General features: G+C 39.3%; 5 protein-coding genes across 18 annotated transcripts in view; 2 read left to right on the top strand and 3 right to left on the bottom strand.

The window, feature by feature from the left end:
* LOC123501184 (sodium/potassium-transporting ATPase subunit alpha-like) overlaps positions 1-7,913 on the top strand; it is a 78,270-nt gene extending 70,357 nt beyond the window's left edge. For 4 of the 6 annotated variants that reach the window (XM_045249842.1, XM_045249841.1, XM_045249838.1 and 1 more), the window contains 5 exons: positions 2,183-2,277; positions 5,119-5,293; positions 5,418-5,548; positions 5,699-5,800; positions 6,662-7,913. In XM_045249842.1, coding sequence (XP_045105777.1) covers positions 2,183-2,277; positions 5,119-5,293; positions 5,418-5,548; positions 5,699-5,800; positions 6,662-6,782 — 624 coding nt within the window. In that variant the 3' untranslated portion in view covers positions 6,783-7,913. Of the gene's footprint in view, positions 1-1,432; positions 1,528-2,182; positions 2,278-3,760; positions 3,856-5,118; positions 5,294-5,417; positions 5,549-5,698; positions 5,801-6,661 lie in introns of all 6 variants that reach the window. The other 2 variants (XM_045249840.1, XM_045249839.1) reach the window with 2 other exon arrangements.
* Positions 7,914-17,042: 9,129 nt separating this feature from the next.
* Positions 17,043-43,900, bottom strand: LOC123501204 (transmembrane channel-like protein 7). 4 transcript variants are annotated; one of them, XM_045249878.1, is made up of 14 exons: positions 43,746-43,845; positions 41,808-41,826; positions 37,916-38,142; positions 32,305-32,448; positions 31,572-31,735; positions 30,994-31,191; positions 29,962-30,342; positions 29,503-29,654; positions 28,618-28,750; positions 27,562-27,653; positions 27,052-27,210; positions 22,588-22,871; positions 22,004-22,234; positions 17,043-21,510 (listed from the first exon to the last, which is right to left on the bottom strand). In XM_045249878.1, the coding sequence occupies exons 3-14, from the start codon at positions 38,133-38,135 to the stop codon at positions 21,203-21,205; spliced, it is 2,466 nt and encodes an 821-aa protein (XP_045105813.1). In that variant the 5' UTR covers positions 38,136-38,142; positions 41,808-41,826; positions 43,746-43,845; the 3' UTR covers positions 17,043-21,202. The 4 variants fall into 4 exon arrangements, with proteins under 4 accessions (XP_045105813.1, XP_045105812.1, XP_045105811.1 ...); XM_045249877.1 differs by lacking the exon at positions 41,808-41,826 and having other exon boundaries at positions 43,746-43,900; XM_045249876.1 differs by lacking the exons at positions 41,808-41,826; positions 43,746-43,845 and adding an exon at positions 39,939-40,045.
* Positions 43,901-44,034: 134 nt separating this feature from the next.
* On the top strand, positions 44,035-49,053 carry LOC123501206 (nucleoporin NUP35-like). Of its 3 annotated transcripts, none has more exons than XM_045249884.1 (9): positions 44,035-44,206; positions 45,207-45,338; positions 45,460-45,581; positions 46,288-46,415; positions 46,648-46,771; positions 46,929-47,082; positions 47,552-47,641; positions 47,805-47,945; positions 48,177-49,053. In XM_045249884.1, exons 1-9 carry the CDS (start codon positions 44,204-44,206, stop codon positions 48,252-48,254), a joined length of 972 nt encoding a protein of 323 aa, XP_045105819.1. In that variant the 5' UTR covers positions 44,035-44,203; the 3' UTR covers positions 48,255-49,053. The 3 variants fall into 3 exon arrangements, with proteins under 3 accessions (XP_045105819.1, XP_045105820.1, XP_045105821.1); XM_045249885.1 differs by lacking the exon at positions 44,035-44,206 and adding an exon at positions 44,523-44,767; XM_045249886.1 differs by lacking the exon at positions 44,035-44,206 and adding an exon at positions 44,545-44,563.
* Positions 49,054-50,183: 1,130 nt separating this feature from the next.
* Positions 50,184-62,575, bottom strand: LOC123501205 (transmembrane protein 135-like). 4 transcript variants are annotated; one of them, XM_045249880.1, is made up of 11 exons: positions 62,356-62,575; positions 59,492-59,689; positions 58,790-58,920; positions 57,596-57,722; positions 57,116-57,270; positions 56,031-56,124; positions 54,958-55,038; positions 54,569-54,736; positions 54,291-54,431; positions 53,576-53,742; positions 50,184-51,407 (listed from the first exon to the last, which is right to left on the bottom strand). In XM_045249880.1, the coding sequence occupies exons 2-11, from the start codon at positions 59,630-59,632 to the stop codon at positions 51,275-51,277; spliced, it is 1,338 nt and encodes a 445-aa protein (XP_045105815.1). In that variant the 5' UTR covers positions 59,633-59,689; positions 62,356-62,575; the 3' UTR covers positions 50,184-51,274. The 4 variants fall into 4 exon arrangements, with proteins under 4 accessions (XP_045105815.1, XP_045105816.1, XP_045105817.1 ...); XM_045249881.1 differs by having other exon boundaries at positions 62,362-62,575; XM_045249882.1 differs by lacking the exon at positions 62,356-62,575 and adding an exon at positions 62,208-62,251.
* A 2,738-nt stretch (positions 62,576-65,313) lies between these two features.
* Positions 65,314-71,780, bottom strand: part of LOC123501579 (dnaJ homolog subfamily C member 2-like) — a 6,785-nt gene continuing 318 nt past the window's right edge. The window contains exons 2-10 of the mRNA XM_045250500.1: positions 70,914-71,101; positions 69,641-69,716; positions 69,057-69,265; positions 68,435-68,524; positions 68,002-68,090; positions 66,888-67,013; positions 66,459-66,546; positions 66,115-66,243; positions 65,314-65,983 (exon numbers count right to left, since the gene is read on the bottom strand). Coding sequence (XP_045106435.1) covers positions 65,726-65,983; positions 66,115-66,243; positions 66,459-66,546; positions 66,888-67,013; positions 68,002-68,090; positions 68,435-68,524; positions 69,057-69,265; positions 69,641-69,716; positions 70,914-71,101 — 1,253 coding nt within the window. The 3' untranslated portion in view covers positions 65,314-65,725. The remainder of the gene's footprint in view (positions 65,984-66,114; positions 66,244-66,458; positions 66,547-66,887; positions 67,014-68,001; positions 68,091-68,434; positions 68,525-69,056; positions 69,266-69,640; positions 69,717-70,913; positions 71,102-71,780) is intronic.

Raw genomic sequence — 71,780 nt, 5'->3', positions numbered from 1 at the left:
ATGATGTTCTCCTCAGGTATTTATAAGGAAATGGCATATGAATTTTATAAGGAGTTCTCTTAACTACATTTTCAGGAGACATGTATTAAGACAGTTATTGTATTCTTTTATTTGCTTCATTTGACTGGCTGATTCTGACAAAATGATAATGCATTATATTATATATTATAAGATTTGCAAAGTTTACTTGAAAGCTTTTTCCAGGAATGCAGTTTGCAACATTATATTGAACACCTGATGGCCTGGCCATGCCCCTCACTGACTGATATGATGAACACTAATCCTGCTAATACTTTTCAATCTTGTTACTTCTTAGTATGATTTGATTGATGATGCAGCAACAGGTCTGCTATTCTGCCTCTTTTTCTTTTGTCCTGGACACCATTATTTGTGATATAGTCTTGTCAACAACTGGCTGAAAAGATGCCTGCTGTCTGCCCTAGATAATGTGTAACTTGTCAGTATTTTCTGCCACATCACTCAAAATTAATATCAAAGTGTACCAAGTGTTTACTTGCCAAAGACGTATTAGATCTTTAAAGCAATTTAGGCTTGTTAAAGTAATGACATCAGCAAGGGAGGAAGGGTGGTGGTATTCCAACTTAGTGGCGAGTCCCAGTTCCTTGTTGTGTCTTACACTGGGTGCTCTCTGTCAGGGCAGCAGCAGGTGCTTCACTCTTATCATATGAAGACTTTATCAAGCTAACTCTAACTCTAAATTAAACTTCTATTATTTTAAAAATAAAAGTCCATTCTCCCATCACCATCAAGCAACTTTCATAAGTACTAGCTGGAAAGGCAACTTATCTCATTACTTGGCTTTACCTACTTTACTTTCATGGATTAAAACCTAATTAGTTTTAATATAATTCATCAGACTTTAAAATTCATACTCTCTTGAATCCCATAGTTCCCTTTTTTTCATGGTAGTGCTCTCAATGTACCATTCCATTCTCTCACCATCACCAGCTACAGGTCACTTCTTGTACACTCACTGTCCATCTCTCATTGCTATGAGGTGGTGGTGGTGGTGGTGTGTTGCTGCACCCCACACCAACCATCTTGCCTCCACTCATGTGCACTAGTGACCATTGCCACTGCAGTGTGTAGAAGCTGGTGACCACACCTCTCATCGTACAATTTGAGCTGTGCTCAATGAAGGTGAAGAGTCCAGGGTGAAGTGATAGTTGATGCCTCCATAAATGTGAAGAATTACCTAAATGCAGTATTATAATAATTTTAACCAGTATCTCACTCTGGACTTTTCATCTTTTGCCAGCGGTGTTTGTGTGTTGACCTGCCATGCATGCCATGATCATCACAAATAGTGTCCTGCCTTCAGAGTTCACTTCTTATGTATCTGGTCTCATATTCGTCTTTTTTTTTCTCTCTCTTCTTTTGTCTGCCTCTTGTCCTGTGCTGGTCATGACAGGTCCCAGCCATTTCCCTTGCCTATGAAGCGGCTGAGTCTGATATAATGAAGCGTCAGCCCCGCAATCCGTTCACCGACAAGCTTGTGAACGAGAGGTAACGTGTACTGGTTCTCTCTTTCCCTTCCTCTCTTTTTCTCAAGTCTCTTCCCAACTCCTCACTCCTGAGCTCCAAGCTTTCATCTGGTCCAGAAATGAACGGTCAACAACCTCTGCATGGTTCTTTGTTTCTTCTTAGCAGAAGCAACAACAGGTGCCATGGAAGCTTAGGATTTGCCTGGTGACTCTCTTAAGAGCATCAGCTTGAAACCCTCAATTCTAGAATGATAGCACAGCTGGCTGATGAACTGACTGATTGAACTACCAGGGACATGAGGCACTTGTCCTAGTCAAGTCTTTTTTGTTGACGTTTCACTTAATGCTTCGAGAATGTTGCTTGCCTTGTTCTTGTGCACAGTTGTGTCTCCTGTCCCTTGTGGCAGTATCACTGCACGGGGGAGTAGCAGGGATTTGGGGGACACCGGCGAACACTTAGTACCAGTAGCACGCGCCCAACAGGACAGAGCAGATTTCTTCTACTTTTTTCTCCTTATTTATCCTTGCACATGGATATTTTCAGGTTATTCTACAAGCTAAAGCATCTGTAGGTAGATGTTCACCCTTTGTTTGGTTCGCTCCTACAGTATTATATTATGTATGTATGTTCTGTTTTGCAATAATTGTAACCTTATATACCTTTGGTTAATATTTAGGTGCCTGCCATTTCCCTTGCCTATGAAGAAGCTGAGTCAGATATTATGAAGCGCCAGCCCAGAAATCCCTTCACGGACAAGCTTGTGAACGAGAGGTAATGTTCGGCACACTGTGATGGCTTCCACTCTTCTGTAATTAACAACTACTCATAACACTTCTGCTCTACTACTATTACAATTAAGACTTCTATTACTAACCATTACCACTACCACAACCCTGACTAATATTAAAAAATCTTCCCGGAAAATGTGAATTATAAATAACAATTTTGGTTCTTAGTGAGTAGGTTGGGGAGGGAACTAGTATGTCTACAAAACACAGTGATGTTGATATGAATACAGGTTATTGTGCTTTATACTTATTTTTGTTCCTGCATGAGATGTATTTTACAACAGTAAATGCTCATAAAATTTTAAAATATCTAGAATACATTTAATAATTTTGAAAGGTGGAAGCATGTATTGCAGTTGACAATGACTAAATCCTGTGAACTCTGTGAATAGTGAACTAGGATTGCCATCTTTAGCTGTAAAATTGCTTTAGGTGTTTCTTGAATGTACAATTTCCAACATCAGACTTATAGAGGACTGGCAGGGGGATGGGGTTGTCTGCAAGGGTTGGGCACAGCAGCAGGAAGTACAATGTGGATGCTGCTCGTAAGAGGTAGCACAAACCACTGCCTCATGTCAAAGGCTGGCCAGGAGATGGCTCAAGCAATTCATAGTTTCACAGGAAATTGTGTTTGCAAACATTTTTTTGCACATATTTTGCTTTTTGCTTTTGTTAGTTTAGTTGTTGGCTCACGATGAGTGACTTATGAAGCACAGTCCGGAGGCTGTGCCAGGGCTCCCATTGGGCTACATGAATCACCTCAACAGGGATATTCATGTTTCATGTGACACAGTCAACTAGTGTTCTATGTGTAGTGTGCACAGTGGTCGCATGACTCGGAAAGGCAGGCTGTTGGTGTGCTGGAAGGCATTTTTTTTTGCATGATGGTGCCACCAGCAAGTTATATTGCAGTGTGTAGGAATCCTTCCCATTCCTTTCCCATAACATCGCTGGTGCTTTCATTGTTGTGAGCGCAGAGGACACTGTAAGGTAGCAGCAGTGTTCTGTGCTCACTTGTGCTGCAGAGCAAAGTGAGTGTGTGTGTCCAGGCAGCGAGTTGAGTCTGCTGCCAGTAATGCTACTGTTGTGGCCTTAACTGTGTAGGAGCCCATGTTGAATGCATTACTGTATGGTGACAAGTGTAGATAGATGGCGCTTTTAGACAGTAAATGCAATGCAATCTGTCCATCTACATTAACACACCAGCTGGTGGTCTTCATTGGGGAGAGGCTGCAGCCAGGAGTGGTGAGCATCATGCTTGGACACAGGATCCAAGGATTGCATTGAGATTAGTGTGCCACTCTCATCTTGCTCTCTGCTCCCCCTTGAGCCCCCCATGGTGTAGTCCTCCACATCATGATCAGTAAGGGACAGCTCTGTTCATCGCCACCCCATCCTCATGGACGCATTCCCGCGCTGTCCAGTATCAACGCTAATTTTCCGTAAATTTTTATACGAATGCGCAGGTCCCGGCCATTTCCCTGGCCTATGAGGCTGCTGAATCAGACATTATGAAGCGCCAGCCACGAGACCCGTGGCACGACAAGCTCGTGAACTACAGGTGAGCCGCCACGCCCACACATTTCCACAAGTCCGTACTTCTTTGTTGCTGTGTACCGAGAATGTCTGTCTTGATGTTGCAGGTGAAGGCGTCAGGCTGAGCTGTTTTGGTGTTTTAGATCCTCTTACTACGAAATGTGTAACAGACACGTACACAGAATATTTGAGGAAAGTGCATCAACAGATCATACAGAAGTATCCATTATTTGTGTACAACTACCTCTTTTCATGGAATGTTGCTCTTCATGCCCATGTGTATCTAACTGCAGCCACTTATCCCAAACATCAATGTCACTTGGGCAAATCCCTGAGACTCGTACACAACATTTAGAGATTGACTGGCGAAGTTGAGTCTGTGTCACCATGTTTTCATTGTTGTCTTACAACTGTGCTGTGCCCAACCAGGTGTGGGGTCCACTGTACTGTCACATCACTCACTGATAGATCATTGCTGACCCTCTCCCTAAAATGTCTACTCTATGCTCCTCCTGCACTGTGTCCACTACTTGACTGTAATTGTCTCAAGTGGATTTCTGTGTGCACTGCATTCATTTATTTGTATCTTAATTCAGGCCCAAAATGGCCTGAAAGCACCATACAAACTTGACATCCGAGTCCCATGACATGTCTAATGCTCTAACCTCTGTACTTTGTACTGACTTGTGTTAACCCTCTGCATGGCCAGTGAGTGCATGTTCTTTTCTTGAAAGGGAAACTTGTAGACGTGTTGAGAAACAAGCAAGCCTGGAGGGCCGGCCAGTCTGGTAAGGCAATGGTTGCAAAGGATATTTTATCAAGCACTCTAACTGTAGAATTGCAGAAAATTAAATAATTCAATTGCTAGTAACCTTCTTTAGTAACTGTGCATAACTTTATTCATATCTGCTTATGATCCCCAAAATTAATTTTAGATAAGAAACTCAAAACTTGTTTAAGCCATCTTAGCTGACCGTGGCAAATAGTAACCATCTTATGTAGTCTAACAATATATGCTCTCATGTAAATTGCTTCAGCAAAATATTCAAAGTAACTTTTCAAGAACTTGATTGCTTATTACCTTCTAGAAATACTTCCTTTACTTGCTGAATAACCATTACGAGTATTAATTTACAAGTGTTAGTGATTTACACAAAAAGTTAAAATGCTGTTCACATAAAGTTGTACAGAAAAAATTTGAAAGATATGATAATGCTGAATGAAAGTTTTATCTCACCTGACTGCTCCGTCACCTCTTCCTGAAATAACGACTTTCCCCATGGCACAGGCTCATCTCCATGGCCTATGGTCAAATTGGCATGATCCAGGCTCTGGCTGGATTCTATGTGTACTTTGTCATCATGGCTGAGAACGGGTTCCTGCCTCCCATCCTCTTTGGCATCCGTGAGCAGTGGGACTCCAAGGCCATCAACGATCTGGAGGATTACTATGGCCAGGAATGGGTGAGTAACATCATCTCACTATGTCCTACTACTTTAATGTCCACATTGCACACAAACTAACTCTTGTTCTACTTTCTACAAGTTCTTACCTGTCCCAAGTACTAAGTGACTTCCCCTCCTGCAGACATATCATGACCGCAAGATCCTTGAGTACACCTGCCACACTGCGTTCTTTGTGGCCATTGTGGTGGTGCAGTGGGCTGACTTGATCATCTGTAAGACTCGCCGTAACTCCATCCTTCACCAGGGCATGAAGTAAGTTTGCTTATGCTCTCAGCTTGCCGTACCTGCAGAGACATTAATTTCTAATTGCATTTCTGTACACAAGAACAGAGCCATGTGCCATCCTCAGTAAAACCTGCTGATGCAGTATAGGAAAGATGTTAATCATTGTCTTATTCACAGGAACATGGTGCTTAACTTTGGATTGTGTTTCGAAACTACACTGGCTGCCTTCCTCTCCTACACACCAGGCATGGACAAAGGTCTAAGGATGTATCCCCTCAAGTGAGTGTTTCAGTAAAATAAAGTACATACTACACAACGTAATGAGCATGCAAATTGTGACCTGAGAATGCTGCTATTGTTTATAACTTGCGTAAAATTTATCATGGTCATATCTCCATATATTAGTTACATCTCGGGATACAAATTTTATTTGTTTCATAATGTATCTCTCACATCCTGAAAATCTTGTATCTTAAAACAAATTTCCCAATTTAAATTCATGGAAATCCAATTATTCTGTTCCACACTGGGAAAATATCAATATAAAAATCAGTTGACATATTATGCAAAATTCAGTAAAGTAATTTTCTAACAAATAACCGTGATAAATAATATATATACAGTGATCACTCGCTAGACCACTAAACAAAGAAGCACTTACACTGTGTGGAAAACAAAGTTAAGGTGTGTGTGTGTGTCTACAATGAAGGTGGGATTTATCATACAGCAGTAGGAACCATGTAGGTTAACCACAACAATGCTCATAACCCAAGCAAATAATTGTATCCTGAGGTATCATTGTGTGTGTGTGTGTTATATATATATATATATATATATATATATATAAAATGCACACAGTGGCACGTACCTCAACATACAAGCATATTGAGTTATGAGCACAAAATACTTGGAAAATTCACCTCTGCATATGAGCATTTGTTCAAATTATGAGCAGTGCTGTGGTTAACACACATGGTTCCCAGCTGCTGCATGATGAATCATGCTCTTTGTTCTCACACACACACATTCTATAATTTTGATGTAAAGGCCAAGATAGCTTTTTGCCCCTCAGGGAAGATGTGCAGAAGCTTAACATGCTTAAGAAGCAAGTTACTCACTAATCTGTGTTCCTGTTCTCAGATTCTACTGGTGGCTGCCAGCTCTCCCGTTCTCATTACTCATCTTTGTGTACGACGAGTGTCGCCGGTTCGTGCTGCGCAGGAACCCTGGTGGCTGGGTGGAGATGGAGACCTATTATTAAGGTTTGTAGTGAGCACAAGTTTACAAGAGCTCAAGAGCGTGGCCACCACCAGCAGCCTCCTCCCTCACAGCCAGCACTTGCATCACTGTCACTCCTCTGTGATGTCTGGGGATTGGAACTGTTGTATTATAACCTTCAAAAGAAATGATATACTTTAATTAGAATCCAGAGAATATATAACAACCAAGTGTTGGTGGCTCAGTAATGTGCTCTGTCAATAATGATTCCATTGCTTATTTCTGTGTTACTTACTGGGGATTTTAGTGTCATTATGGTTGTTTCTAATTTCCCCATTGTTATATATAAGATTTGCAGTAAGTAACATTGAGATATTTGTACAGAATCCTGGTGAAAGCATGTATTAAAGAGAAAAAGTGACATAAAAAATAAAAAAAAATGCAGGAAACTTGGACTGAGGCTCCTGAGCCTCGCCTGGCCAGGGTGCAGGTGTGAGAAAGCAGGGAGTTCTGGAGGGCCACTATAAAAAATAGATATATATATTTAATATTAACTAATACAAAAATATATATTATAAATTATAAAGTATATATATAAATATATATATATTCACACACAGACACACACAAACATACATACAAACACCATAACTTACAGGTACAGTCAAAGATGCATGAACCACACACACACACACGCACACGCACACGCACACACACACACATGCATACATGCACACATGTATGTATGGCTCAAGAAATAATATGAAGAAGCCCACTGTGGTGTTTAGATGGAAAACTTTGGTTTCTTACACAAGTAGCCCTGGCAAGTTTGTCTCATCTGTTAACTTTTGTGTAAATTTTAGTGCACATGAGTAGAAGTGTGATGGCTACAGAAGTGCAGCCAAAAAACAAGTGTAAAAAATGTGTAGATAGTGTGTAGACAGCCCCTGATCTTCATAAGACGACCTATAGTTTGCAAGAAAAGTTTTCATAATCCATCATTCGGAATAAACTTGTTACAGCTGTCCTGCTCAAACCTTCTCCCATGTTCGTTGGTTCATATTTTAACGCTGAGGTTTTATTTTATGTTCTCCCTCAATCAGTGGATATGTATTAACATTTTTACATATGTGCAGTAAAATCTGAAAAATAATACATTTTAACTTAAAAATAACTGTGTAATTTAATTTGATCCCTTCTATAGCAATGCCTTATCTTCTCTTGAACTACTTTGGTTCTTAAATTCATTCAAACCATTATTATTGGGTTGGTAACATTCCACACTCCAGTAAAGCTTTGCACACTGAATTTGCTTTTGTTTTAGATGCCGGTCATTGGTAGAAGTAGGATTTTTCATCTAGCTCTTAGGTAAGCAAAAATTCATAGCTCCACTCCTTATGCTTTGTATCTTGAGAGCGAAGCTGGTTTAGAATGAGCGCATGATATAGGACGAATGCATGACTACAGTGTAATAATACAATTTACTGACCATTTTTTCCTTGTTAACCAAAGAGCATTATTCATCATACAAAATTGAGCCTTCTACCTCTGTAGTTCCTGCTCAGCTTCTACCAAGTCATGTTGAAGCTTAGTTTTTGATGTAAACATGTGTAGTTTGTGGCCAAATAAATTAAAATGAGTGGCTGGAATGCCTAATGGATGTCTAATGCTGACCATTTGGAATGAATCTCATGGACAACAATACTGTTATGTGTTTACTACAAAAACTGTGCTAAAATCTAGCTGCCAGGTGTAGGGTTTTGTTGGTTTACATTTTATTTGATCCTACTGTGTGTCTGGTGATGGAGTCTTGTGGTGAAGACTCATGACAAGCAAGGAACCATTGCCTCTGCGGGACCTGCAGCAACACTGTGGTTCAATGTGTTAGCCAAATACAGTGTGATTTCATGCTTGTCATCCTTCCAAGCTTCATACTAAAGCAACTAGCTGTGGGTCGGCCTTTGTACATAGGAGATAAAAGATATCATAATAATTATTGATAAGAGTAATATTAAATATCATGGCAACTATCTTATTATAATGCAGCACTGTCACTTAGACTATTTTCCTGAAGGAGGCAGGGAGGGGGCACCTGACACCAGAGGGTGGCAGAACTCTGCTGCTCTCTCTCACTTCCTTGCCTCACTTTTCATGTTCATGAAGGAGAAATTTTGAAAAATGGTCACATTTTATTTTGGAAAAGTTAAAATATTTGGATCCACTTCAAATGCTGGATTCAACAATAAAGTGTTCAGAAATTTGCTCTTTTTTTCCCACCTGGCAGCCGGGGAAATGAGGTTGTGTGGCCAACCTTCACCAAACACCACACACTGGGAGCTCTGAGGCATGCCTGCCTGGTAGTAGTGGCCTGCCCCTCTAGTAGGGACACTTTCAAGACAGAGCCTGGAATCTCATTCAGGTGTAGGTTAGTGCAATGCCAAAATAAGATGATAAGATTGCTTGTGTTAAGATCTTTGGTAACTGATCAGAGTTTCAGCCACCTGTGCTTGATGGTTACACCTCAGCATAGACTTGCAGGTGATCTCTATTAATGCAAATATTTAATTTTTAAATCTTGCTTGCATTCATAATGTTTATCTTACTCTGACTAGCAATGTCTCAGTCATTTGTTTCACAACCTTGCAGTTGTGCTGACTAATTTACTAATGCTTTTGGCACTGTATCTAAACACTAGACAACTTGTTCACATTTTTTTATTTTCTCTTCCCCAACATTTTTCCAACACCTTTGGTCTTTAACACCTTTGGTCTTTAAGTAACATAAAGCTTGGCTGTGGCTTTATCTATCTGACAAGTGAACTTTTCTGTAAAGAGCCACTCCAGTCCCTCCCATGTGACATTCTCAACCTGACCTCTTGAGAGAAGAACTTCACAATGGCAGCTTCATTCTGATTACAGAACTAACACCAATTTTCCAAACATATCCTCTTCCTTTCAAAATAATTCCTAACACTAGAAATGGACCCATGCACTAACTCATGAACAGGAATGAATGTGTATACAGTATATATATATATATATATATATATATATATATATATATATATATATATATATATATATATATATATATATATATATATATATATATATATATATATATATATATATATATATATATATATATATATATATATATATATATATTATATATATATATATATATATATATATATATATATATATATATATATATATATATATATATATATATATATCCCACTGAAATGCCAGCTCACAAAGCAACATCATACAGATGATCAAACAGCCAAGGATAGTCATCTTGAAAACTCCCTCATGAAACCTCGGCCTGGCCCCTCAAAGAAGACATCTGTATGTACTTTAACTGTGCTCAAAAAGGTGGACATACTCTCTAGCTGCCTTTTGAGCAAAGTTAAAGTATGTACAGATGACTTCTTTGAGGGACCAGGCTGACCACCATTGTTCTTGAAATCCTTCAACCAGCTTCTCACAGATTGTCTGGAATCCAGCTTTGTGATGCCCTATGATCTGAGCTATAGTTACAGGCCTTAATGCCTTCCTTTTACCCCTATTCACCAAGGTACTGCCCAGAAACAGAGGGAAACAGACAAAAGATGGCATTAATGCAAGAACAACGGCGCAACACTTCTCACCATGAAAGCCACGAGAGCAATGAGGTGGTTATGTGTTGTGTGTTGGGAGGCAGTGAGGTGATGCTAACTGTTGGTACCTGGCATACTGCAGTGACAAAAAAAGACCCTCTGTATGATAGGCCATTGTTTTTCATCACAGCATTATGCCAAGGCACTCATCCAGCATAATGCCATGACAAGCACTGTAGAGCAGGAGCAAACTTAGGTATACAATAGAGGGTAAACCATCTGGTAAACCAACCAGGCGACAATTTTGATCTATTAAGGAACTTGTAAACAACATTGGCAGTCACCTCACTAAATGACAAAGGGAATTAGAGACTTGTAACGGATAAGGATCAGGCAAAACACCACCAACAAAGACTGACGAGAACTGGTTAACTGAGAGATTAGCCACAAACTGCGCCAGATTCCATCAACAAACAGGGGACCGACAGAAGGTTTGTCTGTTTTCTTTCTCCTCAATTAAGCATGAAAACGTTTCTAATTATCATCAGAAGCAAAAGAGCATTCATAAATTTCAACAGCCTCACGAAAGCTACATTTATTCTGGATGTTAGCATTTCTGAAGTCCAACCACAACAGGAGGAATGTCAACTGAGGGTACACCTGAGGCATTTGTAATCCCTCTGGGCAGCAATCTTGCAATACTCAATAAATGAGAAACATTAACTGCCCACAGGGGGTGGGGGCAGGGGAGGGGGCAATGAGGGCATGCCAGCTTGGCCACTATTATCTATGTTCTGGGCAATATTTTGCCAGCAAGATGGTATTGACATCTGTGCCAATCATCATTTCTCATTCATCATGAGGAAGAGTAAAACTACACACCTCACAGTACATGTATTTCAGTCCGTTTTTGTACTGAAAGACTTCCCTGTTAGTCACTGATGCTCTTGTAAAAATGGCACTGCACTTTCTTCTGTCCAAATGATATTTCTATATAAATCTTTCAGCAGCATTGTAGAGGGTGGTTAGGAGGATACTGATGTGGAGTTTTGCTGTTTGACCTTTTATAAAGTTGCCTCTGGATGAAGAAGTTAATTACACAGGTAAAGTCGAGTAAGGGTTGGGTCAAGTATCTTTAGTATCTTCCAGTAATAATTTCAGTTTGGGTTGGGTCAAATAAAGTGAGGTAGGCAGCACCCCTATAGAAAGGTATGCCGCACTACTGTGGTAGACCGTACGCTAAAGTGGCACCCACATACTTATCAAAACACATCACATGGTATGCAGAAACAACCAAGGGCAGTAACCAAGGCACACACAAACGCATTCACACACGCCCTCACACACACCGCGTAGTGTAGTGGTTAGCACGCTCAAACTCACAATCGAGAGGGTCCGGGTTCGAGTCCCAGAGGCGGCGAGACAAAGGGGCAAGCCTCTTAATGTGTAGCCCCTGTTCACCTAGCAGTAAATAGGTACGGGATGTAACTCAAGGGGTTGTGGCCTCGCTTTCCCGATGTGTGGAGTGTTGTGGTCTGAGTCCTACCCGAAGATCGGTCTATGAGCTCTGAGCTCGCTCCGTAATGGGGAAGACTGGCTGGGTGACCAGCAGGCGACCGTGATAAATTACACACACACACACACACACACACACACACACACACACACACACACACACATTCGTTGCATACACATACATGACCATATAAGTAAAATAGGGGAGTCACCAAGCAGTCTTCGCAGTGTGCTGCCAGGTCACTAAAGTACAGTCAAAACATGGAGCGATAGCATACACCATCTGTCAAACGCACTAGTATGCACACATGTCACACACCACTCTCCTGCACCGCAACACCACTTAAAAAAATAATATATTTCATCGCAAAGTACTGACTACACCTTGAAAATCGCTAAAATGAACACCTAATGTCACTATACTAAATATTTCATATTCCCGATAGTGACGTCAATGGCAATGCCACGGCCATGCGGCGAGTCAAAACGCCATTACTGTGTTCTGGCCTACACCCAAGCCTCCCCCAGGACTTAGGCAGTGTCAAGCGGTGAATTGTCAAGACTCGTTGTTGTGGTCAACCACTACTGCGAACAAATATGCCTCCAAAACAGAATGGGAAATCAGCACTTGATCATGATCACATCCCGGAGAGCTAAGTGGTCCGCCAGACCGCCAAGATGCACCCCGGGCCTGACTACTGACTACCTTGTTACTTAGTTTCTACAATTGACCTCCTGGCAGAAGCTTACGCCTGTGGCACCAGTAACACCATCACAAGTGTGGCCACTTGAGGAATGTGGGACCAGTTGTGGCAAGGGCCGCTGAGATTGCCACTATACAGTATGTCGCCGCCCTCCAACGTCACCCACGGGGTGATGACAGCGACGCAAACCAAGGTACGTACAACGTACACTACTACAGTCTCTACTATTATCACGCCGCCATATTCCCGCTGCATGTGGCCGATGGTACCGCAATGCCAACACCGCGACTTGTCCTTGTTGTGATCTGAGACCCCTACAGTTCGCGTAGTGTCCTTCGTGGTGGACTCATGGGTGGGCGGAGGGCCGGGATGTATAATGGCTTCCGGTGTGTATAGGCTCAATCTCAATAGTTTAATGGCACGTTTGTGATGGTGTCAGGCTGGCGAGGACTTATGACAGAGTAATCATGTTCGGGTGGTCCATTGTGGCGGGATCATCAGTGTAGGGTCAGGCATACATTGAAATCCTGAAGCCATGTTTGTATCTTAGAAGCAAGACAAACATTAATTCTTCACTTCCTGAACTTTCTATTGTACTCCTCGTGAACTCAAAATATTCTACGCAACCTTAGGTACTTAAAGTGTGAAAAGTGTAAGGGTATTGGGCTCAGTTCAGCATAAACATGACAAAATAAACACCAACACTCACAGAATTCACGAAGTCCCATTCCGCCATCGGCCCACGAGGTTTTTCTGTTACTGCCAACGGTGCAGTCGCAGCCGCGCAGCTGAGTGAGCAGAGTGAGTCAAATGAGACTTCCTTCTCGGTGTTATTACGATTGATCTCGAGTCTTTCCAGCTACAGTCTGTTTTGTGATAATTTTTAATTCATGCTTCCTTTTCTTATGTATTTATTTACCATTATTATATAATTTTAATGAATCCATTGGTGTCATTATCTTTTACTTGATTTGGCATGTGCTTGTCTGCTAGGTACACATTTCATCCCTTTTCTTTTCCCTTTGATTGATCTATTTACAGCATCAGAAGACATTATGTTACCTCCCAAAATTTCAAGAAAATGTTATACCGTAGCTCAAGAACGTTTTAAACGTTCACCTGTCACTGGTCTTGCCAGAGGTTGGATGGGAGGCTGGGAGATGTTTTAACTGATTACCTGAAACGTACATCTTAATTATGTGATTTGTGGGTGATATTTATAAACATGCATAAAAGTACAGTTTTTGCAATGCACTACCGGTACCAATTAGTCGATTAGAGGAATGAATTAGGTACTGATTTAGAAGTTACATACATATATTTAAAGGAAAAAATAATACTTTGGATATACAACAGATGACAATAGGCAAATTAATAAATAATATTAAACAGATAAATACATAAACAAAGCAGAATATAATTTATTAACACCAATTCCCTCCTGCGAAGTACCGTAGCGGTAAATTCAAACCAAGCAATCTGTACTTAACGAATCACTGGCTGCAAGTTTGCAAGTGACCATTAGCCAGACTCACCTAGCTGGCCTGTCATCACTGACTCTTTTTTTATGTTATGGCCTATAGCGCCTGTAGGCATATATGAAGAGTATAATATTATGTGGGAAGCGCTGTTCAGCTTCCGCCCATTATTGGCGCAAGCATTTTTATTTACAGTGGTACCCATATTAGTGCCCATAGCGCATCTTTGGTGTAATCACCTAGAACTTGGGTATCATGGTGACATTGGTAACTTTAAACCACTCGATAAATGACAACTTCAAGGCGGTATGTGGTGGGATTCGAACCTACGTGTGGACGTCTGCCCGATCCACTGCGCCACCCTCACTAAAGTGATGACTCCTTGGCTGTCTTTTGAGAGTTTTGTCAAGGCTTCCACCCTTCCATCCCAGGACGCGATCGCTTCACTCGTGGCAACTTCTGCCCCTGGGTTTCCACAGCTTCATAGATCTATATTAGATGCCTTTCTAAGCTCACGCTCGCATAATGCCTGCCTGCCTTACGAGACAAGTGATGAAACGAGAGACAACACAAAGCTCTATTCATATACTACACATAATACAGGAAAATATCTTGTCTTATAAGTATTCATGAACAATGTATATATATATATATATATATATATATATATATATATATATATATATATATATATATATATATATATATATATATATATATACTTTTCTACTAAGTAGGTACCTACCTAGTAGAAAAGTAATAAGATATATATATATATATATATATATATATATATATATATATATATATATATATATATATATATATATGTGTGTGTGTGTGTGTGTGTGTGTGTGTGTGTGTGTGTGTGTGTGTGTGTGTATATATATATATATATATATATATATATATATATATATATATATATATATATATATATATATATATATATATATATATATATATATATATATATATATATACTATATGAAGTCAACAACGAGGTCTGCATTATTCTTTTTGTACAGCGTATTTTGTGTTTTTCGCACAAGGGTGCGTTCGTCCGGTTTTAGTTGGTAGAGTAGTGTGTCAAAGTCCATTTTCTCTAGACGTCTTTCGGTCTTGATCAGACCATCTTCAGGAGAGAAGTGTTGCACTCACTTCTCTCCTCAAGATGGTCTGATCAAGACCGAAAGACGTCTATAGAAAATGGACTTTGACACACTACTCACCAACTAAACCGGACGAACGCACCCTGTGCGAAAACACAAATACGCTGTACAAAAGAATAATGCAGACCTCGCTGTTGACTTCAATAGTATATATATATATATATATATATATATATATATATATATATATATATATATATATATATATACACTCGACCCTCGAAACAACGGACCTCCCATCAACGGATTTCGGAAACTACGGACAAATTCTGGAGTCCGGTTTAATCTACGGACGAATATTAAAATGCGCGCGATTGTCCGTTCCCGGCAAATTATTGTCCGGTAGGTGGCGGGTCGGTCGTGTCATCAGCTGTTGGCCGCCATGTTTAATCTTCAGTCCGTGCGTTTTCAACCAACAGCGAACATTGTCCAGTGCTTACCACGGCTTTTTTATGCATTTGTACCCTTCCCACGAGTGCTTAACCTATCCAAAATGCCTTCTAAACCAGTGAAGCGTAATCGAAAGGCTCTTCCAGTGGCTGCTAAGCTTGAACTAATACGAAAATTAGAAAATTTTACGTATTTTACGTACATTTTATAGTTTTTTACGTACTTTTGCAATCTACGGACAGGGTCGTGCACGCATTTGTCCTTTGTTTCGAGGGTTGAGTGTAGTTCCAAAAATTGTATTTGGGACGTGCATTAAAGGCAAGTGATAGAAGTGAAAGAACTTTACAAATGTTATTAATTGTTGGTGTAGACCGTAAACAGCATGGATGGAGACTGGAGGGAAGTGACTCTGGCAGCCACAGTTTGGGGTGACTAATGAAGTCCTGTCTGACACATACATTCCTCACACAGAACAATTCTTTCACAACCCAGCATGGAATAAGACTACTTTCAGTTGTCTGTTTGGCACACATTAGCAAAAAAGGAAGAGAAATCATATTTGTAACGTTACTTCCAAACTATTGAGAATTGATCCAAGGGCTGGGCGGCAAGCACTCTTCATCATGCATTTGCTGAGTCATATGGATACAACATGGCAGCACAGTAACACAGCAGCACAGCAACACAATAGCACACCAACACAGCAGGCCTGGCAGGTGGTTTGTGGTGGATGGGATGGTGGCCATACTTTATGAATAAGAAAGCTTGCAAGGGTCTAAAAGTTGCTATGTGCATTAGACAATTCCATCATTATGAAGAAATAAATTATGTCTTTTGTTGAGCTTTGTTACTTATGAACATATCCACAGAACAAGGGAGAGCAAACATTGGTCCACTTTTACCATCAGTAAAGCTGTGGTCAAAGCATACCTGAGACCTGGCAATATCAAAATAAATTAAAAAGGACATGGAAAGCAAGATTATTGTAATAGGAAGCATGCACAGTCAACTTTGTAAATAATTTTACTCTTTCCTATCTCACTGGCAAGTGAAACAAGTCAAGCACACTGATCATTAACCAGCATTCTGTAGTACTATAAGGAAATAGATATAGTGTGAATGAATTAAATGAATAAAGTTAAGTATGGCAGTGGTAGTAGCCAGCTTACAGAGTTGATAGCTGTTATTATCAGATGGTTTGGCACTCAGGCTGTGTCCTCATCTGGCTCAGCTGTCTGTGCTGCCAACTGTCTGGCCATTCACTCACCTTAAAACAACATGACACAACAAACACTCACATCTTTCTCACTGTCAATATCTGATGAGTAATGTTAATTACAAGTCACTCATCCTTAACTTGCAATATCAGTAATTGAACTGCATTGAGAGATGACCCACAAGCTTTATACTGATTTCCAAGATGCTAAGTAATACTAGTAATATCAAAAACCTTTATATTGATTTCAAGATGCTAAGCAATAGTACATATTAAAAACTACAAAAGCACAGAATATAACCTTCTCATTTAGGATGAATTCTGAACAATAAAATACAAAATATACATTTACAATGAATACATAATAGCAGACCGAGACCTCCTAGAGCAAAATCCTCTTATTTCATGTTATTTTTACAATTTTTACAACCGAGTGGTAGTTCTAGTTATTCCTGAAATCATCTGATGTATGCCAAGCTCTTCCGTTACAGTAAAGAGTTTATTCACAACTATCACAACCAAATCTTGCTATGTAACATTTATAGAAGGGATGTCATGAATGTGCCGATATTCTCAAGACACATCATAGGAGCACACAATACAGACAGAAAGAAAAAATAAAATATGAGAGGAAAGATGATAATGTAACATAAATATGTGTGGTATATGCTACTATATTGCACCTCATCCTAGCTGACATCCTGCTGTGATGGAACAGAGAGACAGATTCTCAAAGACAACTACTATTTGCAAACACCTAATGATTCTCTTCACTGAGGGAAAGACATGGTGCACTGCATACACTTACAAATAATTATTTAAGACTTTTGTGCTGGTGAACATTTCTCAAGAAAAACTTTTGACTCTATTAAGAACATTAAATAAATCTTTACATCATGTACACACACATAAATAATACTGTGACAGAAGCACTAAGAATAAAGAAAGGAATTCTCTGAGAAGTTCACACAATATGGATAACATTGCTCAAGGACAGTTGACACCACTCCTACATGCATTGCTTCCTGTCTCAGTTGTGGATTTCAGTTATTGTTTATTATTATTTCAGGCATTATTATCCAGTTAGATTTTATTTGTAATGACTGTTGATTATGTGGGAGTAAAGCCAACTGTCTAACAACAACATCACCACCACCACCACCACCACCACCCATGAAGATGAAGAACATGCAGCCCAAGTACGTAATCAATGTGCTTACCACTCCCGTATTGCAGCTTCATATTGTATGTTATACTCTGTACATTGTTCTCAATACAAAATGCTATGGATATTAGTGTCATGTCTAATGATATCTGCAAACACAATGAGGCTGACACAAGAGGGCAAGAGACACAAACTCAACAAAACTGCAATGCAAGAACAACTTATTTCACAGCCTGTTTTGATCAGTTCATCACATTTAGTGTCTCTTATTGTCTTGAGCAACAAATTTCACTAACAGCTGCAATACAGTGGAAGAACATAACTGACCAGTAAAGCTGGAAATATCTTATGAAGTAATGACTGGAGCATCATTCTTACGACCAAGGACTGATAACTGCCTACACCATCACCATTCACACGTCAGCACACACCACTGCCACAAACTAAACCTTCAACAATCAATACATTTTACTAATAAAAGAAAACACGAACCTGCAACCTGAAGCCACACATAAAGCTTGATGCTTTAAGTAACAGAACAAGAGAACATGTCCCTATGTATAATATTGGATTAGCATCCTCTAAGAACCTCCCACTTTCTCTTTCTCTCTCTCTCTCTCTCTCTCTCTGTCTGTCTGTCTGGCTACAGGATAATGATCTGCAGAGGTGGTAATGGTGAACACATGGAATGAAAGACAAATCTGAGCACTATCACCAGTTACATGAACTCCTTTGGGTATAGATACTTCAAATATACTCATCTACTTTAAAAAATACTTAAGAACATAAATAAATCTAAAAAGTATGATTTGTATATGTAAAAGTGAGCTTGATTATTGTCCCACTTGATAATGGCCCACTCAGATTGGCTACACACTATATTATAAAAACCAAAGCATCACCAAGAGCAATGAATTACAGTGTATGTGAGAATTATTGTCCTACCCTGTGTGATACAAAAAAAATTATACTAAGGTGGGACAGCTCTGAGAGGATCAAGTGGAAATGGTATTGGCACAGAGTCATGGCAGCAAGAAGGAACGGCAGTCACCTAGAGTAGAGGAAAGATGAGGCACCGCAGTTGTGGTCTGTTAAGTGGGTCTGACGGTAACACTGTTGGGAACATTTATCAACATCAACTATAAAAGTTAAACATTTTGACGTTTTCCTGCAGAATCTCACACTGAACACTTCTATCTGTCTGGTGTTTTTGTGTGTTTAGGTGTTCTCTGCACTGGTGTGGGGATATGAGGCTATCACTATATAATGTTGGAGAACAATATATGTAATGTAGGTAAAAAAAAAACTTAAATGGATTGCAAACAAGTGAGGAAAATTTTACATGAAAGTTAGATTAATGTTGATTGTTTTAAATAAAAAGAAAAAAGCAGCAAAATCTGTAATGGATTGATTCTAAAAAATGTCATACATAACATGTCCATAATTACATTAAAAACAAACAATTTACTGAGCATGTGTCTGAGAAGCACTACAGACATGAAAGAGTGTGTGTGTGTGTGTGTGTGTGTGTGTGTGTGTGTGTGTGTGTGTGTGTGTGTGTGTGTGTGTGTGTGTGTGTGTGTGTGTGTGTGTGTGTGTGTGTGTGTGTGTGTGTGTGCTAGTGAGCTTGTGCACACACTTGTCACCTACGGACCCCATCGTGCAATATTTATGATTCAAAGGTACATGATGAAACATGAAATTTACACATAGTATGTATCAGCTAGCATATTATACTTGGGTAAGGCATTAGTTTGAGTCATGTTTATCTTTACTGTTGAAAGGCAAAAGCTGTGTCAGTTTACATATGCAAACCTTTAAGGGTGTGTGGTGTGTATCAACCTTTTCTTTCCTCTGCCACCACTGAGTGCCTGAGTGCCGGGCTTCAGGGTTTCACCCTTTCACTCAATCTTTTCTCTCTTGGTAAAGTCCACTACAGCTACACTCCTCACACCATTGCTTTCTTTTGTCAACACCATAAAAAATACATAGCTCTAGTGTCCTTTCAAAATGGGGCTTACCACTATGTGACTGATGGCAGTTAATCAACCCCTCTCACATCATGCTACAAATAAATGCTAAATATATATTTATATATATATATATATTTATATATAAATAACAATCGATAATGTCATAACAGTTGGCCCACACTGGAGCAGCATTATTATCTTGTCAAGAGTGTTGACCCTTTTTGTTTCATTCTAATAAAATTACTTTGGTGATCATACCGTTTGTAAACAATAACCTTAAAAACTATGCTTACTCACATTCACTTGTCTTCAGTCTAGACTCTACATTCCTTTTGCAAAGCTAAAGTGAATGATGTATGTAGGGTAAGTGAAAAATAAAGTTTAAGTGTGCATTCCAACATTCTGTACATGTAATGGAAACCTGTGAAGTAATGATCAAACTATGAGGTACAGGAGGAGATGACTGGTAAAGCTAAACATATTGTACTATTTGAAGTGTCAAATGAGATTCTATGAACTTTGGCTGGATCCTGGAGGAGAAAGCTCATGTATACCATACACCTACAGTGGTGTCCTTCACCTCACGATGTAATAAATAACTAAAAATATCATACAATTTATATGTACAGATTTAGCATTTGAATATGTATTTCAAATACCTATAAGAGTATTAATTTAATATTAAGTTTTAGTCTATGATGAGAGATGATTATGACTGTTCATGCAAGGTACACTGTTTTATGTTGCAAAAATCATTCAAAGTAAGATCAAGTAGCCAATCCTTGGAGGAAAAAAAATAATAAAAAAATAAAAGGAGAGGAAAGTAATACATTTTTTCCATTACTAATAACAAAGTTGAAATTCACAAATTTACAACAAATTGTGCCTCGGTGGGTGACCTAAAAGCTTCATCTAAGGTAACATGAACAACCCTGCATCACACACACACACACACACACACACACACACACACACACACACACACACACACACACACACACACACACACACACCACATGGGACACAGGCAAGCACTCAGGGCACCCCAGGACCAATGTGATGACACCACACCTTCTCACCTGGCACATCACTAGTACTGAGGTCTCACCTCAGCAACAACGCCACCCTGTCTTGGTGTTACACTCACTATGCTTCCATTTCTAAGCTGCAAGAAGTCCTGCCTCTTGCTGTACCCTTCACCCACCAGTTACTTTCTACCAGAACTGATTCCAGCCATAGATATGCCTTAGGCTTCTAGAGTCTGGTCGTTGCTGTGGCCAGTCTCGTCCTCTACTGGCCGAGAGGATCTGGCAGAGGTGTTTTCTCCTTCCTCCTCAGCAGACATCTTGATCATGTGGTTGAGACGTGACAGAAGAAACTGTTTGTCGTGCCCCTCAAGCACCAGCTGGTTCTTCAACAGGGACACCATGTGCTTGTTTGCTGCAGCCACGGCATAGTAGTAGTAGCCGGCCAAGATGAGGAAGATGATGGCTGGTACAGCAAATCCTGCTGTTCCTAGGAAGAGCAGCACTGCCTTCAGCCAATCAGGAGACTCTGAAGAGGGAGACACAAATGGAAATAATGCTACATATTGATAACTATCCACTAAAATAAGATCTTTCAAAGCAATCCAACAGACTTTTCAGCAACTACCTATAAACCAAGTTAACTTAATGCTTTAAAGTGGAGAACCAGACCTATTTTTCTTATTACTTTTAAAAAGATAATAATTTCATGGAGACCCAGACAAATAAGTGGCTTAAAATGCAAAAAGACAGGAAAGGTAACTCAGCCCATGTGTTGTATGCGAACAATCAAGCTATTTAGGAGGTGGCAGCAGCTCATTATTTTGCTGGACAAGTTACAAGCTTTTAGTGGATTCCAGGAAAATCTGCATTGAATAATGAAAAAAATCTAGTGCACCATATTTGTTTATGCAAGGCCCAAGTCACACAATTATCTAATAAATAAAATTGTCAAAAACATAAACTTCAGTGTATATAAATTAATAAATAAAATGAGAATAAATTGTGGTGGAAGACCTAACCTTGTATGACTGCAAGCATCTCGCTCCAGATGGTATCCAGTCCTCTGAAGGGACCACAGGCCAGAGAAGGCTTGATTTCAGCAATGGAGTAGCCAACTGGGATGATTGTTACAATAAAGGACACCAGGAGGATGGAGATGAAGAGGGCATTGGAACGGGAGGTTCTGTACAGCTGGGAAGACTGACTGCTATTCACCTTACAGTCAAAGTACTTGATGTAGAACACCAACACTGTGGAAGGAATGTTGAGCCACCATTTCCTACATAACATATTATTATCATTGTCTTTATAATAAAGTATACAACAATTCATCTTCAGTTGTATTCCCATTGACTCTGAAGTACTCTATAGTTTCATTAACACAGAAAACAAGTGCAAGAGTTCATTTCTATATATGAGCAATGCTGGCCAGAAGTGGTTTAACTGAATTCAAAATAATTATATGATAGTAATGTGCTTGACAAAATAAACTAAAGTTACTAAAAACTGCAATGTTCAGTGTAGATGGAGCTGCATGCTTATAACTTCAAAGCTTACACCTCCAAGTAGTGCGGCCTATTAGAGGATGATATGTAGAGCTTACCTAGCTTGATGCAGGTGACAGCAGGAAGCATTGGGGAGTAGAACATGCCCAGCCAGCACAGGGTCTGTCCATACACTATGTCCAACACATGCTTGGGGATTGCAAACTCAATGTCGCCAATGGCTGCCCCAATCTGGCTGCCTCGCATCAGCTTGTGGCCTATACATTTGCGAGGAAAGTTGACCAAGAAGGTGGTGAGGAACATGATGATCAGGTCCAGGATGGTGAGTTTGTACAGCTGCTGGCCCACATAAGTCTCCCAACACCAGGGCTGGGAGCACTCACTGTTACAAGATGACCAAGGTTACAATAATAATAACAACAATAATAATAATAATAATAATAATAATAATAATAATAATAATAATAATGATAATAAAAATAATAGAAGATTATTCTATTTTATCTATATCCTAGGTCAGCAATCACACACAGGATAACCCACTCAAAGCACCACAAACTCATGCACACACATCATTCACTCTTTGTACCAAATTGGCCTTAAATGGAAAGAGAAGAAGATGAAAAAAGAATTTGATTTTGCCCACAGGCACAGACAATAGAAACAAGGGTCAGAGAGTAAATAATCTGAGACACAATCACCTGAACTACACCTGATTGATTAAGTAATTAAATCAATCTACTCATAGATGATGCTTCTCTAAGACCTATAAAAGTATGTTTATAATAATAATCTGAATGAGTGACGACCAAAAACTGAATAATGTAATATTATTGCAACATGCACACACACACACACACACACAGACACACACACACACACACACACACACACACACACACACACACACACACACACACACACGTGGTGGAGAAGTCATGGAGGCTAGCCCAGCAGGAAACAACAAGGAAGATTTGGTTGAGAAGAGATCTCGGTGAAAAGGAAAGAGAAATGTTAAATGAGTTGAGAAAGGAGGCTTTGAAAAAAAATGAAGAGAGGACAGAAGAGGAGAAGAAAGAGTTTTTCTGGAGAATCTTGGATATGAGACTGAGGAAGTGGTTCATAACCCAGAAAAGTACAGCAAGAAAGGACTAAAGAAACTTACGTATGAGCGGAATGTAATGTATTCCAACATAAATGGAGTGATATCGGGATTTTAGAACTCAACGATTACTTGAGGACAAGAACCCAGATATTGTGGGTCTTACTGAAACAAAACTGAGAGAGGGAGAAGACCTGATGATGGTTGGAGAAGGAAATATAATGTTTGGAAAAGAAATAGAGTAGGTAAGATGGGAGGAGGAGTGATGTTGCTGGTTAAAAAGATATAAAGGTGGATCAAGTGAAAGAAGGTATGGGAAAGGCAGAAGTGCTAAAGATCAGAGCAGAAACTAATGAAGGAAAAAGAGGCACTACATAGTGGTGTACGTACCACCTAAGACAAATGCATGGTCAGTACAGGAATATGAAGAAATGATAAGTGATACAGGAACATGTCTGGAAGAAATGTTGGGTGGCTGTGAACGAACTATAATGATGGGAGATTTTAATTGTAAAGAGGTGTGTTGGGAGGACTGGTCAATGGAAGGATCAGAGACAACATGGGGAAATACACTATTGACACTGGCAATGGAAAATGTGTTAACTCAGTGGGTCAAAGAAGATACTAGGTTTGGAGGAGAGGGAGCATCGTCAAGACTGGACTTGGTCTTTAGTACAGAGCCAATGGTCATTGAGGAGATGAGGGTGGAGTGCCCTTTAGCAAAGAGTGATCATGCAGTTTTGGAGTTCAAGGTGATAGATGAAGAGAAATCTAGAAGAAATGAAGAATATAAAGTGGGAAGATGGAATTATGCCAAGACAGATTTTGGAAACCTAAAGAAATTCTTTCAAGAGACAAATTGGATGAAATTCAAGAGTGCTAAGGAGCAAATGAAAAGTGGAAGGAATTTATAAAAATATACAAAGAAGGTGAGAAAAATTTGTACCAATAAGACAACATAGAAGTTGGAAAGCAGGACTGGTTTAACGATAGATGTGAAAAGGCTAGAACAAGAAAAGAGGATGCATGGAAGAGGTGGAGAAGGAAAAGACGGATTAAGCAGTGGGAAAGTTACAAAAGAGCAAGAAATGAATATGTGTTGATTAGAAGAGAAGAAAGAAAGAAACAAGAAAAGGATATAATTGATAAATGTAAAGACCAACCAAGGCTTTTTACAGACATGTGAACAACAACATCAAAAATAGAGAAAGTATTGAAAGTTTAGAAGTAAATGGAGTATGCAGTGAAGATCCCAGGAAATGGCAGAGGCTATGAATGGATGCTTTCGGAAGGTATTCACAAAGGAGACTGCTTTTGACAAACCACTGGTAATGGAACAGAAAGGGATTATGAAGGAGTTTCAAGTAACTGTGGAGGAGATCAAGAATATGATGGGGAGTTTAGAAGTGAGAAAAGCTGTGGGACCTGATGGGGTATCAGGATGGATTTTAAGAGAATGCAGGAGCAACTGGCAGAAAAAGTTTGTGAAGTAATTGATGCCTCATTAAGGGAAGGTGTAGTGCCCCAAGACTGGAAAAGAGCTAACATTGTCCCAATCTATAAATCAGGTAACAAGAGAGACCCATTGAACTATAGACCAGTGTCACTTACAAGTGTGGTAGCTAAGATGTGTGAGAGGGTGGTGAAGAATAGATGGACAGACTTCTTGGAGAAAAATGACATACTTTGTGAGTGTCAATTTGGTTTTAGAAAAGGGCGTTCATGCACGACAAACCTGATATGTTACTATTCGAGGGTGATAGATGTAATACAGGAAAGAGATGGTTGGGCTGATGGAATATATCTGGATTTAAAAAAGGCCTTTGATAAGGTACCACACCGGAGACTGATCTGGAAACTTGAAATGGTAGGAGGAGTGCATGGCAGTTTACTAAAATGGATGGAAGACTTTTGGTAGGAAGAGAAATGAGAACAATAATTAAGGACAGACCATCAGAATGGGGCTTGGTGGAGAGTGGAGTTCCACAGGGATCAGTGTTGGCACCAGTAATGTTCGCGGTCTACATAAATGACATGGTGGATGGGGTGTCCAGTTATGTGAGCCTATTTGCAGACGATGCAAAATTGTTAAGAAAAGTGAGATGTGACAAAGATTGCGAACTACTCCAGGAAGACTTGGACAGAATATGGAAATGGAGCTGTACATGGCAAATGGAGTTCAACACGACAAAATGCAAGAAAATAGAGTTTGGCAAGAGTGAAAGAAGAATCAGGAGTATGTACAAGATAGGAAATGAAGACATAAAACCAGTCATGAAGAAAAAGACCTTGGGGTGACAATTACCAATGACCTATCGCCAGAGAGACATATAAACAAAATAATTGGAGAAGTATTGAACTTATTGAGGAACATAAGAGTGGCGTTCGTATATTTAGATGAAGAAATGATGAAGAAAATAATTACTGCAATGATAAGACCGAGGCTTGAATATGCAACAATACAGTGGGCTCGAACTTAAAGAAACACATAAGGAAACTAGAGAAAGTACAGAGGGCTGCAACAAAAATGGTGCCTGACTTAAGAGATTTGACTTATGAAGACAGACTGAAAAGAATGCAACTTCCGACCCTGGAAAACAGAAGAGAAAGGGGAGACCTGATAGCAATATACAGAGTGATGATTGGCATGGAAAAAATGGATAGGGAAGATCTGTGTATGTGGAATGAAAGAATGTCGAGAGGGCATGGGAAAAAACTAAAAATGGCCACTTATAGGAGAGATGTGAAAAAATATAGCTTCCCTCATAGAAGGGTGGAAGCATGGAATAGTTTAGACGTGGAAGTGGTCAACGCAAGGAATATTCATGATTTTAAGAAAAAGCTGGACATTAATAGATATGGAGACGGGACAACACGAGCATAGCTCTTTTCCCGTATGTTACAATTAGGTAAATACAATTAGGTAAATACACACACACACACACACACACACAAACACACTCTGTAGTGTAGTGGTAGTCCACTCAGCTCAAAACCTGAGAAGGCCTGGGATCAAGTCTCAGGTATGATGAAAATCTAACTGATTCCATTAAATGTCGCAACAGCTCAAGTCATATGGCACCGCTAGGGTTAACACGAGAACGCTACATCTCCCACCTGGCAACTAGGTTTGGCAAGAATTTGAACTCGGGCAACTTGGACCGGAGGCCCAAACACAAGCCACCTTAACCAACTATGCCACCCAGCCTCCCCAGGCATGATGAGGCAAATGGGCGAGCCTCTTAATGTGTAGCCCTTGTTCATCTAGCAATAAGTAGGTATGGAATGTAACTGGTACAGTTGTGGCCTCACTGTCCCAGTGTGTAGTGTTTGAGTGGTCTCAGTCCTTCCTGAAGATTGATCAGTATGAACTCTTATAAGCTCTGAACTTTTTTCCAAAGGGGAATGACTGGCTGGGTGACCACCGGACAATCTTAGATGAATGATACACACTACTCACTCTATACACACAGAAGGCTTGGAGTCGGGACATGAAGGAATGGTCTGGTAGATGGAGATGAGGAGGACAACCAGGGAAGCGAGACGCAGAGAGACGGTGCGGACCAGCGTCAGCACCAGGATGGAGTTGGGTGTGTAATGTTCAAGCTTCACCAGTGCTCTGTATATTAAACATTAATTTGATCACTCTTGGTTACCTCTGCATCAATATATGGCTTTGTAAGGGTTATCACAAACAGGTGTTCCTTCAAACTTTATCATCAAATCTTATGCACTTACATGCTCTGTTATAGGCAAGTTTCATTCCCTTAATTATAACCTGCAGGAATGAAGCAAGAAGTGCCATTCATTGGCCTGACAAGAAGTGGACGATATTAATTCTAGCATGTGTTTTCTCCCATTTTTTACTTCCAGGGTAAAGAAGTAAAGATGCACCCTGAGGACCTCCCAGGTAATCATATTCAGGTATGTGGTCTGATTACAGGCTACAGAGGAAAGACAAAGGACTTACCTCAGAAGGTAGGGGATGATGATGTTGAGGGTGACAATGACACCTGAGGGCAGGTACTCAAACAGGAGGATCATCAGCTTGTCCTGCTCACTCTGTACACATATATACATACATTCATTCAGATGTATACACAAGTCATTACCATACTTATAACAGTACCCATTACATCCCCGCACACAATATCTTAAGCTTCAAATCCTATGATGTATATACACAGGTTATTACAGTCAAGTCTCATTCCCTCAATTATAGCCTGCAGGAATGAATTCACCAGTGGCACCTCATGTATAGATATTATTGATAATATTCAACATAATGAGTTTTCCTATTATTTCTTTCTTTGTACTTGCATATTATATAATCCTTAAGCTTAATATCAGTAGCAAGTTATGCAAAAGAATGACCGTGGCAGCACAAGTCAACACTCGCGGAGGGAGAAGGGGGACACCAGGGAGCCTTTGTTTATAACCACGTGTATGGACGTTTGACTATCAGGTATTTTTTCAAATATTAAATTGAACTTTTGCATTTGAGTATTGAAAAGTTTTGGTATTTAGACGTTCGAGTATTGAGTCTCCGCTGAATTATAATCTTGCTTCCAGCTATTCTATCTATTTTTCATCTTTTTGTGGGAGGTGTGTTCTTTTATTTTACAGAAAATTTACCATGGCCCCCTTACATCCTCAGGAAATAAAGACTTTATCAAGTTCATGTATAAATTTTCTTTTTATATATTTGTAAAGTAATGGCTAAACAGTTTCTGAAGCAGTGAGCTCTCTCATCTTAGCTATGAGCTGCCACTGGAATTCACTGTCTAATACAATATTCAATGACATAACTGAAATAAAGGACAGAAACCTCACACTTGCATGAAACATGTTATTTTGTGAGGATAGGGTTGTGTCTCATGACCAATTTATAGATATAAGAGACCCTCACTAAAACTATATTGTCAACCTTTACAGCCAAAATCTTCTATACTTACCATGAAATTTGAGAATTTTAGACAACACAAGGATGATGATATCCAATAGTCTGCAGGTTAAGAGGACTCACCTCCTTAGAATCTTTGGCATCTTTAAGGTGGTCAAAGGCAAAGATGGTACTTTTGTAGATTGCCACAAAGGACACAAAGAGGAGGGCAATCACAACCAGGTTGACCAGTAGCCTCACCATGTACAGGCGACATCTGTGGGGATGAGAACTCTTTGTTTTAATCTGGTAATGCGAGGATACTGTACACATCACTAACTTATGCACATGCTTCATACTGGTGTACAGTATTTGCAAAAACCAAATCCACTGGCACATACTTTCAACATAAGCCTGAAACACTACTAACTAGCTTTATAATAGGCCAGCATCCAATACAGGTGGTCCATACAAAGCATTACACGCACACACACATCAGGATCCAAAAAGACAGCTACAAAATATGGTACCAGAAATAAACGACCTTTCCCTATGAAGAAAAACTGAAGGAAATAGAACTACCAACTTTGAAGGATAGGCAGGAGAGAGATCTAATTATGATGTACAAGATAGTGAAACATATGGAAAAGATAGACAAGACCTGGTATCACTGACTGAAAATGGAGATAAACGAACAAGAGGACACTATGAAGATCACGAAAAGTCAATGTTTGAGGAACATTAAAAAGTTTAGTTTTCCATAAAACGATGTTGGACATCTGGAGCAGCTTGAGTGAAGAGAATGTAACAGCAGAAAGTGTGCATAAATTTAAGGAAAAGTTGGATAAAAATAGATATGGAGACAGGTCATTATGAGCCCCATTTGAACCCTGTAATATACAACTAGGTAAATACACACACACATATCAAACACACTTTTGGCCTCAACAGCCTCCAGTGGTCATAACTGTTAGCTTAGTATCCTCCTTATGATCAAGATAGATTGGTGTTTGTGTGGTGTGTCCTTACCTCTCCTTCTTGGTCCTCTGCTCCTTCTCCTCATTGTATCTCTCTGTCTCAAGATGGTTGCACAGCTCATTGTATATGGCTTTCTTCTTGATGGAGGAAGCTTTGTTGTTTTCAATGCAATAGTCCCAGCCTCCAAATATTAAGTTACAATACTGAAACAAAAAAGATATCAATACCATTCTTCCAAGTTTAATTTTTGTACTGAATATTTGTTTGTTTCTTGTCATGTGACTTACAAATTACTAAGCTACTCCCATGACAATGTATTATTAGGTTAAACCTGAGAATCTATCATGAGGAATAATCTTCGGTGAAACTTTAATTGAGAATTTCTGTTGGTGGAATCTACAGACAAACAGACTCAAAGTGTTGAGAAAATTTGTTACAATTAGCTAAAGCTCTTGGATGGCTAAGCACACTTGACATAGCACAGGCTGAGATACAATGACACACACTCACCTGGTAGAACTGCCCCTCTGAGGACCTAAGGCTCTCCCGCAGGCCCCTGGCAGCAGCCCTCACCATCAGCACCAGACTGAGGATTAATGTCACCACCAGTACCAACAGGTAGGCCAGTGGCAGGTTGTACTTCCACTCTGGTGCAACCTCCAACACCAGGATATGTCTTGGGTAGTAGCCATAGAAGAGGTAGGACAGTTCCAAAGGTCCCGTACCTTGTACTCCATCCTGCACTAACTGAATCAGGTAATAGTTGTCACGCTCGGGTAAATTGCTCTTGATTTCATCGTAGTACTTTGTACAGCAGTTAGTGTCATTTTCATAGAGGAATGTCTCGTTGTCAGAGATGGAGTTAGACCAGGTGTCCACAATGCAGCTGTCCTGAGTATCCAGACAAGAGATGTTAGTGGTGCTCACAAACAGACACACACACACACACACACACACACACACACACACACACACACACACACACACACACACACACACACACACACACATAGAGAGAAGAGAGAGAGGGGATCTGATACAAGTTTATAAATTGATTAACGGAATGGATCAAGTGGATAATGAGAAACTAATCCTGAGAGAAGAATATGACATTAGAAGCACAAGATCGCATAGTAAGAAACTGAGGAAGGGAAGATGTCTGAGAGATGTTAAAAAATTTAGTTTCCCGCCAAGATGTGTTGAGACTTGGAACAGTTTGAGTGAGGACGTGGTGTCAGCAAAGAGTGTACATAGTTTTAAAAAAATTTTGGACAAGCGTAGATATGGAGACGGGGCCACACGAGCATAAGCCCAGGCCCTGTAAAACTACAACTAGGTAAATACACACACACACACACACACACACACACACACACACACACACACACACACACACACACACACACACACACACACACACACACACACACACACACACACACACACACACACACACCACTTAAGAGAATAATCTAAAAATACAAAACGGGCAAATAACACACAAATCACAATTTAGACTTTGAAGTAGGGACTGGAACGCACCTTGGAATGGACTAAAAAGATCTGTGGCACCAGGATGAAGACACCGAGGAGCACACAGGTGAACAGATTCAGGTACAGGAGCCATTTGATAAAGGTAAAGAAGGCGACAAGGCCAGTGCCAAAGTTTCCTTCCACATAACGGAGACTCCAGTGCCACAACTCAATCTTGGATATCATTTCTCGCAGCCTGCTCTTAGTCTGTAGACAAACACAATGCTGCATTACAAGCACAACACACTACTGGCCTAACAAACAATACCACATCCCTCGACAAGCAGTCACATTCAGACATGCCTCATTATCCTCTACTGTCTTTTGCACTTCCTTCCTCTTCTGACCAGCTGGTAATTGTATTCTCTTGACAAAACCTGATAACAAATAGACACCCACAAGATCTCAACACTGAAGACTATGGGATGATGTCAAACACAGTGGTAATAAAAGTGGCAAGTTAAGTAAATATCTACTAAGATTATACCATCCTAGAATCACCACCAAACACCTTTATATTACACGTGCTTAATTTGCCATCAGACTTATGATGGGCAATCACCAAAAGACACAAATGGGAAGCTAACCTGCGATAAAAATTTGCGTCTGGAGAGTTTGAAGGCAGCAAGGCCTCGAGTCCTGAGTGTTGGTGCTGACTGCAACTGTTGCTTGAGCTTGCGCTTCTCCTCGATGGGCACCGCATGGGCACGGATCTGCTGCAGCTTCTCCCATGTCTCCTCCTCGTCCACACCTGAGCCACACACACACACAACAGCAATCTATTTATTAATCTAAGACTCACTCCCATTCAGATTTATTCATCAATCGAATCAATTCATCTAATAAGGGATCAATTCTTAATACATTATAATGGCTATATAGACATGACCTACAAATTTTTTCCACGTCAAAATATCAAGCTATCATTTACCTAGATAGGGCATCTCTCTCTCTCTCTCTCTCTCTCTCTCTCTCTCTCTCTCTCTCTCTCTCTCTCTCTCTCTCTCTCTCTCTCTCTCTCTCTCTCCTGTTCAGTAGATGCTGGGAGTTTCAAGTCACTTATCCTTTGATCCTGAATGACATTTTCACTTTCTTTAAGAACTGTCATATTAGTGGACTTTCTTTTCTCTGTGTCTTTTGTTGCTCTTGGCCAGTTGCCCTCTTAGGAAAAATTTAAAAAACACAAAATAAAGAAATAAAAACAATCAAAAATAGATGAAACCAGCCAAACATGAAAAGGGACATTTGCACAATTCCCATCAAAACAACCTCATGCCACACTTCAGACAGATAGGTACTAGGTGTTGGGATAGTACTAACCCTGAGTGAGATCTGGCAGCACCTCCAAGTAAGTGTCTGAGCCGCGACGACTGGTGTGCACAAGTGTGGCTGTGGTGGTAGAGGGCTGTCTGCGGCTCCTTTGTGATGCCCGCCGCCGCACTGTTCCTCGACCCAGGCTGTTGACTGCAGATACATGGAAGTCAAATTAAGGCTCAATGCAACAAACGACAATTAAAGAGATATTTTGATACGTTTTCCTTAAGGGTGTGAGTTGTCTTAGTTTACTCTTCAAGGGTCATGGTATGCACTCCTACAGAACAACATGTATGTACGCACTGCAACAAGTTATACATAAAAAGGTAAAAAAATGTCAGAACACTGCTCTCTTCACATAAAAATAAACTGCTGCTGGAAGTTGTACACCAAGAACAAGTTTCTAAAAAGAGGTACATTTCTTGCATGGAATGGCTAACAGTGCACTATCAATTACTGACCACTCAAAAACTGTGATGCCCCAACAGCAAAACACACCAAATACATTAGCCGGAGAGAGAGAGAGAGAGAGAGAGAGAGAGAGAGAGAGAGAGAGAGAGAGAGAGAGAGAGAGAGAGAGAGAGAGAGAGAGAGAGAGAGAGAGAGAGAGAGAGAGAGAGAGAGAGAGAGAGAGAGCAGACCAACACATGGCATGCCCTGCCTTTACATTAATAATTAAGAGTAGTAACACCAGTAGTAGTGGAAGTAGTAGAAGTGGTAAAAGTAGTAGTAGTAGTAGTAGTAGTAGTAGTAGTAGTAGTAGTAGTAGTAGTAGTAGTAGTAGTAGTAGTAGTAGCAGTAGTTACAGCATGAACAGTTACACTTGACAAGGACTACAGAACAATGTATAGGCTAATGTAAACGAATACTCCTCGTTCCGTAAAGGCGAATGAAGAAATCTACGGGTCACGCGCGTCACATTTCACTAACTCTGCGGCAAAGAATATCCCAAGTTTTCAGTTGTCTTCTTGCTTTTTCATGATTGCCGGTTAATATATGATGTTTGCGTCGCTTATAGGGATGCTTGAGGGTTCGCAAGGGTATATCATGGGTTTTGATGGAGCTTCAAGGATCAATAAGGGTTTAAAGGTTTCATGTTGGTGTTTCAAGGATTTCCAAGGGTCTTTTCATGATTTCAATAGTAGATTAAGAAGCTTGCGTTACTTATAATGATTAATAGTAGTAATAGTAGAAGTAGAAGTAGTAGCAGCAGCAGTAGCAGCAGCAGCAGCAGCAGCAGCAGCAGTAGCAGTACCAGTAGTACTAGTAGTAGTACTACTACTACTACTAGTAGTAGTAGTAGTAGTAGTAGTAGTAGTAGTAGTAGTAGTAGTAGTAGTAGTAGTAGTAGTGGTTGTAGTAGTGTCATTTCACTAATTGTATACTATACACACAAAAAATTAATGAAGTAACAACAACAGCAACAATAATGATAATAATAATAACAACAACAATAATAATAATAATAATAATAATAATAATAATAATAATAATAATAATAATAATAATATTGTGTAATTTTCAAAGTTCAATCAAAAGGAAACTAAATGTAAAGAAAGAAAAAGCGACCTTGAGAGAGAGAGAGAGAGAGAGATTTTCTTCATGTCTTGTTTATAACTACAATTCTCTCTCTCTCTCTCTCTCTCTCTCTCTCTCTCTCTCTCAAAGCATGCAGGCAGGGGAACACCCCACACTGACCACCGCAGCCAAAGTTTGGTTTTAGAGTGGTCACATTAGAGAAAGTTTGCGTGTAACAGTGCGATCCTTGTCTGCCTTATCAAATTACGAGTTGGATGTCTGCGAGGGCTGAGAAATTAAGGCCCGTCGCATTGCTGGGGTGATCTGTGCTTCCTGTTTATGGTCAGTTATGCAAGAACATTTCAACACCATTACATTGTACATTCTCTCTCTCTCTCTCTCTCTCTCTCTCTCTCTCTCTCTCTCTCTCTCTCTCTCTCTCTCTCTCTCTCTCTCTCTCTCTCTCTCTCTTACATGTAATCACGATGCCTTCATCCTGGCTCTCTTCGTCGTCATCACTTTCGGAGTCACCGTCAGGAACATCCAGCCTCACTCTAATAGTCCGCTCACACTTCTCCGTCTCCACCAACACAGGGAATTGTTCTTTTTCCATCCTTCACCTCTTCACCAAGTCACCGCCTTTCTCTTTTCAATCATCTCAATATCTATGATCCTTCCACACACCCACACACCGCGGTTCTCGCACGTCTACAGAGAGCAAAGTGAGGTGTGGGTGTGGAGCGTCGATGGCTTACTTTATCATTTTGGCAACATCAAAACTGTCTATCAAACGCACAAGTACAGTCAATTTGTCTTTAGTCTCTGTTGGTTATGTACCTGAGTGTGCACCCTTAATTCCTTCACTCGTTCTGGTAATCTTAGAAAATTAAATGGAGAGGAAACAAGGAAGAGAAGCAAAAGTGAACACCAAATGAAAGACTGATCATATACTCCTCACCCTGCATAAAAACACTATAGAAAACAAGGGAAGCTGCAAAATGCCATTAGCCCAACCCTGAGCGCAAGGGAAGCAGATATTAAGGAAAAGATGGGTAAACAGAGAGAGAGAGAGAGAGAGAGAGAGAGAGAGAGAGAGAGAGAGAGAGAGAGAGAGAGAGAGAGGATACAGAAGGTTTCATTCATGATTGTTCGGTTCTTTCGCCACAAGTTTTCAAAAGCTATATGATTGGTGAGCTCTGAAGACTGTAGTAATCACGTTAATCTGTCAATAGAACCATGAAACAAGAGATCCTTCAAAACCATGTCACGTGGTCAAGGTAGAGCGATATGAACGTAGTGAAGGCGCCGGCAGAAGTGAACTCCACCCTTTTGAACGTTAGCAGTGTATTCACCCCTTCTGACCACTACTTACTTATAGAACACGACAGCTAAAGTAGGAGATAGTGAACACGAGTCAATGAACTTTGTCTTCTTCTGCTCCCTTTACTCTGATAGTTATGGGCTCAGAGGTGCTATTCTTATGCTGCGAGGGAAGAACACACACACACACACACACACACACACACACACACACACACACACACACACACACACACAGGGACTTCAAACAGACGCCTCTATTTACCCCTTCAGCACTATGACGCGTTTCCATATTCATTCTGCTTACTACTCGGCGATTTTATACAGCTTCAGAAATTTGCGTGGACATGAAAAATAGTGAAGACTCTGCCCATTAATCTTCTGACCTCCATAGACCCTTTCTAATGTAAATATTATCGTCTAATCACACCTAAAACTCAAGGTAAAAATGCGTTCCAGTACTGAAGGCGTTAACAGCAAGTTCAGTGGCAAGGCTTCGAAATCAAAGAAAGGAGGTGAACAAAGCACCAGGCTGATCCACGCGGAATGCAGCCATGGCAAGAAAACACCAAGGCAAGCGTCAGTGTTACTGTAGACGGCAAGACTACGAGTAGAGAGAGAGAGAGAGAGAGAGAGAGAGAGAGAGAGAGAGAGAGAGAGAGAGAGAGAGAGAGAGAGAGAGAGAGAGAGAGAGAGAGATTCGTCCACAAATCCTGTTAAATAAATCCTACTCAGTGCTAAATCATACTCTCCAGTGTGACCTTCAATATATGAATAATGATGTGAATTCCACAGCGCAAGACAATGAAGGACTCAGACCAACACAAATCCCCGTTACAAAAGACCGCTCGCTACACACACACACACACACACAGAGAGAGAGAGAGAGAGAGAGAGAGAGAGAGAGAGAGAGAGAGAGAGAGAAAGGAAGGAAGGAAGGAAGGAAGGAAGGAAAGAGGGAAGAAAAGAAGGAAAGAGGGAAGGAAAGAAGGAAAGAGGGAAGGGAAAGAAAGGAAAGGAAAGGAAATAAACATGTGGCATGAAAGGGAGCTACGGCAAGTGGAAGAGGGAGAGGGGGAAGAAAGACAGGGAGGAGATGGGAGGGGAAGAGTGTTATGTTGCCTTTATAGAGGAAAAGGAGGAGGAGGAGGGAGAGAAGGAAGGAAAACTATTGGAAGTAGATAAGTGGAGGGAGATAGATACTTATAAAAGCGCTCTCTCTCTCTGTGTGTGTGTGTGTGTGTGTGTGTGTGTGTGTTAGTATAAAAGTACCTATGATATGTAAAAGTTTTAACTGTAAAGCCACAATTCAAATAAATCGAAATATCATACTACTAACATTACACTGAATAGTGCCACGAACTTCCTGTTGCCATCGCCTCCACTATCACCACCACCACCACCACCTACACCACCACCACCACCTACACCACCACCACAACCGCACTCTACTACTACAACCATCACGGCTACAGTACACTACAATATTCTAAGATTCCTATGACCATTCTCTGACTCACTATTCATTACACACACACACACACACACACACACACACACACACACACACACACACACACAGAGAGAGAGAGAGAGAGAGAGAGAGAGAGAGAGAGAGAGAGAGAGAGACTATCTTCCCCCAAACAGCATAAGGGCACTATATATCAGCTGATTAACCACTACCACCATCACCACACTGACGCCCGCACCGACCGACCACTCCACCAGCATTCTTAACACTGAGAGCTGGCGAACTTTTAAGGATGTTTCTCCACCCCGGCCGCCTTTTTGAGGGAAGGATAACCACTCTTCGGTACGCCAGCTGTAAGGACTGCTAAGCGGCTCACAGACTACGTGACGGGAAAGCGCGGTAGAGGAGACAGGGTATTCTAGCTCCCATTCGCTCTCACCATACTGACGTTGTTCAATGCCCTTCTCTCGGCTATCGTGCTTCTCCTATCTTCCTTACCCGCTACCCCCTCTCTCTCTCTCTCTCTCTCAATAATGACTAAAAAAATAATCTTCTTATGAAAGTTAACTTAATCTCTCATACATACCGACAAACACGCTCACACTTGACTCTACAGTGGGTGGCAGTCTGTAACCAACACAACACCTGCACTGTCCAGTCTTTGTTTCTTTGTAAGTAAAGTATGGCTCGGTTCATTGGCAACTTCTTGTTTTTTCTCTCTGAAATTCCCTCATTTGGCGCACACGGAAATCTTGCAAGTTGTTCGCTCATGTTGGCTTATGGGCAATTCATTATCTCTTCAGCACCAGGACGCGTTATCATATTCATTCTGGCTACTATTTGGCGATTTTATACAGCTTCAGAAACATATGTTGGGATTACAATAGTAAAGACAGACCACTAATCTTTTGACCTCCATAGACCCTTCCTAATGCAAATAAAATCGTTTAAGCATACCCAAAAATCATGGTAAAAAATGTGTCTCAGTATTGAAAGGGTTTAAGCTTATGACATCTCCAACCTATCCATAGCGGCGCAGCAAACCTTTTTAACATTTCATAGCGGTTACGACACTTACAATTAGGAGTGAGGACGACGGCAAAGTCCATTACACAAGACACAACTGCCGAGACGCAAGTGATAAGCTTCTAATTGATGTCTGGCAGTTGCTTACGTCATCCAATTATTTTTATCATTCATACTTATTTGCCTTTTATTGATGTTATGTTTATGTAGATATTCCATCGCATCTCTCTCTCTCTCTCTCTCTCTCTCTCTCTCTCTCTACAGACACACGTCAACACTCACCATTGTGTCGCTTGGAGGGGAGCAGTGTGGTGATTCTGGTATCATATATGTTGTCCACGGAAGTCGGGTAAGCTTCACGGTAGAATTCCACCCCAGCGTCCTCCCAGCCCCCTCGCCTTGCAAAGCCTGCCTTCTGGCCTCGCCCCCCGGAGCCTCCACGGCCTCCTGACCCGCTCATGGCTGCCGAGGTGCGACATCCAGAGTTGCGGTCCCCTGACATGTCCTCCCTTGGGCGACAGAGACATACAGTTACTCTCTAATCATAAGCACTTACATTCTGTATAGTAAAGGTAATTGGCTCCCTTTTCTCCACTGCTGAATGTCACTGATTAGATTAACAACTTAAGCTAAGATCTCAGTTTAATCTATGAATAGAGGGAGCAAGGATATTACCCATAAAGTTGATCTGAGCAGATTGTGGGCTTACAACTAAAAAGAATGATGGAAGATACAAACAATAAATAGTATAAATGATTGCATACGTAAGTAATAATAATAATAATAATAATAATAATAATAATAATAATAAAGAGGCATTACAAGGAGGAACAGGGAAGGCACGTACGCACTTACGCGACGCACCAGTCACTCATTACCAAGCACAATAAATAATTCTGGAAAAAAGCAAAAATTTAGCAGCATTGTTTCACAGGCCAATGTGGAAACCAAACAATACAGAAACCTAAAATCGTCACAGAAATCAAGAACTTGAAGATTACCGGCCTTCAACTGGTACTCAAATTTACACATCAACTCAAGACAGCGTGTCCAATATGAGGGAATGAAGGAACAATAATTTTGCGCCGCCCTGTGAGAGAAATCGTAGAGGCGCGTTGCGCAGTGCTGTCCCATACGGTCCCCACCACTGCAAAATCGTGGGAAAGAAACCAAGAAAAATTATTACTTTTGAGGCTAGTGAGAGGTAGGCCGCGACGGAGAAACCAATCGAAAACATTGCTGACATGTTGAGGGTCTCCCAGCTGACACTATAGGCTTGAGTGGCGCTCGCCATTACCACGCCAAAGTGTCGCGCCCTCGCACCGCGTAGGGGCCACACCAGCAGATTAGTGAACAGATGGTCCCTGAACGGCAGGCGAGTGCGACTCGAGCCTCGGCCAGCCTCGGCCCTCGACACCTTCTGTGAGACTGTCAGCAAACACTCATGAGGCAGTGTTATGTAAATGAGAAAGCTATAGCTGGACGCAGGCACAGGCTGGTTCACTTGGTGCATACTAGGGGAGAGGAAGGAGGGCTGTCATATTTACAAACAAGCAAGACCTACTGCAGCCCAGCACTTGTTACACGGGGAGGGGGTACGGTCTCATCAAAACCTCAGAGCTGGTGACTGTGTTCCTTCAACACTCAGGGAATAAGTTCATCCCTTGTCTGACATGTAATGTGACATGATGGCGTGGCTTGCTGTGCCGTGCCGCAAATTGCTTAGGATGATGACACAGGCAGCAGAACACAGTCACGGCAGCTGGGCCGAGTGAGGGCCGTGGATGGCGTCCCCGGTGCGTACCTGCCAGCGTCACTTGGCAGGTATAAACCAGCCAGGGCTTGGATTTGACGACTGGCGTGAAATTTACGTCCATACTGGGTTTGATTCAACTAGCGTGAGAATATCAAGAAACATACAAAGTACAAATAGAGTAACAATATGACAATACATTATAAATTCGAATTTTATGTTCAATATTCACTGGCTTGTAACTTCAGAAATACAGCTAAATCCTCTTCCAGTAGCACAAATTCGACTACAGCAGTAGCAGCAGCAGCAACAGCACAGGGACGCCACATCCCTCACACAGAACGTCCCTGGCCGATGCTACACAGGAGGTTCACTCAAGTATGTATACACCAGTAACACCAGATGCCAGACTGCCTACTGCTAGGTGGGACTGGTGACTGGCTCTCTGATAACCAACTCACTTAGGTACTCTACAATCCCCAACTGGGCTGCAATACTACCCGCTATCGACCTAACAAGCTGGCAGGCCGCAGTCAGAGTAGGATCAGTTACCTGTGGGCTTTCATCTCCCGAAGGAGGGGTCTCAATTCTGACATGCTTCCCATTCCCTCAGCTGTGGGAACCAAGGCAGTTGCTTCACACATTGAAATAGAAAATAGTCAGAGAATCTACCACAATAATTGTGGATGAAATGAAATGCTACCTATACTCTCAATTTGAAAATTTAAAATAACAGAGCCACTATTTTGCTGTGGAAAAACAACTCTTGCATCTTAGAGAGTGAAGTTTAAAAAATGCTTAAGCTCCTAAGTTCAATTTTAACATTTAATTGCAAATCAATTCCACAAAAGGACTAACTATATATCTGCTTCATGATTATTAATAAAATATGCAAGCATTCTAAAGCCACAATGAAAATAATATATGAGATATATGAAAAACACCAACATAATCAGGCAATGTACGCACAGTAACTTTCACTATGCCAGACAGGAAGGCTCCCGTCTTGGCCCAATATTCCACTTAATACTTGTATACAAAATACCCTACGCAACACCAGAGTTGCCAATTTAGCGAAAAAAGCTGCTAAATCTATTACTACTTTTGAGAGAATTAGCTACTTATTTTTATATACCTACTATTTAGTGACGTTTTTAGCTACTTTTTATTGAATTTGTATAATTGTTTTTAACAATGTAATATTGCTATCTACTAGGTTCCACGACCCAGGGCCAAGGGGAACAATAACTGAATACATTTGCCGATGGTGTGTAATGATTGCACTGACACTGAACAGAACTTGTTGTGGGAGGGACTGAAAGGGGCTACTGAGGCAGGGAAAGCTCCACCACCTCACAGAGGCTTGTGGACTGACGCGCATAGCGATAGCAGGCCTAAACATACACGATAGGCCAACAACCACAACACTACCTACTACAAAATTCATCCCCCCCACCTCTCTCTCTCTCTCTCTCTCTCTCTCTCTCTCTCTCTCTCTCTCTCTCTCTCTCTCTCTCTCTCTATCTATCTATCTATCTATCTATCTATCTATATATATATATATATATATATATATATATATATATATATATATATATATATATATATATATATATATATATATATATATATATATATATATATATATATATATATATATATATATATATATATATATATATATATATACACACACACACACACACACACACACACACACACACACACACACATATATATATATATATATATATATATATATATATATATATATATATATATATATATATATATATATATATATATATATATATATATATATATATATATATATATATATATATATATATATATATATATATATATATATATATATATATATATATATATAGTTCTTGCTATCAAAAGTGATATTTTTTATTCAGCTATTTTTTGGGTTCTTTGCTCATGACAACAGTGACACTGGCAACATTTTGCGACTAGTCTAGGTAGCGACAAGTAGCAACTGAGCGTTGGCAACTCTGCTGAACACAAAGCAAACAAACTCTGCACAGCCTGGCAGTGACCACTGTCATTAACACAACAGGAAGAACAACTTGTGGTGTTTGTGTGGCTCACCAATACCTTGAAGACTGAAAAATCAATTACAAAAGATTAAGAAAAGAGCAGGGAAAAATGTGTCAAATGACTCAATTTCACAAGTCTTCAACATAAACCAAATAAACTTAAGACAAAAATTAACTACTATAAATTTTAAATCTCTCCCAAAGACTTATCATCAGGCCCCACATTAATCCACAGCTCCCTCTAAAGTCATGTACAGCAAGGTTAACATTTCCAGCAAGATAAGGCAATGTCCTGCTGTCAATATTCTAATTTCCCATTACATCACTTATAAGTAATCTTAAGAGACTTTCTTACCCTGCAGATCTGTTTTTATCTGTATGAGAGAGAGAGAGAGAGAGAGAGAGAGAGAGAGAGAGAGAGAGAGAGATTATTGATACTGACACACAAGGTTCCACATTGATGTTACCTTCACTAGGTTTACAAGTCATCAAAAGCAACAACTGTGACTGATGGACTGACAGCTTGCAAGAATGCTTTGTGTTTCAAGAGCCCAAGGTTGTGAATACACAAAACTAAAAGTCCAAAGACTAATAACTTTGAATATGCAAAAGAAACAAAAGATTACATATCTGAATCTTTTAAAACTCATGGAATTATGATTATCATTACTATAATTTATACTTATTCACTTACATTAAGATTCATCTTTTCATATGAAAAGAATTTTTCACTGGAACACAAATAAATACCATTTCTAATAAACATAATTCCTAGTAGAATAACAGCACACAAAACATGATAAGCAATGAAAGGCTGCAAAGGAACCAACAATATGAATAAATAACCAATCCAACCAAATTTCCATGACTCAACTAACACTGTGCTACCTGCAATGAATTTCATGATGTTACACTATTCAGTTTGCACAGGAAATGACTCCTAAAGAGCTGTGGAGGTATTGTTTATAGTAGTAAACACTTGATAATGTTTCTCTAAGATCAATCTCACTAATACTGTCACAGAGTGTCAAAGATAGGCCATATGAATTTCCTAAGCTACACAAACAGGTGGCTGGATGTGTCACTGTGTTCTTTAGAAAACTCCACTCAGATCTATTGAAGTGTCACTTATAACCTAGGTATCAGTTAAAGATAAATGGTTAATCTGCAGAATCAGGCCTTGTACCCTATGCACACCACACTTATACACTTGCTGTATTAAATGTCTGTCCAGGTTTTAATCTGCGGAAGTTAAATGTTCTCCCAGGACGGCACAATGAAATTTGAACAGACTTGCAAAATCTCAAAATCCAAGTCCAGCTACTGCCATTTCTGTCAGATTGAGCCTTGTAACCTTTGTATACCATAGGTATGCACCTCAAAATGTAGTACAGACACTGCTAAAAGCCATTTCTGTTGGTTTTTATATTCTATATGCTATTTACATTACTTGTACATATATAATGCTGATAAATATACGCTTGGACAAGCATTCATGTTTTTTACAATAATTACTGTAGATAACTATTCCTTTCTTAGCCAATCATCTGAGGCTACACGACTCAGCACAACCCACGCAGCACCACCACCCCAGCACCCACCCTGACACTGCATTCCTCCATCTCTTATCCTTCTGGTGTGTGTTGATACATACAAGTATTATTCCAGTAGCCTTTACAATCTATCAAACTTATAACTGATTATGGGGGTGGGGGTTTGTGGTGGGGGCAGAAACCCCCCCCTGCTAGCTTAGGTTACATTACATTATGTTTCATTAGATAAAATTTAATTGAATGTTAGGCCTAGTTAGTTTAAAGTAGACTTTATCAGTATTTTAGGGATATGGTAACCAAATTTGGCTTTTAAGACTTTTATGGAATTGCAAAATTTGGTCTATTTTGACTCTCCAACCAAAAACCACAAGTCTGTTGGTGTTGGAGAGGGAGCTGGTAACGAATGGGAAGAAGGCCTTATTCTAAAGCTTTAGCAAGGTAAATATTTTGAAGGTGTTATGCCCCACCCTGCTGGTCGCTCTCACCACTCACCACTGTCCCCAGCCAAGGCGGCCAGCTAGGTACACACAAGCCTCCACCCTCCTCCCTCCTATCTGCTCAACCTGCCTGACACCGCTCCTGTAAAATGTCAACACATCCGGTGGTAAATATCTGGTGTGAATAGCTCTCTTTAATTCAGGAGGGCGACCTGCAGTACAGTGTGTGTGTGGAAGGTGTGTCTGGCAAGCTAAAGACGTCTCCCCTCCACCTGCTGGTTGTCCTGGTGCAGAGGGCCTCACCTTTCAGTGCGCCGCAGAAGGTCTCGGCTCTCTAGTCATCGTGGAGTCCTACAGGAGTTCACTATTTAGCCATTTCCTCCTCGTCTTGTCCGTCGTCTGGTCACAGGTACGAGTGGCACAACTGACACCCACAATAGACATCGAGCACCACAAACACCTTGCTACTCCCACCTATACTCTCCAACTCAACGCATACCCGATGCTATTTTGTATACGCTTTTGCCAATACCTGTTTTTCCCAGCCGTCTATAAGCCGATGTCACCACGCATGTGCCGCACACTTCCTCATAACAAGCTTTTTTCTACGCAGGATGTCATTTCTCCCTCTCTTCATTTCCTTTGAGGGCTTTCCATACCTGCAATGTGCCGCGTTGGACTTACACTAGATCATTCCCGTCTTCAATGGAAAAATGACAGCTGGTTTTGACAGTTGACAATACTTGATGGCTTTATAGAAAATGGTAATTAGGCATAACTCCTTAAAATTATTCTGTATTAATACCGTTTCCGATCATAGAGTAAGGTGAGTGTTTGTGACACTAAAATGTCAATGTACCAATTAGCTTGACGGGGACAACGCAAGGTGACTCCATCGGTGAAAAATGAAAACTGATTTACTTGCCTGTGCGCAATAACCAACTAATAACAAAACTTACAACTCTGCTCTATGAATACAAAATAACATTTTCAAACCGACATGAAAATTAAATACAATATTATTACATACTTATAAACCTCTTGATAACCACAAAATATAACGTTGGTCAATCTCGACAAAAGAGAAATTTAGCAGCCAGCAGCAGCAGCAGCAGACGAAGGTAAACACGTTACACGCGCTAAAGAATTCGAATTTCAGCACCACAAATTGGCGTGCTTAACTGCGAAGATTATTCCTGCTTGAGTTTTTTTATGAAGTTTGATAATCTGTGTGTCTGGCGCAGCGTGCACAAGCCTCCTGGAGAAGCAGGAAGCCAACCAACACTGGTGATCATCTCATCCACTCATCTCCCTGTGCTGCCAACGTGAGGACTTTGTTTCCTTCCGTTCACCATTATATCAGATTCTAGGTGTAAGAAAGCAAGTACATAGGTAAATTTCAGGCTTGTCAAACTAATATCGTTGATTATGGGAAAAAGTACTGTTTTAAGTGAGCCAGTACTCAGTGTGGTGACTGGTGACGAATAACAGGTGATAGTGGCTGGCATGGAGGCACACATTCTTCACTCTTGCTCTCAACCGAAACCTCCCAAGCATTGGTTTAATACGGCCTGTTCTCACGCTATATATGTGTGCCACAAAAGGTACTCAAGCCTTCCAGCACCTGAAACTCTTGTACTTTATTTTTCTGTATGGAGTCATGCCAAGTCTGTTTTCCAGTTTGGTGGGAAAGCAGGGCTTTAAGAGGGGGGAAGTCAAATTCATGAAAAGTCTAAGGATAACAAGTTTGTGCATCATCCACAGATGGAGCCCATGACTCTAGGCAGCCCCGTTGGGTCTTCTGGGGCTGCTGCCTCCCACACCACACCTCCCAGCACCAGCACCAGCAGCTTCCTGCCCTCATACCTCATGGGAGATATCGCCTCCCCAGCTTCAGTTAGTTTCTAAAAAGTTTTTCTTCTTTCCTATAAAGCATAATGTTGGGAATATGAGTGTGAATCACTAGTCACCTCATTATAAGGATAAGTGGCACCAATCACTGTGTCTTGCCTTTCAGAGTGGGCGACTTGGTAGTGGTGGAGGGGCCAGCCCAAACAAGACAACACGCCAGTTCTCCTCCCCCTCAATGCCCTCGCCAGGCTCCCCTCAGCCCTCTAAAGATGCCTTCTTCCCTGCAAAGTGTGTGCTACTTTATTTTATGTAATGGGTCTTATCTGTTAAAACAATCATTGAGAGCAGTTCACCAGTGGTCATTATGATATATCTATCAATCTGTATAACAGGCAGACATTGTCTTAAAAGGAATAATCTTGATAAAATTATAAATGTTATCATCAAAACCATGCTCACTTCACACAAGTACAGTAATCGCCCGCGTATCCGGATTATAGCAGCCAAGGCCGGATACGCGGAATTTCCTCTCCTGACCCCTTATAAATTGAGAAAAACATGTACATAACCCAAATGGGTAAAAACAATTGTGAAAGCACATTAAATGTATAATCTGATGACACATGTCACCATGCACAGAAACAGTAGGCACTCCAGCCATGGTGGAATGGCGAAGAATGCCACAAACTAGCCGAATAGCGTCGCCATTACTCGAGCTTTCTGCGGGTGAGAGTGGCGTGGGTATGAGGGAGCGGGAGGGCAAGGGAGTAAGTGCTGCCACCTAGCGGGATCAAGGGATCATGCACGCGGCAGGTTTGAATGTGCTTGGGGCCAGCTCTGGATAGTAACATATTCCAGATAGTGGCGATCCAGATACACAGGCAATTACGGTATATATTTGATTTTAGAAAAATCTCAAGAACTTACTTGATAAATCACTACAAATAAAACCCAAGTTCATCTAATATTGTCAGCATCACGTCATGTACTTCAGACTTGGACCAGACAAGCCAGGAGGGCCGCCAACCCAGGGCCTGACGGGTGTGCGTGGGCCCCCACCCCTGACCCACTCCCCCATCCCCATGCGTCTTGGCAGCCCATTTGTTGATCAGCGTTTGTTAGGTGAGCTGCTGGTTTTACTGTTATCAGTTTTTTGTAATTTTCCAGCAGCTTATCAGCCAACCATGTAAATGCTTGACCTCTTTGAATATCTACTACTGAATGTGTTTAGAAAGTTTGGATGCTGGAAATTGTAGGTAAAATAAGATATCACAAGATTCATATGTTCCCTGAGAGCTTATTTGTGTGCTTCTAATCATTTCATCAACTTGTACTTTTCTATTATTCCCTTCAGGTCAACCTGGTGGTGGATTCAGTACCCCGACTTCACCCCTCGTGTCTACCCCAACCTACAACTCTCAAAACTTCATGCCCTCCAGGGATAATACCAGCGTCCTAGCCCAAGACTCTCTCCAAATGTAAGCTCTAAGGGATTAGTGCATAAATTTTCCTTTTCTAAATTACTGACTAATAAGTTAATTTTAGATATTGTGCATGATGTATAGATGAAAACAAAAATGCAATGAGTGTAAAAATAAATACACAGCATCATTTTTCTTTAATGTATTCTGGCAGGACGGGAAGCGACACATTGGAGGATACTTGGGTGACAGTGTTTGGGTTCCCACCTGCAGCAGCGTCCTACATCCTAACACAGTTCACCCAGCTTGGCACCATCACTGAACACCACAACCCAGGATTAGGGAATTGGATGCACCTCAAGTATATGGTAAGATGCGCTTGGTATTATATATCTCCTTGTTGTTTTATCAATGTGTATTTGTATTTGAGAACCTGCCTCAAGCTGGCCAGAGCAGAATAGTGTACCTTTCCCTATCCTTATATTCCAGCATTGTATGATTTTAATGTTCTCTGACATTTCTCTCTCTCCCCCCAGTATTATTCCATCCTATTTTAATACTACCTTCTCTGTTTCACTTAACCATTCAATTGAACTAATTTTTATTACTGAAATATTTATTAATTTATTTATTATTTTATCATCCTAATCTTGTGAATAATCAATTTAGACAATATTTTATTGATAGAAACTTCATTAAAGCAAATATAACAATATTTTATTATCATTATTATTATTATTATTATGATTGGATTCCATTTTTGAAATATAGTATAGGATTGCTGATAACTACATGCATACTATTGTATGAAATAAAACAAATTTACATTTTCTTCAGACCAAACTGCAGGCCAGGAAAGCTCTCAGCAAGAATGGGAAGGTGTTCAGTGGCAACATCATGATTGGGGTGGTTCCCTGTACCGACAAAGTAAGTTGTAACATACACCATAAATACTAACAAATACTAATGTGATAATTAGACAGTTAAAGCTAACCACCAACAGTGTCAGTTGTATTAAATTGCTCGCTTGATTAGTGAAATTTGAAATATGAAGAATGGTGACAAAAACTAATCACTTGACAATTTACAGATGGTGATAGGTGACAAGGAGAATGTTTCCACCAACCTAAGCAGCATAATGTCCCCGGCCAACACCAGCTTCTCCAGCACTCCCAAGTCCAGCATTCGGCCGCTCACACAGGCCTATCAGACAGTCCATGCAGAACATGAGGTAACATTGATGATAACATTTCTGATTGATTGATTTAGTTATTAGGTAAAGAGAAATCTTATTAAATGAGCATTCTGATGGGAAAATACCACATATGCCAAACATCTTTTAACATTTAAAAATTGTATAATAATTGAATTCAAAACTACTGAAGAGAAACTAAATTATTGATGTGTCACAGCCTGCCTGCACTGGTATTAAGTTCAAACTAAATTAAGTTTTTCATTTCAGGTGCTTCCCAAAGTCAACACTCCCAAGAAAAATGACAGCTTTGTGTCCAGAGCTATGCAACACATCTTAGGAATATAAGACAATATAGCTAATTTCCTTTTCTACTTCTGTCATAACTCATCTTATTTGATATATTGTTTTAGTTTGAAGTATCTTTTCCTTATATCTTGGCAGTAAAAGTTACCAAATACCAGTCATTACTTGATTACAACACACTAAAATTGTATCAAGAATTATAATAATTGAAATGGACAAGGAAGATCTTTTGCCTTCTATTATTGTCTTATCATTATCAAAACTTGTCTCCACACAAACAAATTTTCAGATATGCAGCTCTTTATTTTCTTGAATTTATTTAACAAATATTACTTGGTTCAATCTTCTTTAAACGACTGTTTCACTTTTCCTTTTGGCCACTAAATGTTGGGTTGCTACATTGCACATTTTATCAGCAAAAATTCACTCATGAAAATTTCACTCGAAAGTCACCACATGATTAATTCCACTATATACTTTTTACCTTACCTAATTTGCCATATGAAAATGTTTTTTTAATAAATCTTCGGACTGAAATGTTCACAAGGGATATTCATTAGGGGGAAACTTACATTGTAAGGTTACATCATCATTTGTGATGGTTGTGTGTGGTTGCCATGTCCTGACACCACACCACCACCTCGTGCTGTGTTGTGGGACTGGGGAAAAGATAGCTGTAGGGTAATACCACACCGTCACTTTCCTACATCTTTTTAAGTAACTGAATAAAAACTGAACATGTTAGGCAAATTCCCACAATATTCCAAGATTTTAGTGTTATTTCATTATCCTATTTTTTAATTACAACTGTTATCTGTTACAATAAAAAAAAATTTGACAATATTCTTTAATTATTACCTCAAAAATAAATCAGAAATCTTGTTCATTACAGGTAAAATATGCCCCAAACTTTACTTATAATTGCAACAAAATAAATTGCCACAACTTTGATGGAGGGACATGACAGATGTAATATGATGATCAGAACAAGGCTTACAAAGCTACTACAGTAAGATGATCCTCAAGGAAGCCTGAATAGTGTGTACCAAGCATATTAATTTAAACCTTTCTTTTACTTCCTCTGCTTAGTCTTCAATTTCAACCTAATTTGTGGGTTAGAAATTAAGCTGATTAGCCAGGTTGCAATTTCAATCATACCATTGTTAATACAAATTTCCTATCTGTAGGATTCACTTAATGATATCTATTGTTTATACAATCTTTTATTCTGGCATAGTTTAGATATGTAATATAAAATATAATGTCTTTGATAACAGCAAAAAACATTCTTGTAAAATATGGTGTATATATATATATATATATATATATATATATATATATATATATATATATATATATATATATATATAATCTTAATTCATCGTGTATTGATATGCACTCCTAAGGGTTGTGATCTTACAAGCTAACAGTAACTTAATTCTGGAAATTCTTTATGCATAATGGCTGATGAAAACAAAAACCAAAAGATTTTGCTATAGGAAGAGCACTTTGGAGAAAGTATAAGTACCAGTGTATAAACAATGCTTGAGCATGCACTTTTAACAGTGTTTCCGTTCACAATGATTACAAACTAATAAGAGATGCTGATCCCATTACCTGAACCCGTAGTATGAGATACCAACACTTCTCAGCACTTTTCTGCCTTAAGCAGGTTAGTGGTGGAAGTAATAGTGGAAGCCATTATCTATACTTCAGTGACTGTTGCTGGCAATCTCCTGGTGAGTGAAACAATATACAGGATTTGCTTCATTGAGGGAAAATTCTACTTTTAGCTTCTTGCATGTTTGCCTGAGTGTTGTAAGGAACACCTGGCAAAACAAACACAGGAGAGGTAAAATCTATAGACTAGCATAGCATTAATTAATATTGCAGAAAACGTCCTGAGACAACCATGATATAAGTACAAAATTACAAGATATCCTAATGTAATGAAAATACAAAAAGCATGAAAAATATTAACATTTTATGTATCTGCTTTCTGAAGACTGGAATAAGGCACAACAACAACAATTATATATAATAAAATCTTAAGTAACACATGTCTATGATTATTTTTTTCCCAGTTGGTAAAATCTGTTATGTTGACTGATGGATGCATTCAACACCAAGTGCATGACAAGTGTTCCGGAGGCATACATACTAAAGGATTGATCATTCTAATCAAGCCAAACTATAAACACTTGTAATACACTATGGGGAACAAAATTGTGGTCAAGAATGCTAGGGAAGAAGCAACAAGGATTAGACAAGGAACAAGTATCACATGGAAGAACAGCCGTCCCATCCCAACTACTCGCATCCACACTTACATTACTTACTCACAATATTCATGTTTATAAATCTCACTGACCTGCTCATACCAGGACAGGAATATTCCACAACATGAACCAATAAATGCTACAGTACCTATTTAGTAATTTCTGCAAGGAAGCATACACCTTTAAATCTTATAGAAAACACAGATTTTCCTTGGTCTTCACAAGGAAATGACCCGTTACAACAGCCTTCGATTGTCAAGCCCTATAAAATAAGATTCTGGTTATTGGAATTTCACCAAACTTCGAACTTTTTTTTTTTTTTGGTGCAAACAGCCAATCTAATGTGGGCCACCTCATATCACTAGCAAACCAAACAAACAACAAAGATCCTAAAAAGCACTTTTAGGAGCACCAAACAACCAAAACAAAAGCACTAAATAAATCAACTACAATGACATTGTATCATATACTCTATTGTCTTTCTATCTGATGAAAATTGTGAAATTGAGTATAAAAATCTACACAACTTTTAAAAATACAAATAAACATACTCTATTAATCTTGTAATTTATCACAGAAGTGCCTTTCTTGTCTAGAAATCAAAACAAGCAAACAGATGTAGGTCTGTTTATTTGGTTTTCCTATATCAGTTAGTAAATCACCCTCGAGAATAATTCCATTCATTCAATCTAATCTTGTTAGTGGTTACCAAATATTAAGATTCACATCTGTTCCAGTGAGCAAGACCTGCTGGTGGACCTTTGGTGGTATCCTGCTGTTCTGCTAGGGCGCTGGTTGTAAGCATTTCACAGTCTCACTGATGTGTTTTAAGTCATAGTCAGGCCAGTAGCCTGGATAATTCTTGCCACTGTCAAATCCATAAGGAGCAAGGAGGTGACGATTGTATCCTGCTAACCTAGAAGGAAGATAACAAAAAATAAGAATATCCCCAAGCTTCATGATCAAGAAATTGAACATTAATGCAATACTATAATATCATGGTAAAAAAAAAAAAAAAAAAATATATATATATATATATATATATATATATATATATATATATATATATATATATATATATATATATATATATATATATATATATATATATACAGTGTTCCCTCGTTATTTTGCACTTCGACTTTCGCGGCTTCACTGTTTCCTGGTTTTTATATATACTCGTAGATACATTCTGCGGATTTTTCGCTATATCACGGGGTCTGTGGCGTCACTTACAAATACTGTACATACAGTAATTTGGTAAGTTGGCGTGTAAGAACGACGACAATGTACGTAAAGCACTGTACATGTATTGTTCGTATACATATGCAGCCTCACACATCTTCCCTTGTTGTATCCAAGGCCCATAGAATAGAAGGTGGACCTACGCACTGCTCTAAGGGGAAAAGAGCTGGGGCTAGTGACGTCCAGGGGTTCACCAACAGGGGAGCTTCCTCCCAGGAAGTGTCTTTCTTGCCCGGAAACCTCACACTCTCCCTCTGCCCGCTGAGCAAATTATACTTACCTGGCACAGGAGACAACTTTTGTGAAGACTTCTCTGCCTCCTATTACCACCCCACACCCTCTACTTGCCAGCAGGTCTCTCTCTCTCTCTCTCTCTCTCTCTCTCTCTCTCTCTCTCTCTCTCTCTCTCTCTCTCTCTCTGACCATTGTATCATTATCATATTTAATGATATCAATACTCTTGCTGTTATTATTATTATTATTATTATTATTATATTATTAAACTTTTGCTCTTATTATTATTAATATCAATATAGTGTTGCTGTTTTCTTTATTATTATTATTACTATTATTACTATTATTATTATTATTATTACTATTATTATCATTATTATCATTATTACTATTATCATTATTTCATTTTTATGTTATATAATATAACTGAGGCAATTTATATCTACATAAGTATCTGAATGGGGATCTCTCAATAACTAGACATCAGAAATTTACTTTTCAAAAACAAGACATCAGAAATTTATTAATGTCTTAAGATGCAAAATTACCAGGAAAAAAAATAATGGTTTTCATTTATTACATACTACATACTACATATTATATACTACTGATAATTAAAAGTCACGCACTGCACAACTCGGCACTGTGACCGATGTTGGCGCAGAACAGAGAGAGAATGGGAGAGAGAGAAGCATGTGAACACCTACCAGGCAGCTTGCTAACTGAACCAACATCCCTGCTCTGACCACTTATGAATCCGCTGACGCCACGGATGCTCATATTAGACCCATTTTGAATGCCTCATAGGTTGAACTTCTATTCCATGGGCCTTGGTTGTATCTTGCCAGTCTCGTCCATGCTGTTGACTGTTTCGCATACTGTATCTTAGTGTTGTGTTCGCGCTAACTTTTTTTGTTTAAGTAGTGATTCATTAAGCCATTACAATGCCACCTAAGCCCTGTGCCCCTGTGAAAGCTTCCTCTAGTGAACCCAAGAGGAAGAGGAAGATGATAACCATCAGTGAAAAGTGAAACTTTTGGATATGATCAAAGAGGGCAGAAGAGGGTGAGTGTTACGTATCATGTGAGAAGGGGGGGTGGGGGAAAAGAGAGAGAGAGAGAGAGAGAGAGAGAGAGAGAGAGAGAGAGAGAGAGAGAGAGAGAGAGAGAGAGAGAGAGAGAGAGAGAGAGAGAGAGAGAGAGAGAGAGAGAGAGAGAGAGAGAGAGAGAGAGAGAGAGAGAGAGAGAGAGAGTAAATGTATAATTACTGTATAAGGTTTTATAATTAAATAGATTTACTGTTTACAAACTCTAAACATTCTGGTATCCACATACACATACACCAAAATTCCTAATGGGGGGCAAATCCTACTTCGCAGTTTTTCACCTTTCGCGAGGGTTTCTGGTATCCATTAACCACGATAAACGAGGATCGCTGAATATATATATATATATATATATATATATATATATATATATATATATATATATATATATATATATATATATATATATATATATATATATATATATATATATATATATATATATATATATATATATATATATATATATATATATTTTTAGGGGGGAAAAGAAAGCTTACCTGTCCCATGTGAGTCTGCGCAAGAACCTCCAGTAAGAAGGTTTCATGTGATGCTGCTCCATGACTGATACATGAAACAGGTATCCTGTGGATATAGCATAGAGGAGCTCCACTGATCCAGGGATCCGTGGCAAATAGCCAGCATTGCATCCATTCTCATACATACTCTAAGGAATAAAAAAACATTTGTATAAGTGCTACTTCAGAGAATATCCTTAGAAAACTTATAACACGTTCTTTTAATGCATGTCTACTAACACCAAAGACTATTGCTGTAACACTATAAGTGCAAAAAAGTCAATGGATAAATTTTGTATGTTTCAACATGACCCCATGAAAAGCCATAGAATGAAAAAAAAAAAAAAAAAAAAAAAAAAAAAAGTGATCACAGTCTCCTAAGCTGTTAGCATCTCCTTGCTATTCCTGTTGAGCCATTACAACTACAAACTGATCACTGTCAACCTGATGTTCTGTGTCTCTGTGTCAAGTGCAGACACAGACTTGTTTTTTTTTATTATGACAAGTATGACAAGAACATTGGCTCCTCAGCAGGATTGGCAATTTAAAAAAAAGTGAACACTGCATTAACCTCAACCTGTATGTTTGCCACTGCTAAATATAAAGTTCACTGGCACAGACTGTGTAATGCAATTCACTGACACAGACTGTGTAATGCCATGAACACAGTCCAGACAGGTGTCTCCCAACAGCTTACCTCCACCACCTTCCACATCATGTACAAAGCAAGGGAAGGAGCAGAATAAAAGTACATGGAGAGGGCAGCAAGCACTCCTGCAATAGCACCACTCTCTGGCCGGTCCTCACCATGCCACCACCTCCCACCACAGCATGTTCCCTGGCCAACAGTCAACACAATCAATGGTGATAAGATGACAAATATTTCATCACTGAGACCATCCATTTTGTCACAATGATTCATAATATTCAACATATCAATTACATTGAAATTTCTAAGCTTTGTTTCAAACTAACCTTGAATAATGAAGTGAAGCAGCCAAGAAAAAGTCCCGCTTCCATGTTGTTTTTATTAATGAGCAGAGGAAGCAACTTTCTTGGTGCTCTTACCACTCTAGGGATGGAGGTAACCATCTTCAGTGACAGCTGCAGGAGAAATCCCCTGGCAAATCCTTGCAGACCTGTCTATGAATACATAACAAACATGACAATCATTCTACATGCACGTTCTTCTGTAGCAGCAGACAAAAACACTTTTTGCTATTCTTTCCATTGTTGAACCAATAAAAGGTCAACAACAAGAACAAGATGAAGCCAAGTGATTTTAAAAGATCCAATAAAATAATCAAATAAAGACTAATACTTGTTTCCAACTTCATAGTGCCAAGAACTGTGGGATCACTCACCCAAATGAAGTGTGGCACACAGCCCCCTCGGTGTGGACACAGGTAGTGTTTACTGGTGATCAGTGCAAGTAGCTTTTGATGCTGCAAAATATCAACTTAACATTGAATACTAAATAAGAAACAGAATGCCTGAACTCTACACCTAAAAAAGATAGTAAAAATATTATTCACTTGGTTCCCAATCTTATTTACTAGAGCTTCACTAATCATCACCAATGATTTTCCTTGACACTGGCCTTCAGGGCAACACATGTCCAACACAAACAAGTTACCAAAGTAAAATCTTGTTTCACTTCTCTTAAACTCTACACATATCTTGTTTTATGATAAAATAAATACTTACAATCTATTACAATATTTTACTTATGTTGGATATATTACTTATTACAGAATTTTTTATATGCAAAATAATCTAACTTGTATATTACTAAAAAAAAAATATTCAGGAAAAAGTTCTTGACTTTCATTTATTGTATTTGTCCAAATCCTAAATCTTGGTAAGATAGCATCATAGCTCAGTGCTATAACAAAAATGTATCATGATAACAAATAAATCAATAACAACATTACCAGCTATAACTAATAATTAGTAAATGACAATAAATTTATCATCCAATAACCAACAGAATAATGAATCCTAAATTCTAATAAATACTAGCTATAATGATATTGATATTTCAGGAACAAAAATATATATCCAAACCTTAATTTTTTACTTTATCTTAGACAACATGGAAATATATTATGGAAAATTTCAAATTCTGTGTTCATCCTGTCTCTTCATTAATGAATATTACAGTTTAAGTAAAATCCCTACATTAACTCATTTTGAAAGTTAAAAGATTCAACATGTTCATGCTCCAAAAAATAAAATCATCGATTATTGCTAATTTAGAACAAAAAGTATCTGTGATTCCATGAATGGAAAATGTGGGAAAAATCATTATCAGATAATGGATAACCTGATAACATTATTGCAATAACTCTCATCTATTGATAGCAACATAAACATGAAGAAATCCCAAAGCTGATGGTAAGTAAAACTGATTCCTATCAATGCTTGTCCAACTTACCCACGGCACAGGCTGGTGAGGAATGCACTCCTGGCGGGCCGCTGTCTGGCGATGGCTCACCATCAGCCCAGACTCTTCCTTCCCAAGAAACACCCTGACCAGGAGAAACACTCTGTCACCCTTCACTATGGATGACCTACTTTTGTGAGTCAACTGTACAAAATTACTCCCAAATGTTCACCAAGGGACTACACTATCTCCTCAAAGGCTCACCTCACATGAGCAGCTTTTATCCGCATGACCAGAACCACACAGGTTAGGAATTACTGAAGTTTATTGAAACACTTCATATATTCGACCCATGTCATAATTCCTGCACGGAACAGATTTACACCCACATGGATGTGCTGCTCTCCTGCTGTCACCTTCCAATCAGGTATGCATTATTACATATCAATAATACTATTTGCTCACATACAATTGAAGTGATATGCAACAAAATAAGTTGCATGCAGCAATATTAATTACATTATAATTACTATTATTACACGTTGTTAAAATTGTAGATAAGCTTTACCTTATACTTAGTTATTAGAATGATGAGTAGGTTATTGCACATCTGCTGTGTCGCATTAGCTTATTGAAGTGGCCTGAACAGCAAGAGTACTGGTTGGTGAGCCTCACTTATTTTGCTGATGTAGCTCACTTGCTGACAGTTATAGTCAGTTGATGTCCTTTAGTCACAGAGGTTATGCATTGCTGTGCACAACATGCAATGGGCTAACAACTATTATATTCACATTAAAGGCAAAATTAATCCCTCATCACACACTGACCCATCTAACACAGGATTCTCAAATTTTTTCTTCTAAAGAACCCCCCCAGTTATTATAAGACCATCTATTCCACCCCCAGTAATCTGATATCAAACAAAATGTTGATTTAGTGAATGACACTGATTCAATATGCAACAGCACTGCAAAGGATATTATTTGATCAGCCATCTAAGTACCTCTGGAAATCTCTGAGTTCACAAACTCCAAGTCTACAACCCCTGATCTAATGTGATTTCCGACCAAAAGTTTAAGTAACACTGCACCACAGTATCATACAAATATAAAGAATAAAACAAACTCTTTCCATACTGCATGATAGAATTGATCAATTTGCTGGTGGGAGTTTGTGATCGAAAAGAGTAGCCCAAGTAAGCCATGGCGGATGCAAATACCAATATCTCGCCGCACGGGATGGAGGAGACATAGCCGTGGCCCACGGCAGAATTCCACAAGCATTCTGATGCCTGGAAATCAAGCTCAAATCAGTCAACAGTATATTTTCTCCATTTATAGACTATGAGAATCCCATACTAGAGACAATTGCCTTACTGCTACATTATAAGTTTCAGTGCATGAGCTTAGCTTAATATGAACTCTTGGAAATTTTAGGGAAAGGCACAATTGGTGCTAGAATGCAAAGAATAGAAAAGCCTAAAATCAGGTGAAAGGATTACGTCAACAAGGATATGAGACAAAGGATTGTAAGAGAGAATGCTTCAAGGTACAAATTGTAGACAGCAACTCAAACAAGGGATTGGGCTGGAAAAAGGAAGCAGAGCTGGCACTCACCACATTGGTAACATAGATGGCCAAGAGTGTTCGTCGTGCTGGCCGCTCCACCAGGATGGCCATGAGGCTGCCAATGAACCCTGGCACAAAGGAGACTGTGAGGAAGTTGAAGTGCTGCAGAATGTGTCTGAGGAAGTAAACACCAAACATGTCATCAACAACTAAACAATTTGACATTTGACAGAGATGACTCAATTCTGGTTATTTTGCAATCATCTTGTACCAACAAGAGGATACATACTAACTTTTTGTCATTTCACTAACTAATGATATAAAGACTGTAACCCAATGCCGCCTCAATGGCTGTCCTTCATCGCTATCCTACAAGAACTCATGCACTGCACTCAATGTTAAGAAAGCTTGTGTAGAAACAAGAATTGTGGGAGATGACCACAACACACTACATATTAACAAACTACAACATATCTTAATCAATTAATCATCCAAGTAATAGAAAAGAAAAAACTAAAAATTGCAATTCATATATAGTTCATATGCATGATACATTCAGTATAAGTAAACCCCAGTTAACCCAGACCAGCCAGGTACGTACCGGGTCAGTCATTCACTTTCAGGAATTTACTTATTTACTTAAATTTTTTTTTATTTTTTTCCCTTTGATTGAGTAATGTTAAGCCACTAAGCAAAAATATCTGATAGCTCTTACATAGGAAGTGTCATCTGAACTGTCCAAGATGTTAAAGCAAGGAAATGGCTTGTGTGCCGCGCCACCACCAACGCCAAGATCAGTGTTTACATTGCTGATGCCAACCAAGAGGCAGTGTCTATCACAACTTTCCTTTACATAAGATATATAATTTCAATAATTTCAATGTGTGTGTGTGTGTGTGTGTGTGTGTGTGTGTGTGTGTGTGTGTGTGTGTGTGTGTGTGTGTGTGTGTGTGTGTGTGTGTGCCTGACACATGTGTGTTTGTCCCTACCATGTGTGTGTCTGTGTGGCATATGTGTATGTATGCACATGTGCCATGTAGATAGTACCTATATACATTACACAGATCATATCAACAGTTAGTGTAACAGATGTGTAAAATGTGAAAAAAAAAATCCCTTGGATAACTTGGATTTGCCTTTCCGCCAATTAGTAAGACTCATGTAATAACAATGTGTATAGCACTTACCACTTCCAAACTGCCCCATCATGTGCATGGGAAGGATCACACCTGCCATGCTCACCTGACAACACAGTAGGAGCCAATGTATCCGAAAGCATTGACTGTCAGGAAACAGACTGATGTTAAGTAGTCCTTCAAGAGTTTTTTTCCATACTTCATACTTATTTTCTGAGCATTGACAAGACCAGTTAGCTGCAGGCAAAACAAATGCAAGGCATTAATGTTACAATGATAAATCTCAAAATACAAGGTGCCATTCCCAATTCAAAAGAAAAAAAAGGAAAACTGAGAAATAAAGAAAGCAAACAAGATTATTAACTCCTGAACAAAGTCTTCCTTCCACTCCTGAAGCAAGAGAGCAAAATCTTATTCCCTTCATCTCACACAGTACTCACACAAGATCTATCATGGTATAAGGTAACCAGTATGAAGAGCTCTATGTGATACTATAGTCTATTTTCAGCTCCTTTGCCAATTCAGTAACAATAATCTTTAACAGTGTGATAGCTGCTGACACCATAACACACAATTTAAGAAACTGTATATAATTCTAATGAATACAATAAAAGTATGGTAGATGTAGCGCAATGTTTCCTTGCAATCATCCATTTACTGCCAACTATCATCTATATCATAAACTTCCATCAAGCTTAGGAGCTCAGTGTAGTCACTCACTATACACAATGAGGAGAGTATCTTTCTCACATGAAAAATAAATTAATAAATAATAATAAACACAAATAAAAATAGAGAGGTCACATACCAGGTACACCACACCATAGATCTTGAGGCTTTCAATGAAACCAATGATACAAATTTCAAAGGAGGCTGAGGAGCAAGAGTGTTTCCAGCAGTGGCCAAGCTCATAGCAAGAGTAGGGGAGGATCTTGCTGAAGCTCCCCATCCTTCTGTTGCTATTACTATGCAGTACCGCTCTCTTCCCACTACCTAAGGGCAACACCTGGAAAGGAAATATAAGAAGCATGAGTGTGATGTCACTCCTCCAGTATAAATATTGATTTATATTGACTTGTACAGGCAGTTTCTTAATATGCATTGAAACAACTGCCAGTGCAAGTGTATGAAACACAAAATCACAGCCACTAGATCATAAGACAATACTAGATTCAGTTAACAATGAACCATGTATTCTGTAAATACCTTATGTATAGCAAACTGCAGATATCGTGACAGAGAATGTCTTAAGTAGCTTATGATCACAAAGCTCAATATACCACATCACTAACATCAATGAAGGCATTTTTTTGTTCAAGAAAGTAAGTTTTCAAGAGTTCTACTACAGCAACTATCAAAACCACAGGTACACTTAAACTAGGTGCAATGGAGGTGTTGCAACAAAACTAGTACTAACACATAAAAATATTCTAAAAAATCAAGCAAAGGTGTAACTTAGAGTGAATAATGATATCACAGAAAGGGCATTCCTATCATGTTATGTGTAGCAGTGCGCAGTGCTATATCATCCTAGTCATCATCATGGGGGTTGATAAGACAATTCAAGAGTTCACTCACTTCACTCAGTAATCTGATAATGAAACTGCATGATGTTCTTTCAAGAGGACAAGAGGAAGAGAAAACAACACTTATTAAACACAAATCTTAAAAATATATTGGCTCGCAAGAGAGAGAGAGAGAGAGAGAGAGAGAGAGAGAGAGAGAGAGAGAGAGAGAGAGAGAGAGAGAGAGAGAGAGAGAGAGAGAGAGAGAGAGAGAGAGAGAGAGAGAGAGAGAGAATGATAACATGACAAATTCATCCAAGTAGACAAGGCAAATATCATAAACCAGGGGTTCCCAACCAGTGGGTCCCAACCGACCCCCCCTTGGCAAGGGGAGTCGAGTAGCCTTGCCAGAAGTAGCTTGGGATGATATCAAATTTGATCTCACCAATTACATCTTTTATGCTCTTACATTTTTTTTTGTTTGGGTGCAAAACAAAATGCTACATAAGTCCAATGTCATTAGGTGATATCATGGATGTATGTATCCATACCTGTGAGTAAATGTGCCTGTGTTAATGTGTATGTGTCTGTAACTGTTTGTATGTGTGTATAGCAAGTATGTGAGTTTTAAATGTATTTTAGATGTTTCTTTTTCTCGCCTTCACAGAAAATAAGAGGAAAATTAAGCTACTGATAGTAAGACCTAAGTAGGGGGTCACATGGGTTTCAAACTTTTAGGTAAGGGGTCGTGAGTGCCAAAAGGTTGGGAACCACTGCCATAAACCTTGATAACAAAAATTTAGCAGATAAGTGGTTGAATGATTATATGTCTAGAACATGACAACTTCTGTTTATAGGGAAAAAAACTCCAAATGTAGGGATTTTTTTCAACAGTTATGAGTGTTCATTTTGTGTTTTAGGCATCAAAATACAACCATACATGCATTCATCATTACTTAATCTCGAACTAATGCCTTTCTAGGTATTTACTTAAAAACAGAATCCTACCCAGCATCACCTGTCACCCATCTTTACATCACCTACACCAGCCCATTACTTCTACATCACTCCAACACTGACCGTTTGTGTGTGATTCCAGCATTGCTTTGTAGTGTGAACAACCCGCAACAACACTACACCAAAACTTCAGTTTAGCATTATCATACTCTTACACCAAAAGTAACTGGCTTTTTTTATCCTTCTAATCTCATAGAGCTTTTTATTCTGAGTAATTTGAACCAATACATACCCGTCACAAATTGCTTATAACACTGATAAAAATTCTTTTATATTTATCACTTTTTGAGAGTGAGTGACACCTGACAACCAGGAACTGAGGAACACTGTTACCCATGTTTGTTTGTGTGTGTGTATTGTCACATTATTTGCGCACGCGTGAAATGAATAACAGTGATTGGTTCTTTTGTTTGAGTGCAGCCACTAACCGATAAAAACAATACATTAAATTTAGCCAATCAGAGAGGTTTGTGGAAAGAACCAACTCTATTTAAATCAGTCTATGGAAGATGTCTGAACAGGCAGGATGTCACCTCAATTATATTCATTGTATCGCCAGATTTTATGAAAAGAAATGAGGTAATGACCTTCTATTAATTTATTAGCATTGCTAGTCAGGTTAGACTAGATTGCTTTGACTTGATCAGTTTAATTGTGTTAGATAAAGTTAATTTTGTTCTAAAGAAGACGTAACAGTGGTGCGTTTCGCCTCAACTAGGCTACATTAGCTATGTCAAATTAGATTAGCAAAGCTAGCTTAAGTTAGGTTAGTTTGGGGTAAATAGATAAGTTAAAATAGGATGACATAGTCAGCGCTGAGCAGGAGTGGCAGCAATTTGTAAGGAAAGGAGCGGTGGAGGGTTTCATAAAAAAAAAAGTACAATTTGCGACGGAAACAAAGTGTAGAATCAATCAACACCGATCTAAATCTACCAGAAAAAATTCTTCATCGGAAACAAGCAGTATGTGTAACTGTATAAATTCACCCTCAGTTTTACACACCACCACTCCACCAACACGTCAGTCCTGTACACCACCACTACACGCGTCACACACCACTGCATGAGTCACCGTGTCTGGGGTGGGCTGAGGGACAGGCAATCATGAAGGGTGGTGGTAGAGATAGCAAGGCGTTATCTTCTGCACTTACCCTTACATTGCTGTTGTTAAGGCTACGAAGACCTTGTGGATCCTATATGCCCTGCAGTAATCCTGTGAGGCTTATCAGAGGCGTGGCAGCTGGCCGGTGTCCCTCAGGAAAAGCACAGGTGAGGCGGAGGGCGGCAGAATGACGTGGCCCTACATAACTCTCCGTCTACTGTCACTTGCTGAGTCCTCCCCCGCTGCGGCGCTTCCCACTTATCAGCTGCTGCCCGCCAATCTTCAACATTACGTGCCTAAAGCAATATAAATTCACTGCTTTTGTTATTATTATCATTATTATTATTGCTATTATTATAATTATTACTATTATCATTATTATTATTATTATTAGTTATTATCATCACAATCACTTACTATTATAACAAACCATGTTATTTCTTCTACCGGCACTATAACAAAATTATTCTCGTCCCACTGATAGGTACCGTATTATACGAAATCAAAGACGAAAATATATTCTTTACTATTACTGCTACCACTACCACTACAACAACAACTACTACTACTACTACTACTACTACTACTGCTACTGCTATACGTACTATTTCTACTACTACTGCTACTACTACTACTATTACTACTACAACTACTACTACTACTAGTAGTAGTAGTAGTAGTAGTAGTAGTAGTAGTAGTAGTAGTAGTAGTAGTAAAAGATACATTTTCGCCTTTGATTTCGTATATACCTATATCAGTGAGACGAGAATAGTAATAGCAGCAGCAGCAGCAGCAGTGGTAGTAGTAGTAGTAGTAGTAATAATAATAGCAGTAGTAGTAGTACCAGTTAATAGTAGTAGTAGTAATAGTATTTGCAGTAGCAGCAGCAGCAGCAGCAACAGCAGCAGTAATAGTAGTAGTAGTAGTAGTAGTAGTAGTAGTAGTAGTAACAGTAGTAGTAGTTGTTGTATTAGAAGTAGTAAAGCAGTAGTAGTAATAAAAGAACAATATTTTTTGCATCAAATGATTGATGGCTGGTTCTGTAATGCATTGCTATTATCCTTTCCTTTTATCATAATATCAAAGGTTGTGGATAATGGAACACTTTATACTTCAAATAAGATCCTATTTGACCATTATCACGTGAGCAAGGCAAAACTCGACATGAGCAGGTCGTTTCCTGCAAAATTTAATAAATTTTGTGATGTTATAATGAAGGCTTAAGACTGGAGATACATATTATACAGCAAGATGCAATCAGAAAACAGAAATTCATGTCATGCATATACCAGTGAAAGACATTTTGTGAGCAAAGTGGCTGCAGATAATGGTGATGATAATGATCTACATTTTGATGCATAATAATGCTGTCATTGGCTGTGTTTATCCTGGTCAAGCTCAATTATAATGATCCAGGCAAGGTTACAAGATCGTATATTCTGAGGTACATGTCCACGACTCAAATGCTCGTATGGTCACCTATGCCACAGATTGAGTCACTTATCTGAGGGGGTGAATCATCCATGTGTCACAGATTTTATCCATGCATCAGTGACACGAGCCAATTTATGAAAAACTGCTGCTCATCCATTCATTCTTACGGTGACAGATTTCTTGCAGTTGCTGCAATATTGGTGGAGATCAGCCTTCTGTCCTCCAGAGCCACACTAGGATAAGGAAAAGCATATGCATTCTTTTAAAGCCTTTAATGAGTAGTCAAATCATTGAATCCCTTTTATGGGGATGAAGAGAGGCCACATTAAGAGTCACAAGTGATTGGTGACCTTTATTTGGTGATATTCAGAGTCAGTTGATGGTTGGACACCATGTAATCTGCTGGCGGCCTGTTGATTGCTGTTGCCAACACTTCATTGGTGAATGTCTTAGTGAGTCACTGCAAATGCACTATGGTCTTCTTACTGGCGACCTTCGAGATGAATCTGCAAAACAAAGTTATCTTCTTTATCTATTCTTTTCCCAAGCTGTACTGAATTTTCTAATGTTCTATATCTGACATCAAGTTGGGACTGCAGCCACCAATGTTAGAAGAGAACAACTCAAAAATATTGAAGGCAATACAGTGAGCACAGATAACAGGGATTCCATCCACAGTAATGTTAGCACCAATCAGTACTCCATTGTTGGTTTCTTAAGCAGTACATCAACTAAGAACTAATTTGATGAGCATCTCACTATTACTATTCATTACCTTCAATGAAACACAGGGAGGGTCACCACCCTTCCCAACTAGCTGAAGCATGTGTAAGCAGTGAGTGTCTCCCCAGGCAAAGGGATACCTTACAAAACAGAATCTAAACCTGTTGACCAATGTCTCTATAAACATTCCATAAAAACATCTCACAGTACTTGGTTTAGCCTTGCTAATGGATGACACTGAGAGGCAGGACTAGTTCTAGAAGGAAACATTGGAGGGCAATGCAGCAACAATTTCCTTTAATCCCCTATAGTAGTGGCCTATATGTAAAAAAACAAAAACAAATAATAAATAAATAAATAAATAAATAATAATAATAATAATAATAATAATAATAATAATAATAATAATAATAATAATATAAAATAAAATAAAAATACAGGAGTGTTTTACTCAACCAGAGTTGGCCAAGATCCACCAACTGTGTATTTGGATCATTGTAATGCTGTGAAGTAATGAAACATAAAACAATCAGGCCGGGCATGAAAATCTTGCAATAAATAAATTTCATGTAACACCAAGGTTGCAGTGGTAGTCGCTGCCAGCCAGCTTGCCACAAATCATAACTTCATCCAAGTTTAACATCTGCCTTCTGCAATGTACAATATTTTGTACTTATTAACATTAATTTCAATGCTCAGCACTTTTCCTATAGCCCTTAAAAAGTGGGGAAAGAAATGGATTCCAAGCTACATTTTTGTGTCTCCTGTATGAAACATATCTACCTATTTCCATCTATGAGTATCATCTCCACTCATAAATTTGTCTAATGTTTTAAAGCTTACTGGTTTGACTATCCTAGAGAAAAAAGTTTAGGCGGATACTTCAATGTTATATTAGCTTCCTTTAAACTATTTTAGCTTTGGTTAATCAGGTAAGGTAATGTAACACAAACTAATGTTACTTAACCATTCTCATCTTGCAAGTGATGCAGAGGTCCATATGTCTGTTTAGGCTTAGAAAATGTTTGACTTGAAATGTCAAAAAGGAGACTTGTTAATAAACAACAATTACTACTACTACTACTACTGCTACTACTAAAACTGCTACTGCTGTTGGGTTTCCTTATTCATTTCCTTTATAAAAGAAATAACTGCTATTACTAATCTTCATAATTTACACACATCTTTGTTAATAAACTACTACTGTTGCTCATACTGCAACTAACTACTCACCTCCCTAATTCACCTCCTTTGTCAATAATCTACAACTCACTCACCTCCTTTGTCAGCAGAGTACCAATAATTCTACTACTACTGTGTACACTCTCCCTCACCTCCTTCATGAGCACCTCCCGCCCCTGCATCTTGTCCTGGGCCACTTGTGCTAGTTGCTTATTGAGTTCCTCCAGACAAGTCAGCTCCAGCGCCTCACACAGCAGCTCCACGTCTGTCATGGTCTGCACTCGCTCCCCCTCTTCAGATGCAAAGTAATTGTTGTCCTTGCAGAGTGTACGCAGCATCTGGGAATAGAGGATACCGTGCTAACCATCTTTGGCTGCTCTCTTATTACTGCAAAGTCATATATCTTACTGCTTTTTACTGCTATTTTCATGCTACCTGTGCTTCTGATCTTGCTAACTGCATGCCTCACCTTCCTCTCCTTTTTGAATGCCTTCTTCAGCACCTCTCTTTCCTTTTTTTCTACTTCCTGTTTTGCTCTTTGTTCTGCTTCCTCTGCTTCTCTCTTCTTCCTCTCAGCTTCCTCAGCTTCCCGTCTTATCTGGAAACACCAAATTTACACAACATATCATTGAAAAAAACAAACAGAGGATACTTTTAAACTTATGGCAATTCTAAGTATAAGAGGTGTAAATTACACATCAGCAAGGAAAAATATAGAGCCTTGAGCTATGCTGGAAATCAATGCATATATGTATTAGTGAGTGAGTGAGCAGCTGGTGCTACTAAAGGTCACAATATGAAAGCCTCACGCACCCTCTCCTCCTCTTCTTGTTTTAGCCTAATTGCCTCTGCTTTTGCTTTCTTCTGAGCCAGTCTTCTTTCTTTGTCTTCTTCTTTAAATCTATAAAAACAAAAAATAAATTTTAAAACATCAGCTAACTCTTTAATTTCTTTGTTTTTTTATAAATTCATTATTTTTTTTTTGTTACAGAAGTAGATAGCAAAAGGAGCAATTATTTTTTACCTTGTTAGTAGTCATAAGTAACACAAGAACAATTTTCTGCAATGTAAATCATCACAAACTTCCATCAAAGCAGAATTTGAAGTATTATTTCATGCCATAAAATTACTTACTCCTTATAATAACTATCTCAGGAGCAAAGGATAATGCAAAAAAATTTCCACTTTCATTAGGATACTCTGAAAAAAATAACAAAATCAGAGATAAGTAATGAAACGTACTTGGCTATCCTTGGGTCGCAGGCGTACGCGTTGTCAACTAGCCTGCGCAACCGACCCATCTCCTCTTTCCGACGCCTCGCTCGCTCCACCTTGTTCTGCTTCTCTATCCATCGACGCTCCTCCCGGCTGGCAAGATGGAATGCTTTATAAGTCATATGGCTCTGCTGCAAAATGTTCAAAGGAACTAAAATGACAGATTAAGACGATAATGGTAGTAATACAATGTTGCAAAGGTAAAATAAATGGATAATAAGGCATAGTTGATATATAGACAGTAAGGATTTCACCCATCTGGAGCAAAACCGGGTACAATAGAAGGATAGAGGAACAATTTTCTGATTCCAATATTCTCAGCAATGCACCAATTGGACTTTTCTCCTTGTAAAGGGCATGCATGATTTCTATCTCAGCCTTTGTGAGTAATTTTCTCTTTGGCATCATTATCAGTAGAAGGATTGGAAGTTACGTGTGCCTGCCAAAGAAATTAGCAAGAGAAAGAACCATAGAGAAATAAACATCTTTCCCTTACAATGGCATGAAACACACTGAGGGCATTTTGGGAAGCAGAGAATTGAAGCAAGACATCAATGAGTTGGCAAGTAAAAGTCATGCCAGATCTCTCAAGAAATAACATGCTGGGAGGATCATTTCATTTAGCACAATTATTATATGCATTCCACCTGTTGCACATATATCAACTGAACACACTGTAGTGCCAGTTCTCCTTGACATGAGACTGAATATTCTGTCTAGTCACACTGTTATATCTTTTTGTTATTTTTTCCAATGTGAAGTTTAGACACAAGTTAAGATGGTATTTCTCTACCCAGTGACACTCCTTGGCTGCCAAGATAAATGGTAATCTGTGTGAGCTCTCCTTGGCATAAGTCTAAGTATTTTTTTATTATTTTTTTCAATGTCAAATCTAGTTTAAGTCTAGGCAATATTTTCTTATTCACATTAAGATTTTCTTCATGTCCACATTAAGATTTTCTTCATGTCAGCATTTCAAGATGCAAATTACAACATTTGTGTTTTGGGAATATAGAGCAAGGCTGAAGTGGAATATACACAACTCTACAAGGCCTGGACATACAAAATAGTGAAGACTTACTCCTGTCCCTTCTCCTTCTCCTCCTCATCCAGATATGAAAATTCTCGCCAGGAATCAAAGTCATACCAGAACCCATAGAAGCGGTCAACCTGTACAGTGAAGAAAATTATTCAGCCTGTTAACAATGCAAAATAAACAGTGTTCAATAAAAAGTCTGAAATGGTGTTTTATTTTAAGTTACTGGACTCTCCATGTTAAAAAAAAAAAAAAAATTATAATATAAAAATTTCAAACAAACTTCAAAATGACTGGTCTACCTACCTATCAACAAACCCAATGATAATGATAAGTATAAAAGACAGATTATTAGCAAATACCTACTTGCATCTCTGTTACAAATAATCTCACTTCTAAAACTAAACATGGAAGATCTGATGTAAATGTACAGGCCAGTCAGTCTCTCCAGTTAGTTAAGCTGCTAATCTGGACTGACCTTTTGTTTGGTGTCATCAGGTTTGCCCAAGCCAGGGACATGTTTGTGGGTGGACCAGCGGGCATTGTGCTCAAATACTGATGTGAAAATCTGTAATGCAACATCGTGCTTTACTAAGATGTGCTGGAAGAGAGAGAGAGAGAGAGAGAGAGAGAGAGAGAGAGAGAGAGAGAGAGAGAGAGAGAGAGAGAGAGGCTACATAGTATAATATATAGACTTAGCATTACAATATAAGATAGTTAATCCCTTCATTGCTATAAAACCATTCACAGCACTAAAAGCAATATATTAAATCTTTATAATTACCAGCTAACAAGAAAGGGATGAAAAGAATAAATTTTTGTCATTTCTAGCCAGTATAATTTTTGGAGAATGCAAAAAGTAAAAAAGAAAAAGTCCCAGAATGGTTATTGGTGAAAGAAAGATGTATCAAATAGCAGGCCAAGCAAAACTTTCAATTATTTTTGGAGTAATTTTTCTTCATAATAGGAGTCAGCATTTATGTACATGAAATTTGCCTTGTATACAAACAGACTTGAGACTACAATATCGTATGGAGTTGAAAAGAGCGTTGAATTGTTTGTGAAATAATTTTTACTTCCCAACAGCCGTCAGTATTCACCTGAAAGAAGTTAGCCTTATTGTGTGCACTGACGGCCGGCACCTCGTCATCAAACTCCGGGTCCACCGAGTCCCAGGAGCGCCGCTTGATGGGGTCCCCAAGAATCTCATAGGCCTTGGTGATGCAGGTGAAGTAGTCGTCGTCGTCCCTCACCTCCTCCCCGGCCGCTCTCCGCTTGTCCGGGTGGTGGCGCAGAACCATCATGCGGTCTGTGGGCAGTGAGGCAATGGACAAGAGTATACTAATTCTGTACTGTCATTCCTTTATCTGAGTGTTGGGAATGCTAATTATTACATTTGACTTATAGATATCTTGGCATAAAAATTAATGGTTGGAAAATAACTGGTGTGAGCAAAACCTCTGTATTTAGCCATGTTGTGTCAATGCTGAGCATTAACTCTTGGTACCAGTTAAGCCATAAAAGTCAAGCAACAATGCTTCTTGCTGCAGGCCTCACGAAGTAGCTAAAAGGGCTAACAGTGCAACTGAAACTGGTACTATAGAAATACTTTCAAATTGCTGATGCAATGAAATTTGACACACATTACACTATACACTCCAACTCCCATTTCCACATGACTTACATGCTCTTTTGATGTCATCGTCAGAGGCCTTGTACCGGTGCTTTCGCAGCCCCAGCACTGCATAATGATCCTGGTCCTGAAATGCAATGTTCTTAAACTGTAACTGTGTGTGTGTTTCACTGTTTCACTGTTTGATCTGCTGCAGTCTCTGACGAGACAGCCAGACGTTACCCTACGGAACGAGCTTAGAGCTCATTATTTCCGATCTTCGGGTAGGCCTGAGACCAGGCACACACCACACACCGGGACAACAAGGTCACAACTCCTCGATTTACATCCCGTACCTACTCACTGCTAGGTGAACAGGGGCTACACGTGAAAGGAGAGACACCCAAATATCTCCACCCAGCCGGAGAATTGAACCCCGGTCCTCTGGCTTGTGAAGCCAGCGCTCTAACCACTGAGCTACCGGGCCGTGTGTGTGTGTGTGTGTGTGTGTGTGTGTGTGTGTGTGTGTGTGTGTGTGTGTGTGTGTGTGTGTGTGTGTGTGTGTGTGTGTGTGTGTGTGTGTATTTATGTATGTATGTATGTATGTATGTATGTATATATATATATATATATATATATATATATATATATATATATATATATATATATATATATATATATATATATATATATATATATATATATATATATATATATATATATATATATATATATATATATATATATATATATATATATATATATATATATATATATATATATATATATATATATATATGCAGCTTATAAAGTCTGAACCTCAAAAATCCAGCAATTTCTGGACTTGAAGCTTGCTGCTAACTGAAATATGCAAAAAATAAATAATAACAGACACATCTAACTGTAAAAGAAAACAACAGAAAGTGTTGAATGTACAAAAAAGTATTGTGCAATGTGGCACTGTTTCTTTTTTATATATGATTATTTTCATGCATTTTCATTTCTGTAGGGATGACTTTTGACGTGCTGGAACGCATTCCCTATTATTACATGTTATAATGGGTTCAGTATATGGTAATTTCGATTTGCGATAAGGTTTTCAGGAACACATATGTACCGTATAACGAGGACTTACTGTACACTGTAAGTAATTTCAAGAGAAGGTTACATGACCAAGTACATGCCTAGGGAGACAAGATGACAAAAAGAAGGCTGCCTGTAGGAGTAGGGAAAGGATAGATATTCATGGTTAGTGCAGGAGCTACCCAGTATAAGTCAACTGGTCTTTGGCAATCTCCTCAATTCTTATATTGTTATGGCTGGCCCATACTGGTCGAGTTCTCACCTTCCAGTCTGCTGGATTGAGGGAGCGAAGATAGTGTATGTCATCCTCTACCTCCACCTCCTGAGCCTCCTCCTCTTCACTTTCCTCTTCACTCTCCCCAACTGAAGAGGTGAGGTGACCCCGCAGACGCCGTGCCTCATAGATGTGGAACCATCGCCCCACAGGCTCCACCTCCACCTGGATCAATGCTGCATGGGAACGTACACACAACAAATTGAAACTACCACAAGCACCATCCAGGAGACTGACAAAACAATAAACAACAAACAACATATTGCAGGGAAACTGACAGAAAAAATCCAATAAGAGAAGAAAACAGCTAGTTGATCTCTAAAAAGTGCACACACACACACACACACACACACAGAAGAAACAAAATAGAGACCAAGAAAGATAAATGGGTGGCATTGCAGAGGCTATTTATATAGTACTCTGAAACATCATCTGATTTCATTTGACAAAATGATGAACTCAACCATTTATCTCCACAAATTCTCACTTCAAACATACAAAAAAGCAGTGTGCAAAGTTCTCAGGTAAGTCAGAGTCCTTAAAATGGAAGCATCCATGGGAGAAAGCTGCTCTGGTTAAGTTCAGTTAGAGTCCCTTATGGGGGCCAAGGAGTCCAAAGATTGAGGGTTAACCAGTATTCTCAACCATTCATTCCTTTCTCTGGTAAACTCTGAAACTCCTTGCCTGCTTCTGTATTTCCAAATTCCTACGATTTGACCTAATTTAAGAGGGAGGTTTCATAACATGTATCTCTTTCTTTTGGCTAACTCTTTCGGACCTGCAAGGAGACTGGCATCTATGTAGGCATTTTTCGTTTTATGTTGCCCTTTGCTAGCTTTCCCCTCCTACAAAAAA

This window comes from Portunus trituberculatus, chromosome 9 (assembly GCF_017591435.1).
Source record: "Portunus trituberculatus isolate SZX2019 chromosome 9, ASM1759143v1, whole genome shotgun sequence".
In the NCBI taxonomy this organism is placed as follows: domain Eukaryota; kingdom Metazoa; phylum Arthropoda; class Malacostraca; order Decapoda; family Portunidae; genus Portunus; species Portunus trituberculatus.
The sequence above is the reverse complement of the archived record's forward strand: the minus strand, read 5'-3'. Positions and strand labels throughout refer to the sequence as shown.

What these genes read in the sequence shown, in the direction of transcription:
- LOC123501205 (XM_045249880.1), bottom strand. Translation starts at nt 59,632, where the DNA reads ATGGGGAGCTTCAGCAAGATCCTCCCCTACTCTTGCTATGAGCTTGGC. An exon ending in GGCTCCTACTGTGTTGTCAG is followed by an intron (nt 57,723 to 58,789) that starts GTGAGCATGGCA and finishes TTACTTCCTCAG; the next exon opens with ACACATTCTGCAGCACTTCA. An exon ending in TTGATCAATTCTATCATGCA is followed by an intron (nt 56,125 to 57,115) that starts GTATGGAAAGAG and finishes TCTCCTGGTCAG; the next exon opens with GGTGTTTCTTGGGAAGGAAG.
- LOC123501206 (XM_045249884.1), top strand. An exon ending in ATATCGCCTCCCCAGCTTCA is followed by an intron (nt 45,339 to 45,459) that starts GTTAGTTTCTAA and finishes CTTGCCTTTCAG; the next exon opens with AGTGGGCGACTTGGTAGTGG. An exon ending in CAGTCCATGCAGAACATGAG is followed by an intron (nt 47,946 to 48,176) that starts GTAACATTGATG and finishes TTTTCATTTCAG; the next exon opens with GTGCTTCCCAAAGTCAACAC.
- LOC123501204 (XM_045249876.1), bottom strand. Translation starts at nt 40,030, where the DNA reads ATGTGTGAAGCAACTGCCTTGGTTCCCACAGCTGAGGGAATGGGAAGC. An exon ending in CAGAGGACCAAGAAGGAGAG is followed by an intron (nt 28,751 to 29,502) that starts GTAAGGACACAC and finishes TCATCCCCACAG; the next exon opens with ATGTCGCCTGTACATGGTGA. An exon ending in TGTCACCTGCATCAAGCTAG is followed by an intron (nt 22,235 to 22,587) that starts GTAAGCTCTACA and finishes TTCCTTCCACAG; the next exon opens with TGTTGGTGTTCTACATCAAG.